Source organism: Cucumis melo, chromosome 9 (assembly GCF_025177605.1).
Source record: "Cucumis melo cultivar AY chromosome 9, USDA_Cmelo_AY_1.0, whole genome shotgun sequence".
Taxonomy (NCBI): domain Eukaryota; kingdom Viridiplantae; phylum Streptophyta; class Magnoliopsida; order Cucurbitales; family Cucurbitaceae; genus Cucumis; species Cucumis melo.
In genome coordinates this window covers 9746685-9818773 of record NC_066865.1, presented here as the reverse complement: position 1 = coordinate 9818773, position 72089 = coordinate 9746685, and the positions used below count along the sequence as shown (strand labels likewise).

Genomic DNA, 72089 nt, shown 5'->3' with positions numbered 1-72089 from the left:
TTCTTGAGTTTTTTGGCTTCATATATGCCTATTATAGAAATGAGGTGATGAGATTTGGATTCTTTTCAACTCTTACTCTAAGCTCTCACCTAAAGCAATGACAAGAAAGGTAGGATGAAGCTAAGTTCTTTCACCAAGGTTTCACACCCTTTCAAATGAAGGAGATGCTTTTGTATATATAGGTGTTGGAATGATGGGACATCATATGGTCTAATGCGCTATTAATTCTCTGTCTTTTGAAGTACCTCCATGTGGAATTGAAGACGTCTTTTCATCCTTTGGCTGACAATATCACCAACCATTATTGTCTTCTAGCGATTCATATAACCTAGCATCTTTTCTTTGGTTGCTCGGGTGGTTGATGCAAGCATTGGCTGCCTGAAATGGCTCCTTTATTTTGCCTTTGTGCTTCATGTTGTTAAAATCCTACGTTAAGACAATAAAACCATGATGAACGGGCTTTTTACCTTTTGTGACTTGTATATTGCATTTATCCCATTTCAACCTATTTTGTTATGGGCTATGCCTCTTTATATCATAATTATGCTCCATTATACTACTTAAAAGGTGACAATAACTTGTATTTTTACAAGTTATCATTGACCTAATTTCCTTTAACCTCAAACATTCAAGGCGAGATGAGCATAAGTTTATATTTCATAGAGGTTATTGGGTTGGTTTTAAGGCACGCGGCACAACCATGGCACAGTCGAGCAGCAAGGATGTGCTCAGGATGCACGCATAACCATACACGCAGAGGTTAGCGTGCAACGATGGACGCGCATAGCCCAATGCGCGTAAGACACACAATAGTGGTGCATACTGAGCATGCGGCCAGGATGCACACGACTCTTCATTGTGAGGTTAGCACGCGGCAAAGTGCGCCAAGCGCAGCCACCATGTCAATGAACGTGTAACAATATCTAGCTAGTGCATTTCAGATCAAGAAGGCCTTGAAGGAATTCCCAAACCAAGGATCAATCTAAGTACAGTGAGTGACATTTTGATTCAAAGAGTTATTTATTAAACATGATTTCAAGCACAAGTAATATCTAGTTAGTGATAAAAATGATTTCTATAATGTTTTATAAAGCATTGTTTCCAAGTTATTGTTCAAGACATGTTTTATAATAAATGGTTAAGTTAATGCTTTCTATTGTGTTTACAAAAGCTAAGTATTTATAAATTGATTTCTCAAGCTATGATATGATTGATTGATATGATGACGGATTATGAATGAAAAAGAAATGTTTCAAGGTTTTCAATGTGGTTAATTCCAATATTGATGGTAAGGTTAACAAGCCTATTTTTAACTATGGGCTATCAGGAAAGGTATATTCTTATGGCTTAAAGGAGGAGTACAGTGAAAACTATTTCCTATTGACTGTTCCTTCTTAGGACGAAAAGGTTTAATACTACCTGTGGCTATGGATCATGTCTTCCAAAAGCTATGCAAATGTTCTCAAAAGTTCAATGTGTTTTAGTATCATGTTATAAATGTTTATTGCTAATTGTTATTTGAACTACAGTTTATGTTAAACTATTTATAAAAACTTGTTTTATAAAACTATCGCTCACTAAGTCTTTTAACTTACTCTTTCAAAATGTTTTCCCTATTTTCAAGTAAAAATTGTGAATCCCTAAGTGCTAGACTTACTACTGCCAGATGAATCAGTTTCCAATCACGAAAGGAAATTTTATTACGAAGTATTAACATGTTTATGAAAATTATGCTTCTTATGCCTTGTATGTCTTTCAATTAAAACTTGATATTTATAAAAGTTATTTCCAAACACTACAAAAAATCGAAGATCTGTCGACGCCGAAACAGGCGTCGTAAATAGAACCTTTTCGCAAAATCGTGAAGAAGGCGTCGACAGTGTGAAACTTTGGTGACGTCGCACAAACAATGTCAATAGAAGGTGAGGCTTCCACGACGTCGAGTGAGGAGGCGTTGCGAAAATATTTAATTTAAATAATAATATAAACTTTTTGCGACGCCATGCATGTACACATCGAATTTGCTCAAATAACTGTCTATTTTGCATGCAAGACGTCGTGGAAGTCAACCTTTTGCGAACGTTGCCTTGACTATGTTAACAAAGGTTGAACATTTAAAAAATTACGATAACCATATCATGACGCTAGATTGCATGGTATCGTGAGAGGTCGAATTTCTGCGGATGTGGGGTAGGTAACGTCGCGATATATGTAAAGTTTTGACTACTTTTGACAAGGTTCTTAGGATGCCATAAGTGACTGCGTCGTAGTTCTTGGAGAATTGATGACACCGTAAGTGATAGCGTCATGAGTGGGGTGTTCTCCTAACGTTTTTGGAATGCGCCAAGAGATCCCCTTTCATTTTAGCTGTGAATCCCAGAAGCATGTTGTAAATCCTAGAAGCATGCGAAGAAAAGAGAAAAGAGAAAGAAAGAGAGGAGAGGAAGGTCTGTCGCACCGTCGTCTGTTGCCACCGTCCACCACTTTCTTGTATGCCACCCTTCAATCCTCATGTCATCTTCTCTACTAGTAAAAATAGTGTATTTTATTCTTTTTTAAAAAATATATATATATATATTAGCTTGTATGTATAAATTGTATATTGTATATTGTATAAATTTTGTATGTGTGTGTTAGGGAATAATGTATATTCTAGTTTGTATAAATATTGTATGTGTATGTTAGGGAATAATGTATATTGTAGAATGTATAAACTTTTGTAGATTGAATAAGTAAATATCTTTGTAATTTAAATTGTAAATTAAAATTGTTAGAGTTTTTTAGTTATAATGTATATTTAATTGCTTAAGAACCAAATTATACGTGTGAATGAAATTTTAACAATTGTAAAATGTTAGGGAATCATTATTATTTAAATTGTGATAATAATGATTGAAATTGTGATATTGATGAAATTTTAAATTTATGATATTGATGAAATTAAAGAATTTGAAACTTTTTATTGATGTGATGTGGCTATTTTGCAGTTATGGTAGCTTGTAGTTTATTATTTGTGAACATGAGTTATTTGTTAGAAGTAAGTGTACGTTTATTTAGTTAGAATTATAGTTGCCCTTAGTGCAAGATAATTACATATATTTATGTTCTAGGTTTTTAACAATGGACAAGAGTTAGATGAACATTAGGAATAAGTTAACGATTGAGTATAGAGAGGGAGTTTTCAAATTCTTAGACGTTGCAAAGTATCACGTTGATAAGTACGAACATATAAGGTGTCCATGCAAGAGATGTATGAACTCGAATTGAGATTCATTATGAGGTGTGGAAAAACATTTATTAACCATTGGAATGTATCCCTCCTACACATAATGGGTGTATCGTGGAGAGCCAGTGAACTTGTATAGAGATATAGAAAGATTTAATAAAGAAACTAATAGTAACCTTTTCCAAGATGGAACTAGCAGTGACCTCTTCCATATTGAAGGAACCAGTAGTAATCCGTTTTCTGAAGATAATGAAATGTTGGGAATGCTGCATGATTTACAAGCTCCAATCGAATACAATAAAGAAACAGCAGAGGAAGGTTTAAAGAATGGCATGTCGTTTAATAGTGGTGTAGAAGAAGAGACAACGAATATATTTCAACATTTTTTAAACCAAGCTTGTGGTGAGCTATACCCCAGCTATTCGAAATTTTCATCCCTCAACTTTTTGGTTACGTTGATGCACGTCAAGGTTCTTAACGGTTGGAGTAACAAGTCATTTGACATGTTATTATAATTATTAAAACGTGCATTTTCAATGTGTAGTACTACTATCTCTAGTTCTTTCTATGAAAATGAGAGCTGCATGACTTGGACTTGAGGTACGAGCCTATTCATGCATGTAACTATGATTGTGTGTTGTATTGGAAGGAGTTCGTCGATTTGGCATATTGTCCAACTTGTGGTGAGCCTCGATATAAGGCTAGTCTTATCAAAGGAAAAAAAATCTTGCACAACGTATTGTGGCACTTTCCATTCATACCGAGATTACAAAGATTATTTATATCGCAAGAGGGCTCGTCTGAAATAAGATGACATCAGGATAAACGAGTCGAAATGGATGACGTGTTGAGACATCCAGTTGATGCAGAGGGATGGAAGCATTTTGATTCTGAATTTTCTGAGTTTGTTTCAGATCAACGGAACGTTCGTTTGGGATTAGCTTCTGATAGGTTCAATTCTTTTGAACATATGGGTACCGTCTACAATATGTGGCCTGCGGTGTTAATTCCTTACAATTTTTCACCTTGGAAGTGCATGAAGGAGTCCAACTTCTTCATGTCATTGCTAACACCTGGTCCAAGATCTCCCGTAGGAAAATTGATGCTTACCTTTAATCCTTGATTGAGGAACTGAAACAGTTATTGAGTCTTGGTGTTCATACGTATGATTCTCTTACCTATCAGCTTCTTCAGTTGTACGCAACTTTGTAATGGACTATTAATGACTTTTCGATGTATGGCGACTTATCCGAATGAAGTACGAAAGGGTATCAGACATGTTCCATATGCATGATAGATAAATTGTCATTTGGGATAAAAGAAAAAATAGCTTTCATGAAACATCGATGCTGCCTTCTTGATAATCATGTTTGGCGTAGAAGTAAGTTACATTATAGAAGTGTAAAGCGTAGGCCTCCTCGGTTGTTCTGAATGGGCCCGATATCTTGGAACAAGTAGATTCCCTTGAGTTTCCAGTGATGAGTAAACATCTATCCATCACTGAAAGATAAGAAAAAGAAAGAGAGCTCTCAACTGGACAAAAAGATGTATCTTCTTTCGATATGCATTACTAGCCAAGTCTACTAATACGTCATAAATTGGATGTAATGCATATTAAAAAGAACATTTGTGATAACTTGGTAGGTACACTATTGAACATTAAAGGGAAAACAAAGGATACTATGATGATTGGACCTTCAGGATTTGAAAATAAGAAAAGATTTACACATGATAGAAATCGGAATAGATTAGTGAAGCCCCATGCAAGTTTCTTGATGGGTTTGTTTCTAATATTTTGCAATGTGTGAATGAGAGATAGAAAAATATCAAGTCTTAAGACTCACGACTGTCACGTTTTGCTTCATTGGCTTCTACTTATTGATATTCGAGCACACTTACCAAAACATGTGTATACCATTGTTACTGAGCTTTGTAGTTTTTTCTACAACCTGTGTGCGAGGATGATAAGAGTAAGTGATTTGGACTGGTTGCAAGCAGATATGATTATTATAATTTGCAAACTGGAAAGAATATTTTCACTTGCTTTTTTCAGCGTAATGGTACATCTTGCTGTTCACTTACAGTATGAAGCAAAGGTCACTGGTACGATTAATTACAGTTGGATGTATCCCATTGAGAGAAGCCTACGCACGTTGAAGCAATATGTCTGAAACAAAGCATATCTCAAAGGACCCATTACTGAAGCATATGTCATCAATGAACTAAGTACCTTATGTTTGAGTATGTAAGTAGGATTGAAACTCGGTTTTCCCGGGATAAACGAAATGATGATAGCATTCCCAACGATGAGGTAGCTGGTGAGTTTGAGAAGATACGATCATTAGGCGCGACAAGTTCAAGATCTTTATCACAATAAGAGAAGCGTCAGATCCATTGATACATTCTCGAATAATGTAGATGAAATTGCAGAGTACTACAAGTACGTACTTCTAACTTTAAATATTTAATGAGTGCTTTAAGTTTTGTTAAGTTATAGTCGTCACAAGCTCCCAACTATGAACTTTAGGAAACACTTGAAGTTGATACGTCGTCAAACAAACAACACCTATCGAGTTATTCATAAAATATCAACGGGTATTTCCTGATTGGTTCAGAGATCAGGTATGTATGTGGAATACATAAATCCATTTAAAATTTCCATAGGCTTATTTCATATACTTATATCATTATTAACAAAACAATTTCAGGTCATCGAAATACGTGAGAGAGACAACCTTTCACATGATTTCTTCTCACTTACGATGAGACCCTCACTTGACGTTCGATCCTACACTGAGTGCATCATGGGTGGGATATGACTTCACATGATAGATCATGATTTTCAATGCACAACACAAAATAGTGGAGTCATGGTAGTCGGTGAAAGTAGTGCAAGTGACGACAATAATTTTACGATGTATTAGATGGGATTCTTTTCGTGGCATATCCAATGGGATGTCGTGTTTGGCTATTGAAGTGTAGATGGTTTGATACAGGCAAGAACCAAAAAGCATAGAACAACCGTGAAATTGGGATACAAATCTCTCAACACATCTTGGTTTCCTGAAGAATCAGTCATTCTTACAATCCAGGCACATCAAGTTTTTTACATCGACGACCTAAAAAATGGTGTCAATTGGAAGGTTGTTCAAATGGTCCAAAATAAATGTATATGGAACGTACTCAAAGTGGATGACGTTGAGGATCAACAACTAAATGTACCCAAAATTGTTGTTGGTCATCATGTCGCTGATCACGTTGAGAACGAAACCTTGTACTGCAAAGTCGACATTGATCCTACAATGGTGGATAAATCGATGGTGCGTCATGTCATTGATGACTTTATAAACGATGATGATGAATAACTATCCATTCAAAGCGTGTCAAACGATGACAGTGAACAATAACTAATGAATCACGTATTCATAGTTTTTCCATTTTTTATATATATCCAGTTTCACGTACTCTCATATGTTCAATTAATTTAGGTTTATATTTCTACAGGTACTATGTCTAACTTTCCCGTCGATTTTGATGAAAGCGATGATCTATTCGATTTTAATGCTAAGGAGTTCAATATTGTTCAAGGCACATCATCGGTTAGCAACACATCTGGTTAGTCATCGTTACATAAACAATTATTTATGCATAAGTCTTTTGTTTATGTTTATGAAATTATTATGCTTTCCTAGATGTCTCTCAACCTGCTACTCCCACTCCTAGGAGACAACAACACTCCAAGAACCTGAAGTTAGATAGATATGTTGCACAAAATGGGAAGATCCTCATATCTATTGCTCTAGGCCAGGACGCTGTTCGCTTTAGCAATACCATCGACGTGTTAAGGCAAGACACTTTTCCAGTCTGCTTTCTTAAGTAGACTGATGTGACACTGGAGTACATCAAGCTTGTTAAAGACAATTTATAGGTAAGTTTTTAAATCACCCGTACATATATGTTATATATACATATATACATAGACTCAATCTTAATTCGTTTATACTTTTCTTTTACAGCAATGGTTCGTGTTGGATTTCACTGATCTAGTACTTACTCAGTTTTTTAGCATCAAATGCTCACCGTGTGGAAGGAGTTCAAGGAACAGAACCACCGTCATTTCAAGAAGTTCGATGATTTTAAACAGGCTCATGCCAACCCATCCCTCAAATTGAGCAATCAGGTGCAAGATTAGTACTTCCTTTGCGACCACTACCTCACTCGAAAATTTCAGGTGATTTATAACTTTTAATATTCTCAAATGGTACTTTATTTATTTTTTTATGTAACATTTTGATTTTTTGCATGTAGGAGCAATTGCCGATGAGCAGAGCTGCTAGAGCGAAGCAGCCCTACAACCACAGCAGCGGTGCCAAGTCATTTCTACAACGACAACATAAGCTCGTTAAATAGCGGGTAATTCGATCGATCTTGTGGAGTTATTCAGAAAGAAACATGTTTGGGGTGGCCAGTTCATTTGGCAAGCGGCTGCGGATACGCATGTAAGTTTATAAGTTGTCATTTGTCTTGTTTCACATAATAGTTGATTTATATACTTTACTTAATTAACAAAAAATTTATTTGCACAATTAAATGCTGGAACTCCAATTCCAACCTACCATAAAAGGGTTCTCAACCACTTTCTGAAGACAAGATATGCGAGACTGTTTTAGGTAGACAATCGGGTTATTTGAAAGATCTTGGTTGGGGCCCCAAGCCAAAGTTGCGACACGTTGCTGGTAGTTCTTCATCTACATCTGTTGAGCGAGAAATGGTCCATGCTAGAGAGGTTAACGAGATAAAACCTCATCTTGAGGTAATAGAAGAAGAGAGTAACTGAAAGCACGAAGAAAGTGCTCGTTTGATAGAAGCACTGGCTCGATAAATGGAAGAAATGAGAAAAATGATTGAAGACCTCTCCTGGGCTTCGAGAGGAACTTGATTTCGTTGAGATATGTAATTTTCAACTTTTATGTTCTTTAATTTCATATTATCGATGATATATATTTAACTTAATTTCGTGTCATTGTAAGTTCAAAGGCATGAGAAACTTTCATAGGACACTAACACTTAGATTATGTGTTTAGTTTTCTGTTTGTAGTTTTTAGTTTTTAGTTTTTATTATGTATGTAATTTAATAACTACGAACGTGTACTTTTGAATTATTTTTAATATAAATTTCATTTGGTATTTTATTATATTTACATTAATTGTCTTTAGTAATTGAATGAATTTAAATCAAATTTGATTCCAATATAATAAAATAAAAATATACATTATAATAAGGATTTCGCGACGCACATTACTCGTTGCAAATGATCGTTCTACCGACGCCGCGTCGGTGGTTCATGTATGCTGACGTACTTGACGATGTCGGTAGTAACCTATTTGCGACGCGGTTACCAAACGTCAGCAATTCTCCACTGTCGATGTGTTGACCTTGTCAGCGAACAGTGCGTCGTCAGTAATCCTTTGCCGACGTTGTTCCATTCGCACGTCGGGAGTGTCTTTCATGATGCATCTCTCACGACGTTCTTGCCGACATCCGTTTTTGCGTCGGTGTAGCCTCTCCCAACGTAGTTCTGGCTTCGATGCGTCTGTAGACCCTTTCTTCTTGTAGTGAAATGGGTTACACTTCAGTTTTACAACTATGACAAGAGTAATGATATAGATTGAAAGAACGTTCATGATTAAAGGGCTTGATATTCTATTGCTTGATCTATTTTAATATACACGAGCTTGGATCTTTAGTGATGTTATTTTCCATATTTCATGTCTCTATAGATATGTGAGATTCATCAATACAAGTAATGAAAGAGCGAGGTATTGATGGAGGCAATTTCAGTTCAGGAGCTAACATGTTTGAGAATGGTCATTATATGTAAGTTCTACAAGAGTTAGAATAGTTACTAGAAATTCATTTTTTCTGAGTGCTAGAATATAAATATTAGTTTATTAATATACTACAAGTTTTGAACATAATAGAACAGTTTTGTTGGATGTTTAGTTTTTTGTTTATTTGTATATGTGGGTATTTGGCATAATTACTAATAATTTTTCTATTGTCTTAATGTGAAAGTTTTGAATTGTTGTTTGTGGAAATACATTTGTTGTGTAGTATATGTTAGGATGGATTTATAGGTGGAAGGGAAATGTTGGTAGGCAAGCACATAATTAGAACAAATTGTATTTTTATATTTGTAACAGTATGATGAGCATTTAATGACGAAAAGGAAAGCATCGCCTATCTTTATTATCAGACAATTCATTTCATTTTGTTAGGTGATCAACATTGAAGAATGCTCAGTCGAAAAGGTGTAAAGGTGTTGGATGTCTAGTGAAAACCAACACTAAAATCAACTACAATGTCAGTCGAAAATCGACATAAAAGTTATTGTTGTTGTATATCTTAATAACATCTTCTTTCATGTCGGTCAATCATCCAACATTATACATTTGTATTGTCGGTATTTGATTGACATTAAAGGTCAAATTTCTTGTAGTGAATGAGAAGCTTTTGTATTACATCTTTATGTTGAACAATGCATTCCCACTAGAGTTCAAAATGAGACATTTTCCATCTTCAAATAACACTTTAAATCCTTTCTCTACTAGTTAACCAACACTTAACAAAGTTTTTATCAATCTCGAGCACAAGCAACACTTCAGCAATCAACTTGGTTCCTACATAGCTCTCTATTGACATCATGCCCTTCCATTTCACTTTTAGATATTCACCATTTCTTATCTACTCCTTTAACTAGAACAATTTGTCAAGGTCCTTGAATAACTCCTTGTCACCTTTGTGATTGGTACATGGTAGCTTCTTAAAGGGGCTATCTTTCTCAGCCTAAATCATTTTAGTTCTAGGTATTCAATGCTTTATCTTAGCGTCTTGACAGGTAAACAAGCAATTGACACATCCAGGCAATTTAGGATACTTTTCATGTTAAATCGAAGGAGTTAACAAGCAAATGAGATGAAACAGATCAAGTCTTGAATATTTGGATGCAGGTGCTTGCAAAGTGCGTTTTCTAATAGCATCAACAAGGTGGAGCTATCACGCCTCCACCTAGAACGCATCCTTTCCTTTCGTTCCCGAACGCGAGCACGACTTGGGTAGCTCCAACACCTCTAATGAGGCGCCAAAACACCTGGTCTTAAACTTAGCTTTTAATGAAACTTAAACTTGAATGAAAATTTGCTTCACGGTATGAAAATGCAACACTTAAAAACTTAAACAACTTTATTCCTTCAACATAAAACTTAGTACAAATACAAGGAAGATACTTAAATAACTTAAAACATCTAAACTTAAACTCTAACGCCTTGCACAATTGTTAATCGCCCAACATGATGCAGCAGCTTGCCTTCTCTATGTGGCCTTCTCGCTTTGCTTATGTAGGAAGGAAAACTTAAAACTTAAGCCTAACACTTAGTAAGTGGCATTTTAGGAAAACCTTTGGGTAATATAAGTACATCGGTAATTCATTTTACAAAATCAACTTTACAACACCTCATCATGCGCTAAAAACAATAAACACCACATTAGCCTCTACTTATTCCTTTTGCCAAGTCATTGAACCTTTTCCACACATAGACTACAGTGCCGACTCATATCATCAATATTACATTTTCAATTCTAGTTGCTCAGGTGGTTAACTCAAATGCGAACCTCTCAGTGCATCCGACCATCTTCCCACCATGCAAACCACTCAACGCATGATTGACTTAGCTATTATGTGTAAATAATAGCTAGCTTATGATAGAAATAAAGCTAATGGCTTACTTGCATACAAGTAATTCATTCAAGCAACATAAAATGAAATAGAAATACTTTAACTTGGAAACATTTTAGCTTGGAAACATACTTTCAAAAGGTCATGCTTTTCTTATAAATCCTAAACAAGTTTTTACAAGCATTATACTATGCATAACATAACATGACTTTGAAAGAAAAGCTTGAAAATCTATGTTCTTTTCTTTTGGAAGGGTCACTCACAAAGCTAATATGTTTCCTCCTAACCCCCTTCTTGATTCCCTTCTTCTCCTCACCTGATGTCTTTTTGGGAGCCTCAACACTTCGAATTTTCATATAACTTCCTTTGAACTCTCAAGGCCTATTTATATATATTAATCCTAAACTAGATTAGTCATTCTTAAACTCATTTTAGCTTGCCAGCTCCTACTTAGTGCAATACACGTGTAGGTTTAATATTTTCTCTAATTATAGTTAACTGTAATCCAACACGTAAGAAGATGACTAATCTTAATTAAGGAATCATCTTCCTTTCCTCACCTGACTTCTGCTCGCATAACTCAAAACGCTTACTAAACAACTCTTCACATATTATCTTGACTTAGCACATCGCCTAGCTTTACTACACATACTTCCCTTCCTTGCATCACCTTACCAGAACACATGCTCCTTCCTCTCCTAACGTATCATTCTTATACTTAGTCATTTTAATTTTTCTCACTTAGAACACATAGTACTTATACTTAGCAATTTTTTCATATTCATTCTTCATCACTTCTCTACTCCAAAAGCTGGGCTTCACAGAAGCACTGTAACGCTCTCCTATATAACGGTGCTATGCCTTTTACATAAATGAAAACCCTTCATTTTAAGGTTAGATCATCATGGGAATCATTATAGACCATCATGGGGAATAGAATTGTGAGTTGGGGCACTTTTAGCTTGAACCTTTGACACCTATTCTGGGTTTGAGGGAGCATCATCCTGATGAGCTCGAGGTGTTTTGTAAAGGCCCTTCCATGACATCTCCTTGTTCTCTCCATATCCATTCTTCCACTTTATAATTTCCTTTATTTCTTCTTTATTTTATGCATTTAACTAGAGAAATTCTTAGATAATTTCCTACATGGTTATGGAAAAATGAACTTGGGATAGTATAATGGATTGGATCATTTTATTTCTTCACTATTTCATGTATTTAATTAGGAGAAATTCTTAGGTCATTTCTTCCATGGTTGCAGGGAAATGAACTTAGGATTCCGGTTTAATGGAATTGACCATTAATTCATGTGAGAGTTGTGGATATTGATTAATGGCTATCTTATATGGGTTTCATCTCTTCTCTCAATTGATTATGCATTTTCATTGATTTAATTGTCTGACAAAGTATTGGATTGGGAGAAATTGTTAACAGGTGACATTTGAAATTAGCAATCAATGCTTAAGAAGCGATAGGTTGGTTAGGCTTGCACATTGTAGTTGACGACATTGTGTATTGTTCCTATCAACCTAAGGAGAAATCAAACTGAATGTTAAATTAGACATTGGAAGTTAAATGTTCATCTTAGTGTAATTCTTAAAATTTAATGCAGTTAGAAAAACATGTTAGGTGCAGGTTTGATTTAGCATGTTCAGCTAATTAGGCCATTAGGCCATTAGGACCATTGGTCAAAGTTCCGATCAATTGGGAACCCTGACTAATTGGTCTGGGCATAAGTGATCTAGGCATAAGAGAGCTAATCAATTAAAACACTTTGATGAGCATCATGCTTGAGTCCCTTCGATCCATTGGGCAAGAACATTCCGTTTGTTTCAGATTTTTGAATTTTTAGTTTTATATGCTTCATCAACTTTTCTTTCCATACCAAACCCTTCAACTAAGAACAAGCATGATTGAACTAACCTTCAGCACTTTCCTACGATTTGACCCTGAACTTGCCACTATTTCTATGTTTTAGTAGTAGTTGTTAAATTTGCAGAAATATAAATTTTATTTGATTTGAAGGAAGTTTATGGACGACAAACTTCTGTCCGTCTATATAACCACTATCAACCAATTGTCGCATCAAATGACTAACAAGGAATAGGTAGTCACAAATAGTTAATCTTCTTGTTGTACTGCTACATGTGCTCCTTCGTGCTGCTAAGTTCCATTACAGAATCTTCCAATGTGTCATATTAAACGAGACTCTCTACACTTAACATCTGACCTTCTTCAGCATATAAAGTGTGGATGATTCTCTGCTCCAAAATGCTTGCATTTTATTGCAGTATTTGAGTTGTTGTTGCTACTTCCTTTTTTCTTTTCCACTTCTCTTTTCCACCCTCGCCTTGTTGCACTCTAGCTTTCATTGTTCCTCATGCTTCCTTCTGTCCTCGTCAACATCCTCTACTCTTTTACTTGCAAAGTATTTACTAATTTTATCACTTTAAGTTGAGAGAGCTCCTTATTATTTTCTAAGGAAACAATGATTGCTTCATACCTCCCAGGCACTAAGACCAAAATCTTTTAAACCAATCTATTGTCAAATAAATCAGTTCTTAGTGCTCTTGTCCTATTGGCAATTTCAATCAACTTGTATGAATACTCTTTAATAGGCTCAAAATTCTTCATTTGCATCCTCTTGAACTCTCGTACCAAGTTCAACACTTTCATGCCCTTAATTCTTTCATTTCCTTTATATTCGCCTTTGAGGAATTTTCAGATCTTTTTTGTTGACTTCAAGGCCATTATTTTGATAAGTATGGCAGGAGTAACTGTTGCATACAGGCAAACTTTAACCTCTGCCTTTCTTATGACTCTATCCTTATAAGTGGTTGATTGTTGGATTATTAGGGAGTGGAACAACTGCATAATCTTACTCAATTGCTTCCCAATAATCACAACCCTCCTGCATGTAGGCTTACATTCTCATAGCCCGTGTTTGGTAGTTCTTAGCATCAATATAATATATTAACTTATTTTAGTATTCCAAGTTCTTCGGAAAAAAACATGTTTGATCAACCTTTTTTCTTAAACTGCTTTTGAATTCACCAATCATAATTTATTTATCTTGTGGAATCGTCTATTTCAGTTGAAAATAGTTTTTGTGTATTTTCGCAGTAGTAGCTTACTTGGCTACTGTCCCTCTAAAGTCTTAAATATGTTCAACAATATTAGTTTAATCTCACGTATTTTTGTGTATGTTGAAGAGTATTTATATATTTTCAAAATGACCAAATTGACAGAAAATAACGTAATAACACATTCTTAAAAATGGGTGAAAATCTTTTTATTTATATATACAAAATATGGCATTCAAGATTAAAAAAAAAAACTAAATAAAAATAGTAAAAGGAAACCTTAAACCCATAAAGGAACTATATGTTAAACAATACAAAATAAGATTAAATTCAAAAAAAAAAAAAAAGATCTAAATAAAATTAGAAGAAAGCAACCTTAAACCCATAATGGAACTGTATGTTAAACAAATCAGCAACAAAATAAAATTAAAAAAAAAAATTGACTAAAATAATTTACACCTACGAAATATAAATTTTTGGAACTTATTCTTAAATCATTAACCCAAAAGTTTAAAGTGATGAATGAACAAATTTAATATAAGATCTAACACTCTTTTCACTTGTGGACTCGAAATATGTAAAAGTTCCAAGAAGTGAAAATCAATTTTAATTGGAGAAAAAATAACATTGTTGGAGTTTAAACACAAAAGCTCTCCGAACCACCTACCTTAATATCGTTTTATATTATCAATTGATTCAAAAGCTTGAACTAGTGAGTGAAGGCAAATTTAATTATATATCAATTAACATTTATACAAAAAGAGTTTGCTAACATTAACTATCTAAACTTAAACTAGAAATAGTTTGTATCTTAAATATAGACAGACCATTAACTCCCTATCCTAATATAAACCTATAGATTATAACCATAAATTATCATAACGACCATGTACTTCAAACATTCTTTAAAGATAAAAAAGATATGATTTGAAAACTCAAGGTAGTAAAGAAGAGTGGGTGAAAAGTCAAAACTAAAAAGGTATTTTTACCTATTATATATTTGTCAAAGTAATATGATAATTATTAAACTCATTTTTCTACTTGATACGTATGAATTTGAATAATATAATAATGAAATGATATTTGAGGAGCATAAATTTAAAGGAAATAAATCATATGGGTAGGAAATGGTAGGCCCTATTTGGTAATTGTTGAGTATTATATTTTTATTTTTAGCTTTTAAAATTAAACTTAAGAAAACCATTTCACCTCAAAATTTCTTATTTTGGTTCTACTTTTTACTAAAAACCATGTCAACTAAGCCAGGCTTTTTAATTCTAAAGAAAAAAGGTAATTTTGAAAACTTGTTTTTTATTTTCAATTTTTGCTCTAATTCAATCATTACAAATCAAGCGGAAAAATTGAGAGATTTACTTACTTTTTTAAAACTAAATGATTATCAAATCAAGGCAAAAAAAAAATATATAGTAAACTTGAGAATAATAGAATACTTAAATTGTTAGTTAGCCATATAACACCACAAAAATTGTATATGAGAAGCTAGATAGTTGATTTGATATGTACCAATAATTGTAAAAGATAACAATTTTAGGGTTAATACTCAAAAGATATGACAACATTTCTAAAGAATTGCAAAAATCGTAAAATCTATTATTATCATATATCTAGATTTTATAATTTTTACAATTTTCCAACTTTTATTTTATTTTATTGCATTCTACTATATTTGTAGGAGTCTTTTAAAAAATATAACGAAGTGGCAAAATTTTATACTGTATAGAACAATTTCGAAAACGAAAAAAACCAACAGAAATGTCTTATCAACCACGCCTGTCAACAACACGCGTAATATATTTGATACACAATCATTTAGATTTGGCTATTGTTTGGTACACAACATTTAGATTTGGTTTCATTTATTTTTTTTCAATTCTATCTTTTTATTTGGTTACATGATCGTTTAGATTTGGTTACACGATGTATAGATTTTGTTGTTTAGATTTGGCTATACGATCGCTAAGATTTGGCTACTCAAAATCTAAATGATTTTTTTTTCAAAATTTGGTACACGATTGTTTAGATTTGTTTACACGATCATTTAGATTTGGCTAAACGATTTTTTAAATTTTTTGATACACAATCATTTAGATTTGACTTATTCAATCGAAATGATTTTTTCAATATTCTTTATGCACGATCTTTTAAATTTTGTTACCCTAATCTAAACAACGTAAAAAAAGAGGAGGAAAAGAATAAAGACGATGAAAAGAAATCGCAACAAAAAAAAGACGATGGAAAGAAATCAGGTTTAATTACTCAAATCTAAACGACATAAAAGAAAGTAGAGAAAAAGAAGAGAGACGATAGAAAGAAATCACAGAAGAAAAAAAAGAAAATGAAAGAAGAAAGATGATAGAAAAAAAATCGCAGCAGAGAAGAGAAGAAATACAAAAGTGCAAATCTAAAATATTTTAAAAATAACATACAATAGTTTGTTGTATTTATAAAAATTTATCGTATTTGTATCCAACTGGTGTATTTGTTTCATATTTTTATAAGTTTCTACCATCTATATGGTTAAATAAAATGTGATTACTCTTCATGAGAAATAAAATAAAAGATTATATAGTCTAAAATATTTGTAACATGATGAAATTCTGGTAGAAGAGTTAATTTATTAAGAACCAGGTTTCATTAAGGCATGGTTAGTAAAGTCGCAAGTCCACGACTAAATTACTTAACTATTATTTTTTTAATCTTTAAAGAATGGGTTAAAAGATCCTACATTTCAGTTAGGGAAACTTACATAAATGTAACAAAGCTATAAACTATTTACGGTTCGTGTAACAAATTCCATAAAGTTGATCATTTTTTAAATATTTCAGGTTTGCCCTTTCATCTTTTTATTCTTCCTCGCGATTCGTCTTCCTCTTGTTATTTCGTCTTCCCGTCTTCCCTTGCGATTTCGTCTTTCTTTTTTTCTCTTTTTCTTTTCTGCGATTTCTTTCCATCATCTTTCTTATTTTTCAATTCTTTATTTATGTCGTTTAATCTTTCCATCGTTTTTCTTCTTTTCCTCTTCGTTTTTTTCGCTTCGATTTCTTTCCATCGTGTTTATACTTTTCCTCTTCTTTCTTTTGCTTCGATTTCTTTCCATCGTCTTTCTTCTTTTCTTTTTTTTATTTTTTATTTTTTTTACGCATTTACATTTAGTAACCAAATCTAAACGACTATGTATAAGATTGTGTACAACAAAATAGCAAAATCTAAAAGATCGTGTACAAAGAATCTTGAAAAAAAAACCATTTAGATTGGAGTAGCCAAATGTTACTATCGTGTAAAAAAAATAAAAGATTGTGTATAAAGAATCTTGAAAAAAATCATTTACATTAGAGTAGTCAAATGTAAACGATCATTTAAAAAAGTAAACGATCGTGTAAAAAGATAAAAGATCGTGAATAAAAAATCTTGAAAAAAAATTATTTGGATTGGAGTAGACAAATGTAAATAATCGTGTAAATAAATCTAAACGATCGTGTACCAAAAGAATTAAAAAAATCGCGTACCAAATTTTAAAAAAAAAATGTAACGACCCAACTCCTTATACTGAATCGAAGTCATTACTAAATATAGAACAAGTGGTTTAAGTCATAAAATTTATTAAAACGCATACGGTTTAAGAAATTTCATTTATGAAAAACTAAACAAGGTAGTCATGCAAAAAAGTGTAAATGCGTTCTGAAGTCCTACTCGGGCCCTATCTACATAAAAGATGGTAAGTAATGAAAAGTACTCAAACTCAAATGCGAAAGTCTGAAATAAAGATAAGCGGAAGCGGTAGTCCCTATGGCCCTTCACGGTCTCACTTCGGGTCGCTCGCCAGCTTGCCCTTGCCCTTGCCTCGTCCTCTACCTGAAAACATAAAATGAAGAGAGTGAGTATAAAAATACTCAGTAAGGGACCCACTACTAGTCCCACTAGGTGCCTGTTAACTTCCTGTTAGAGTCCTGATAACTGGTACCCAATCTCTGGCACGTTCCCGAACACGTGCAATCATGCGCTCCCGTAGGAACGTAACTCTGGTCTTCGGTGCCCCGGGGGACACCTAGGACAGTCGGGATGCGAGGACCCCGTCGAGTCACTCGAGTCATATCTATATCCATGCTAGACTGGTGTCCCGTCGGACCACACAGTCCTCAATAGGTGGTGATCCCGAAGGACACCCATGCAGGTACGACTCTAACAGATTAAGCTAACAAGTACCCTAATTGCAGTATACATACACATGGCATCAGCATATAACATGTCACATAAATCATCTCTACACTCTCTCCGTCCCGACATTCGTCGTATAGCCATAACAGCTCTTGCCACACATAACAGGCTATAGTATAACTATATCGTCATTTGCATCATACTATCATTTATCTCAAGCAACGTACTGTCTAATCCTTAACATGAAAAGTCGGGGCATACATAGTCTCATACTTCTAAACATGAAGCTAGTAGTAGAATCTCTTACCTGGAGATCTACTTGTCGAGTCCTAACCGCGAGGCAGTACGCTTTCCAAGCGACGAAGTCCTAACTGTTTAATATGCCAAAATTCGTAATTAGGTCGCCAACGACTATCGGTTCAAGACTCATTTGAAATAACTTACCCTAGAGAGGTTGCAGTGCTCGAGCCCCCCTGCTGAAGAATTCCCGCGCTGCAGCAATTACTTGGTCCAAGACGTCCCTTAAGGAAAATAACTTAATTTTAGTCCCAAATTAATTTAATTGACGTCCGAAGCATGGAGTCTTACTGGGAAATGCCACAATAATTAATTAAATTACCAAAATTTAGGTGGATGGAGCCAATTTGGTCTTGGCGGCTCGGCTGGAAGAAGACAGGGACCGGCTCGGCTTGGCGCAGGCGCGGCTCGGCTCGGTACAGGAAGCTACGCGTGCGGCTCGGCTTGCAACAGGGAGGAGATGCGGCTCGGCTACGCGGAAACGCGTGGCGCGGCTTCCCACGCGGACGCGGCTCACACGCGGAGAGGGCTGGACGCGGCGCGGCTTCGGCTTCGGCTTCGGGCTCGGGCGCGCGGATGAGGAGCGGCTTCGGGTTCGGGTTCGACGGCTGGAGGCACACTCGGCGTTGGCTGCTGGGCTTCAGTCGGCGCGACGGCGCGACGGCCGGCTGACGGATGTTCCGGCTGCGTCAGATCCAAGCGGCTCCTTTCGGCTTGATCGGAGCGACGCGACGCCGTTCGGCTATCCTCCTGATCGAAGCGGCGCGGCGTCGGCTGTCCTCCTTAGATCGAAGCGGCGCGGCGAGTTCCGGCTTCGGCTGGCGGCTGCGGGTTCGGCTTGCAGACGCACGGAGGATCGGCTTCAGGTGGCGGCTGCGGGTTCGGCTGTGCGATGGATGCCCGGCGTGCGCGGAGGGTGGTTCGGCTTCTACTCGGCTTGCAGACGCGCGGTGGATCGGCTTCGGCGCTTGCTTGAAGCTGGCGGCGTGCGGCGGCGGCGGGCGGCGGCGGCGCGGAGAGTGGCGGCGGCTAGGGTTTTCCTTTTTTTCTTCTTTGGGGAGATGAGGAGTCTCACGTCTCCCAATGCCTCTTTTTAAAAGAATTAAAAAATAATAAAAGAATTTAATAGCCCTCTTTTCTCTCTCCACCCTTGACCCTTTCCAAGGCAAATAATTAATTTGCCAACCCATTAATTGACTATTTTACCCCTAACTTCAATAATTAATATAAAAAGAAAATACAACTTTAGTTTAATAAGAATAATATTAACCACACTTAATATTAATATTAATGGTCAAAACAACAAAGGAAAACCGAAATGTTGGGCGTTACAATCTTCCCTCCTACAAAAACTTTCGTCCTCAAAAGTTCTAATCCTCGAACAGCTCGGGGTGCTGGGCTCTCATGTCCTCTTCTTTTTCCCACGTGGCCTCTTCCACTCCATGGTTCTGCCAAAGGATTTTGACCAGTGGAATTTCTCGACTGCGAAGCTTCTTGACCTCCCTTGCCAGAACCTCGACAGGCTGCTCCTCGTAGCTCAAGTTCTCGCTAATCTGCAGTGGCTCGAAGTCCACCACATGTGTTGGGTCTGCGACATATTTCCTCAGCATGGAGATATGGAATACGTCGTGCACTGCAGCAAAAGATGGGGGTAGCGCCAAGCGATAAGCCACGGGGCCAATCCGCTCCAATATCTCGAACGGCCCTACGAAGCGTGGACTCAGCTTTCCCTTCTTCGCGAACCTCAGAACACCCTTCATGGGTGCTACCTTCAGGAAGACCATATCTCCCACTTCAAACTCGAGGTCCTTACGTCGTACATCAGCGTAACTCTTCTGTCTGCTCTGGGCTGTCAGCATACGAGCTCGGATCTTCTGTATGGCTGCGTTGGTAGTCTGTACTAACTCGGGGCCTAGCATCCTCTGCTCTCCAATCTCGCCCCAGCAGACAGGGGATCTACAGCACTTGCCATACAGAGCCTCGAACGGTGCCATACCGATAGTAGCCTGGTAGCTGTTGTTATAGGCAAACTCCATCAGATGCAGATGGGAGTCCCAACTTCCTGAAAACTCTAGTACGCAGGCTCGCAGCATGTCTTCCAAAATCTGGTTCAATCTCTCTGTCTGACCATCAGTCTGAGGGTGGAATGCCGTGCTGAAGTCCAACCTCGTACCTAATGCAAGTTGAAGTCCTTTCCAGAACTTCGATGTGAAACGGGCGTCTCTGTCTGAAATGATGGATACGGGTACTCCATGTAGTCTCACAATCTCTGTCATATATAGCTGCCCCCACTTACTGGCAGTGTAAGTGGATTTCCCTGGCACGAAATGGGCCGACTTCGTGAGTCTGTCGACCACAACCCAGATCACCGTGTAGCCCCTTAGGGTCTTGGGCAGTCCCGTAATAAAATCCATCGACACACTCTCCCACTTCCACCCTGGCACACTCAAGGGTTGCAACAACCCTGCTGGATGCTGCCTAGGTGCCTTCACCTGCTGGCACACCAAGCATCTACTGACAAAGTCTGCCACATCCCTCTTCATGCCCCTCCACCAATAGACACTCCTTAAGTCCTGGTACATCTTCGTACTCCCAGGGTGCATGGTAAACGGGGAACTGTGAGCCTCAGTCAAAAGCTCCGTCTTAACTGCGCTGTCTTCCGGCACACACAGGCGTCCCTCAAACATAAGGCCATCGTCAGAGGATATGGAGAAGTCTTCACCTTGCTCTGTCTCTACCACACGACGCTTCTCTGCCAAGTAAGGATCATTCAGCTGAGCAGCAATGATCTTTTGCCTCAAGGTTGGCTGAACTGTCAACTGAGCCAACTGTGCGGTAACCTCACCTACTGAGACTGCAATCTCCGCTCTCTCAAAATCCCTGAGTAAGGGGGTCTGCTTGGTGATTAGCGCTGTTGAATGTGCAACTTTCCTACTCAGCGCATCAGCCACTACATTTGATTTACCTGGGTGGTATAGGATCTCGCAGTCGTAGTCTTTCACCAACTCGAGCCACCTCCTCTGCCTCATGTTCAACTCCTTCTGGGTGAAGAAGTACTTCAGGCTCTTATGGTCGGTGTAAATCTGAATCTTCTCACCGTACAGATAGTGCCTCCATATCTTCAGTGCAAAGACTACAGCTGCCAACTCCAAGTCATGGGTAGGGTAGTTCTGCTCATGGATCTTCAACTGGCGGGAGGCATAAGCAACTACCTTACCTTGCTGCATCAGGACACAGCCCAGTCCCTTCTTGGAGGCGTCACTATAGATTACAAAGTTTCCCGAACCATCGGGCACTGTCAGGACCGGTGCAGTCACTAGCTTCTGTTTGAGCTCCTGAAAGCTCCTCTCGCATGCGGGGCTCCAGACAAAAGGGGTTCCCTTCCTGGTCAACTGGGTCAACGGGCTGGCTATACGTGAGAAGTCTTCCACGAACCTCCTGTAGTAACCTGCCAAACCCAGAAAACTTCGAATTTCACTAACCGTGGACGGTCGAGTCCAGTTGGTCACCGCTTCAATCTTTGCGGGATCTACTGAAACTCCCTCACTGGAAACCACGTGGCCAAGAAACGTCACCTTCCTTAACCAGAATTCACACTTGGAGAACTTGGCATACAACTTGTTGGCTCGAAGGGTCTCCAAAACCTGGTGTAAGTGCTCCTCGTGCTCAGCCTCAGTTTTTGAGTAAATGAGGATGTCGTCAATGAAGACTATGACGAACGAGTCTAGAAAGTCCTTAAACACCCTGTTCATCAAATCCATGAATACTGCAGGAGCGTTAGTCAAGCCGAAAGACATCACAACGAATTCGTAATGTCCGTACCTCGATCGAAAGGCCGTCTTGGGAATGTCACCGTCCCTAATCCTCAACTGGTGATAGCCTGATCGCAGGTCGATCTTGGAAAAGACAGTGGCTCCCTGCAACTGATCGAACAGGTCATCAATCCTGGGCAAGGGGTAGCGGTTTTTTACTGTCACCTTGTTCAGCTCTCGGTAGTCAATACAAAGGCGCATCGACCCATCCTTCTTCTTCACGAACAATACTAGAGCTCCCCAAGGCGACACACTGGGCCGGATGAAGCCTTTGTCCAGCAACTCCTGTAACTGGACCTTCAACTCCTTTAGCTCGGCTGGAGCCATTCTGTAAGGGGCCCTCGAGATAGGGGCAGTGCCCGGCTCTAACTCGATGGCGAAGTCTACCTCTCTGGGAGGCAGAAGTCCTGGGAGTTCGTCTGGGAAAACGTCGGGGTACTCCCTTACCACTGGTTCGGAAGATAGGGAAACTTCTGGCTCTCTCATATCCACTACGCTTGCCAAGATGCCCCAAGTTCCATGGCTGAGTAGTTTACTAGCCTTCATGGCTGAGATGACCTTGGGTATACATACCATGCCTGCCCCCCTAAATTTGAAGCTAGCCTCGGAGGGAGGGTTAAAGACAACTTCCTTGCCAAAACAGTCTATATTTGCATGGTTGGCTGACAGCCAATCCATGCCTAGTATCACGTCAAAGTCCTGCATGCCTAACACTAGTAAGGTCACGTCTAACATACGATTCGCTATCTCTACCCGACATGCCTTTATTTGTTCTTTGGACAACAGGACCTCCCCAGATGGAGTAGAAACCGACAAAACACTACCCAAAGGCTCTACCTCCAAACCCACATGCTGAACGAAAACGGAGGATATAAACGAGTGGGATGACCCAGAGTCAAATAGCACAAAAGCATAATGCCCCAAAATTGGGAGCGTACCTGTCACCACTGTGCCAGCTTGCTCGGCCTCCTGCCGGGTGGTGGCGAAAACTCTCCCCTGCTGGGACGCAGAAGGCTGGGGCGGTGTCGTCTCAAAGGGTTTCCGAGGACACACATCAGCAGTGTGCCCCGGCTGTCTGCACCTGAAGCAGACTCCACTTCCAGCCAAGCAACGACCTCCGTGAACTCTCCCACAGGTAGTACAAGCAGGTAGCTCTCTCAGGGTCCTCCCGGCTGCTGCAAGCTCCCGTCGGTGTCTCTGGAAGACACCTCCTGACCTCAGTGTTCGCTGCGGTGCTACGTCAGGCTGCGTCTCAACCTTTCTCTTCTGTCCCATGGCTGACCCTCTGCCGGCAGCCTTGGACGAATCGGCTCTCTCAGGCAGGCTCAAATCCAGTGCTATACGTAGTGCATCAGCATGCGTGGCTGGGCGGAGGGCTCTGACAATGCCCTGAAGGTCTAGCCTGAGTCCTCTAACGAATTTCTCCGTCCTGGCAGCCTCATCCCTTACCATATCGGGAGCAAAGCGGGACAGCATATCGAACTCGGCGTCGTACTGCTCCACCGTCATGTCGCCTTGCTCCAAGTTTAGGAACTCTTGCAACTTGGCGTGCTTCACATTGGCAGAGAAGAACTTAGCATAGAAGTTCTCCTTGAACTGCTCCCAAGTTATTTTGCTGACATCGCCCCCCAGCATTCTCTCAGCGGTCTCCCACCAGGCGGTGCCCCTGTCCTCCAAGAAGAAGACTGCACACTGCACCTTCTGGTCTTCTGGGCACTTCATGTACCGGAAAATAGTCTCTATGGACGTCAACCACATTTGGGCCTTTGTGGGGTTGTCCATGGATCCGTCAAAGGTCTTAGGATTATACTTCCTGAAATCCCGTAAGTGTTTCGCCTCGGCCGACAGTTGAACTGGTACTGGTTGAGCTTCCTCAGGGGCTGGAGGAGCGACGGTCTGGGCCTGAACAGGGGCGGCCTGGTTCTGCTGGGCGGCAAGGAAGGGCGCCAAAGCAGCTTGCAGCATGTCCTGATAACGCTGCTCCATCGCGGCGAGATCCGCCTGGGTGACCGGTGCGTTTGGGTCGACTGCCGGTGCAACAGGTGGCGCCTCCGGCTGGCCACGACCGGCTCCTCTGCCTCCCCTACCACCTCCTCGGCGTGCACCCCTACGTGCCGGCATTCTCCCTAAAATTCACCAACAAACTTTTCACCACAAGAACTTAACACCCTATATCTAGGTCTTAGACTATTCAGGCAAAATTGTAATCTTAACATTAGCAAGGCTTTAGACATACCTGGCGAGTGCCGAAGGACCGTATAGCCATAGGGTGAAGTAAAACCAAAACAAAAAAATGACTTACATCGTAGGTCAGTCTACAGAACCTAAAACACTGTGCTCTGATACCAACTGTAACGACCCAACTCCTTATACTGAATCGAAGTCATTACTAAATATAGAACAAGTGGTTTAAGTCATAAAATTTATTAAAACGCATACGGTTTAAGAAATTTCATTTATGAAAAATTAAACAAGGTAGTCATGCAAAAAAGTGTAAATGCGTTCTGAAGTCCTACTCGGGCCCTATCTACATAAAAGATGATAAGTAATGAAAAGTACTCAAACTCAAATGCGAAAGTCTGAAATAAAGATAAGCGGAAGCGGTAGTCCCTATGGCCCTTCACGGTCTCACTTCGGGTCGCTCGCCAGCTTGCCCTTGCCCTTGCCTCGTCCTCTACCTGAAAACATAAAATGAAGAGAGTGAGTATAAAAATACTCAGTAAGGGACCCACTACTAGTCCCACTAGGTGCCTGTTAACTTCCTGTTAGAGTCCTGATAACTGGTACCCAATCTCTGGCACGTTCCCGAACACGTGCAATCATGCGCTCCCGTAGGAACGTAACTCTGGTCTTCGGTGCCCCGGGGGACACCTAGGACAGTCGGGATGCGAGGACCCCGTCGAGTCACTCGAGTCATATCTATATCCATGCTAGACTGGTGTCCCGTCGGACCACACAGTCCTCAATAGGTGGTGATCCCGAAGGACACCCATGCAGGTACGACTCTAACAGATTAAGCTAACAAGTACCCTAATTGCAGTATACATACACATGGCATCAGCATATAACATGTCACATAAATCATCTCTACACTCTCTCCGTCCCGACATTCGTCGTATAGCCATAACAGCTCTTGCCACACATAACAGGCTATAGTATAACTATATCGTCATTTGCATCATACTATCATTTATCTCAGGCAACGTACTGTCTAATCCTTAACATGAAAAGTCGGGGCATACATAGTCTCATACTTCTAAACATGAAGCTAGTAGTAGAATCTCTTACCTGGAGATCTACTTGTCGAGTCCTAACCGCGAGGCAGTACGCTTTCCAAGCGACGAAGTCCTAACTGTTTAATATGCCAAAATTCGTAATTAGGTCGCCAACGACTATCGGTTCAAGACTCATTTGAAATAACTTACCCTAGAGAGGTTGCAGTGCTCGAGCCCCCCTGCTGAAGAATTCCCGCGCTGCAGCAATTACTTGGTCCAAGACGTCCCTTAAGGAAAATAACTTAATTTTAGTCCCAAATTAATTTAATTGACGTCCGAAGCATGGAGTCTTACTGGGAAATGCCACAATAATTAATTAAATTACCAAAATTTAGGTGGATGGAGCCAATTTGGTCTTGGCGGCTCGGCTGGAAGAAGACAGGGACCGGCTCGGCTTGGCGCAGGCGCGGCTCGGCTCGGTACAGGAAGCTACGCGTGCGGCTCGGCTTGCAACAGGGAGGAGATGCGGCTCGGCTACGCGGAAACGCGTGGCGCGGCTTCCCACGCGGACGCGGCTCACACGCGGAGAGGGCTGGACGCGGCGCGGCTTCGGCTTCGGCTTCGGGCTCGGGCGCGCGGATGAGGAGCGGCTCCGGGTTCGGGTTCGACGGCTGGAGGCACACTCGGCGTTGGCTGCTGGGCTTCAGTCGGCGCGACGGCGCGACGGCCGGCTGACGGATGTTCCGGCTGCGTCAGATCCAAGCGGCTCCTTTCGGCTTGATCGGAGCGACGCGACGCGGTTCGGCTATCCTCCTGATCGAAGCGGCGCGGCGTCGGCTGTCCTCCTTAGATCGAAGCGGCGCGGCGAGTTCCGGCTTCGGCTGGCGGCTGCGGGTTCGGCTTGCAGACGCGCGGAGGATCGGTTTCAGGTGGCGGCTGTGGGTTCGGCTGTGCGATGGATGCCCGACGTGCGCGGAGGGTGGTTCGGCTTCTACTCGGCTTGCAGACGCGCGGTGGATCGGCTTCGGCGCTTACTTGAAGCTGGCGGCGTGCGGCGGCGGCGGGCGGCGGCGGCGCGGAGAGTGGCGGCGGCTAGGGTTTTCCTTTTTTTCTTCTTTGGGGAGATGAGGAGTCTCACGTCTCCCAATGCCTCTTTTTAAAAGAATTAAAAAATAATAAAAGAATTTAATAGCCCTCTTTTCTCTCTCCACCCTTGACCCTTTCCAAGGCAAATAATTAATTTGCCAACCCATTAATTGACTATTTTACCCCTAACTTCAATAATTAATATAAAAAGAAAATACAACTTTAGTTTAATAAGAATAATATTAACCACACTTAATATTAATATTAATGGTCAAAACAACAAAGGAAAACCGAAATGTTGGGCGTTACAAAAAATCATTTAGATTTAGATCCTCAAATCTAAACGATTGTGTAACAAAATTAATGGAATTGAAAAGATAAATTGTTGGCATATCTAAAAGATCGCGTATAAATTGTAGCCATTAAACGATCGCTTATAAATTATAACTATTTAAACGATCATGTATATATTAAACCATATCTAAACGATCGCGTATATATTAAATCATATCTAAACGATCGTCTTATAGTTATATCTAAACAATCGTGTATATATTGAACCATATCTAAACGATCACGTATAAATCGCAAATACATTATGCGCGCGTTATTGACGACGTGGTTAACGGTGCATTTTTGGTATTTACATGGACTTTTAGGTTTTTTTCATTTTTGGAATTGTTCTAGAGTGTAAATATTTTACCGTTTTTTTATATTTTTTAAAAGACCAATTATGCATTATATTTATTAAACTCCTTCTAACAGATTCAAAGTAAATTCATGCATGATCTATATAATTTTGGAATAAAACTAATTCTGTTAAATCGTCTACAACTCTAAATATTGTGAGGAATTTTTTCGATAGTTTTCATACGTAGAAATATAGACTTGAACTCCCATAATTTGGACAAAACCTACAGAATTTTTAATCTTTCATACATGAAAATAACGACCTATGTTAAACCTGAATATATATATATATATATTATACCATTCAAAACCTAAACGAAGAAGTATAAAAATTATTAAAGCGCCGTTTGATTTCTTATCCACTTTTCATTTTAAGTTTTCAAAAACAGAGAATACATAAAAAATATTGTTTGATAGTTGAAAAGGAAAATAGATGTTTGAAAACACAACTCAAATTTGTTGGAAGTTTTTGGATAATGATAAAATAATGTTTTCCATATTGTGGATCCGACCATAGTCCTACATTGGTTAGATAAGGAGATGATCTTGGATATATAAGTGAGGACAACTATCTCCATTGGTATGAGGTTTTTTGGGATAATTCCAAAAAGCAAAGACAACTATCTCCATTGGTATGAAATCTTTTGGGATGATTACAAAAAACAAAACCATGAAGGTATATACCCAAAATAGACAATATCATACCATTGTGAAGATATTAAAGGGTTTTGTTGTACTAACACATATTTTCTAAACTAAATCTAAAAAAAATTGAAAACATGAGATAAAATTGTTTTAGGAAAAGATTTTCCGTCAAACTTTGTAAAAAGGATTTCAACTCACCATAGCATCACCTCCCCATCCTTCCTTTGTGTGTGATCACCTAAACGTCTACTTCAGCAATCAATTCCATCTCATCTCATCTAATATCTTCTCCGACACTCTCATCTACCTTCTTTCTTCCTCTCCTAATTCCAAAGACCCATTAATCAATTTGGAAGACATCCAAAACCTCCCATGGGGAATTTCACCAAAATGTAATTGTTCTTCAAAGACATCCATAAGATTACCCAAATTCAGTCATTTAAAACCTTACTGAACAGAGTATTGCCAAAGACCAAGATTGGGAAGATATTGTTCCATAGTATTCACAAATGGACCGTCACTAAGAGCAAATGCAAGATGGGCTTTTTTGTGTGCGTAAGTTTAAATTCACAACCAGACAGCATTTTTTAATTTCGGGTTTAAATTTGAAGTTTTAAAATTGTAAGCAAACATGTTTCAAATGAAATTTGTCTTTGTTTTCTATGAATTCTTTGCTTTTAGAAATGAAATTTGAAATCATGAAGTAAACAAAACCTAAACAAGTAAAAATAAATAAGTAATAATATTTTTAGTAAACTAAAATTATTTTTCGAAACTTTCCAACCTTCCATGATATATGGTCGCGTAGTAACAAGGATTATTCAGAATTCAAAAACCACTCTTGAAAAGAACAATCACTTTCCAGAAAGTATTATACAAACACTCTTTAGAAGTTATCTCAAACAAACTCTAAGACAACTATGATTCTCTATTGGGAACTAGAAACCTTTTCGTTAGTACAAAAAAGAAAAGGATATTCAAATCATAAACCACTCGGTCATCACATTTGTAGGTCATTTGAACTAGAAAAGAAGCTTCTTTTATAAGCTCGTTGCGTTCGGTTCAAATCAATAAAGAATAGAACATGGAAAAAAAATTATGATACAATTTCCTAACTCTCAACGTCAAAATTTCAAAGCTAGTCCCTCAAAGAATAAAGCAAGTAAAACCTTGGGGGGGGGGGGGGGGGGGGGGGGGGGGGAATTCAAGTAAATGCTTGGTTTCGCAAAATGCATCTAATTTCAACAAATATTTTATGGAAGGAAGTGTTTTAGTAAGAAATACTAACTTCCTTTTCACACATCTCATGGACATGATCTCTGGCATCTGTTAAAGCACTCTGCAATGAGATCACAAAAAATGAAAAACCCGTAATAAGAAAGAATCATCATTATGAGATGAGGAAGAAGAAGAGAGGGTGATCATACAACCTGCCCGAATTTGGTCAGGAAGTTATTGGCGAGATTCAAGGATGTAACTGCTATGTCCTCGTTCGCTTTGAGTGCCTGAGCAATGGCGAAAGCACCTGGATCCTGTATATTCCCAAATCATAACTCTAAGTAAAAAAATGTGAATGTGGACCATCAATGACCGGATAGGACACAAATAAGGTGAAGCATGTACCCTTATTTCATTGAAACCTAAGTCTAGTGAAGTTAAAGCTTCGTTAACCACTTTCAAGCTGCGAGCAAGGCAAGTTGCACCCTGTAATTAAATGGTGGGAAAAGGAAAGATATTCCACTATTAGATGAGTATGCTTCAATGCCTATTAATGACTAAGAGTAATGAGACTACAATGATGGATACAAACCTCGTCTCGTAGACCATTGCCCCGTAAATCCAAGACAGATATTGTAGTATTATATTTCAGAGTTTCTGCAATAAATTCAGCACCCTTTGGTCCTATCTGAAAACCATTTTTGCAAGAAATTAAAAGAGGCATATTTTAAGGCTTATAGAGCCAAACAGTCCCATCCTTTACCTTACACCAACCAAGCTTGAGATTTTTTACATTTCCATGGAACTTCAGCACCTCAGATAAAGCCTCCGCTCCTTCTGGTCCAATGGGATTATAAGAAATTTCCAACTGTGTTTGTGGGTGTGATCACAGATAAGGATAAATCTGGTCATGTCAAAACGTGATAAAAGTTAAACAATCTCAAATGATAGATAGCTCACAGTTGTGATGGCATCATTATCCTTCAATGCTTGCGCGAGCTTGCTAATACCCTCACCATGTATGTTATTCCCTCCCTGTAAATAAACCCACCAAAAAAGAGTCGTCCATCTTAAATTTGTAGTCGGGGAAGAGAAATACAAAGAATCATGGCTCCTCACCAGATCTAAAGTTTTTATTGTGCGATTTTGCTTTAGAGAATCAGCAATCTTTTCAGCACCCTGGAGAACAAAATGGAAGTTTGTAAATAATTTAATGTCCTGTAGAATATACATCCGCATATATGCAAATGTACACTTCAATTATAGTTTCAATTTCTTAACTTGTGCCACTAAAAATCTAGTATTTTCTTTTTGCTCAATCTCAATAATTTATTGTGTTCTCACATAATAGAATTAAAATAATTACAGTTTTAGTTTCTTTTTTTGTACTTGGCACTTAAGTTTCCAATGAAGATCAACATATGGAATGGTCATGGGGTTGGAGATGTTTCCAAAAGAGTGGCTTCAAAGAAATTCATTCAGCATAACAATCTAAGTTTGGTATTAATTCAGGAAACTAACGCATCAACTTTTGATAACTGATTGGTAAACAGTGTAGGCAATTTGGAGCTCCAGAGACTAGTAGGGTGAATGTTGAATCTTGGGAAAATCTGCAGGATTATTAATTATGTGGAGACGAAAAGTTGAAAATTCAGGAACTCACTCTTTGTTAAAGCTTCTTTTTGGAAAAATAAATCATGCTAGATCTCTAATATCTATAGGCCAAATGACTACAGAGCGTAATTTTCTATGGGCAGAGTCATAATCGTTGTATCTTTATGTTGAAGATCCTTGATGCACTGGGGAAGATTTTAATATCACTTGATGGTAACATGAGAGGCCTCCAAGAAGAAGACAAACTAAAGTAATAAGAATATTCAATAATCTGATTGATGAACTTGAGCTTATGGAATTGGCTTTGTTCGTCTAATGGCAAATTTACATGGTCTAAAGTGGGTGACAATTCAACACATTCTCTAATTGATAGGCTTTTTGTTCCAGAATAATGGCCTTCAATGTTTGAAAACTGAAGGGTATCAAGGAAAATTTGTGACTTTTTATATCATTACCCTTTACTGCTGGAGGCCAAAAGTTTTAATTGGGATCCTTCTCCATTTTGGTATTACAATAGTTGGTTGAAGCTCAAGGATGTGGCGCATTGTTGAGCAGTCTTTGACTCAAGATTAATTGGAGGGTTTGCCTGCATATGTTATTACTTCAAAACTTATAAATCTGAAGACAGCAATCAAAGCTTGGCTTGTTGATTTTGAAATAAAGAGAAATGCCAAGGAAAAAAGTCTAAACGGCAGAAAATGCAGCAATAGATGCAAAGGCTTAGAAAAGTCCACTTTCTCCTAGTCTGCATTCTTCAGCCAAAGATGGGCTCACCTTATCGAACAGAGAAGGAATTTAATTCAGAAACGCAGTTAAGAAGTGGATGAAAGCAGAGTTCGTTTACAGATTTCTTGCTGTGAGAAAGAGAACTTTTAATATCTGAGCTTCAACTACTGGTGTTGTCTCTTATTTGTTATAGAGAAATTGAGAGGGGCATCATAGAGTTCTTTACATCTCTATCAAAAGAATCCAGAAAAGAAATTTCTTCCTATAAATTTAAATTGGGTATGGTTTCTTCAGCTCATAACACCCTGTTGCTTAACCCATGTCTATTAACACGATTTGGGCATGCAATAACTTTTCCGAGAAAAATATGAAGCTCGGGGGCAGGTGGATTTACGTTGGAATTTTGTATCAAATATTGTTCACTTTTGATGAATGGCTTTCTAAGTTTATTGGGTGAATTTCGTGAAAATGGGAAGGTCAACTCTGGTATTAAAAAGAAATTTTTTACAAGAATAGTTGCTTCGTAAAAGACTTTTGGCCAATCAGTCTTACCTTATCTATCTTTAAATGCCTAGTCAATGCATTGGCTGAGAGATTAAAAATCATACCGCCTCAATCATGCAAAATTCGGATCTCATTCTTATTGCTAATGAAGTGGTGGAAGAATACAGCATTAAGTCAAATGGTGAATCGGCTAGGTATTGAGGAAGTCTCTAATTGTGTGCCGAAGACCCAAGTCCTGTTTCTTTTATGAAGAAACAGACCTTTTATTAAGTTGATTTAAAAAGAGAACAAGTCATTTCATTAATGACTAATAATCAAAGGTCAATTAAGAATACAAAAGGTCCCATTAAAGGGCCAAGAAATCTGGACCAGCAGATAGTACAAATACTACGGACAAGATTCATAAAAAAAAAAAAATCCATAGTTTGTTTCTTTCCAAACTGCTGTGTGTTATGCTGTAAAGATTGAAGAAACGATCAACCACCTGCTGCTTCTGTGCTTCATTGTGATTTTGCCAAAAAGGCGTGGTTTTTCTTTAGACAAACCTTTGGTTAGCAAGGTTGTTGCCCAGTTCCTAGAAGATGTGGCTCAAATCCCTTTCTGGCTGCTTTTTTTAAAGACAAGGCAAGAGTCCTTTGGGAAAATTTGGTTATTCGGTGGTTTTTTTTGGAAGGGAAGAAATGCAAGTCTTTTCAGATAAGTCGTTTTCCTTTTTCTTTTTGTGATCTTCTAAATTTCACGGCCTCTAGTTGGAGTGCCCAACATAGGTTGGGTTGATTATTTCCTTTTTGTAGATATTTTATTGAATTGGTTGTATTATATTTGTCAAATCTACATTTTCCTTCTTTGTAATGGGTTATTCTTCTATTTAAGAAAAGCCTTCAATCTTTGTAAAATATAGAAAATTACATTATTTGGTATGGTATGAGAGAAGGTTTTTGAAAACCTAAACAACTCTAAAACTCTTACAACTCGCCACCACTGCCACCGCCCACGTGCCTTTGTCACCTAAAGGTTTATCGCCGTCGGTTGCTCTACTCCAACTAATCGCCACCGCCAACCACAACTTGTCAGAGTCATTGCCACTGATTTTTGCTATAAGTTGGTGGGTTTTTTTTTATCTTCACCATTGTTTGTTGTGGTCCTTGACGATCGCCCTGTATGAGACGTCTACTGCAGATTTCACTGTCGTCCGTGTGCCATCGATGACGAGTTTGATTTGCTTTTTCAGAACTGTTCTTTCCGTTTTTTTACCTTTGTTGCTTCAGTGATGTTCAATACCAGTCAACTATGGCTATAGTCAAGAATCACATCCATTCCAAAGCCTCACTATCCAAATAACCACAATCCGACTTAATAGAGACAGCTTTCTTTGTTGGTCACAAAGCGTTAGACTGTATATTCGTGGACAAGGGAAAATTGGCTACATTATAGGCGAGAAAACTTCCCCAAAACTAGACAACCCTTTGTTTGCTGCATGGGATTCTAAAAACTCCATGGTTGAACACATCAACTAGAATTACACGTGCTACCCTACAAACCAAGGAATTGTGGGATAGTGTAATACAGTTGTACTCTAATTTAGGCAATTAAACAAGTATTTGAATTGAATCTCAAATTAAGTAATATACGCCAAGGAGGTAACTCGGTGACACAATACTTCCACTCCCTAAAAAAGATTTGGTAAGACCTGGATCTTTTTTATTCATACAAGTGGAAGTCTACATATGATCAAAAGCATTACCAGAAAGTTGTAGACGTTGATTGTATTTACAAGGTGCTTGCAATGTTGAATTTGATGGGGTTAGAAGTCAAATACTTGGGAAAACTTGGGAAAACCATTCTTCTATTAACAACGTTTTTTTTTTTAAGTTCGAAGGGAAGAAAGCCGTAGGAAAGTTATGATCACCAAACAAACAACCGCAAAGGCCTCTGATCACTCTAACAAAACATATGAAAAGCCTCGAGTCAGGTGCGACCATTGCAACAAACCCCAACATACACGTGAAAAATGTTGGAAGCTTCCTGAAAGACCTACAAATTGGAAAAGTTCTAAGCAAAGGGAGAGCAATTCCCACCTACACACCTCTAATGCAAATGATGGTGATTCCAACTCATTTAGCAAAGAGCAAATTGATCAAATCTTGAAATTGCTAAAGACTACTTCCTCATAAGGTAATCCTAGTGTTTCCTTGGCACAATCAGGTAATTTTTCTCAAGCCCTCTCCTCTCTTGCATAAACTCGTGTCCATAGATTATAGCTTCTGAAATCTCTAATCATATGACTAGTTCCTCTTCGTCTGATATACATCCTATTATCCCTATTATCCTACAATATAATAGAATGGGTAAGAAAGAGGAAGCACGTGTGAAGGAGGCGGTGAGGGAGAGAAAAAGGAGACCACAGTGTGCCAGATTTAGTTAGAATATGTTGAATAAGAGGGCAAAAAGAAAGAGAGGGCGGGGGGAAGATTTTGGTGAAAGGCAAAGGACTGCATTGCTCCTTGAGAGATAGGAGAAGCAGTAGGCCAGGTTCTATCGTTCTTGTTATGTTGAGTTTGTTATTTTGATTTGCTTTGTTCTTAGCATTCTGATTACTATAATTCATTTGTTTGTTGATTGTTGGTTATCTGTAGTCGTGATTCATTGTTATGTGAATCTCGAATCCTTTTATATTGTACTTCTGTTGGAGATATCAATAAACATCGACACTATATGAGTGTTATATCAAATTGGTATCAGAGCATCAAACTTGGGAAAACATAGGGAAATGGCAAAGAAGATCGAAGAAGCTTTGAGGTCCTTGGGAGAGGAGATTGATCGGTTTGAGGTTTAAATCGAGGAAAACCAACAGTTATTGTTAAAAAGTGCATTGAAATGATGGCAAAGGAAGAAACGACGACGAGAGAAACAGAAGATTGGCTAATGAAATATATTGAAGACATGATTTGTGAGAAATCTTGTGAGAAATCTACGACGAAGATTCATTCAGCCGAATAAAGATGAGTGAGAATAAGGTATAGCAAGATGAAGCATCGATACTTGAAATAATCGAAGGATCGAACGAGCAAGGAGATTATTAAGAAGTTAGAGGATCAAACCGAGAAACAACAATAGATATCGGTGACGAAGACCACAGTCGACGGAGGAAGGACACCGACAAAAAGAAACGAGAACAAAGGACGAACGAAGAAAATAGAAGTTGAAGAGAAGGTGAGCGATCAAAACAAGTTCGAGTTACTAGTGTTGGGCGACAAGGCTTTCGATTCGTGTTTTCTTTGGATCAAACGAAATGTCCAAAAGTACAAACTAATTGATTCCGAGAAATTGATCGTTGTAATCAGATTTGATGAAACTGCATTAGATTGGTCTTGGTCGAAGGAAGAACGTGATGCATTCAAGGATTGGTTGGAATTAAAGCATTTGTTCCGATCAGTGAGGAAAAAGTTGTGGCTCAAAGAAGCTGAAAATGGTTGGTTGCGACGGCAAAGGAAAATGCCAGAAGTTGTCTGGTTCCTATGGGAAAAGAAGAGATCGACAATCATCTGGTTGCGAAGAAGAAAGAAAACGTCGGCAAGTAACAAGCTACAATGGTCCGTGAAGGTGATCAGGAATAGGGGTGAATCGCGTGAAGAGGAAGAAGAAGTTGCTCACGTGATGCTACCAATGACGTGACAAAAATTGATAAAGAGAATTAGGGCAAAAGGGGCAAACCCTAAAAGATGTTCAAACGGGCTTCAAATTTTAATGTATGGGCTTCATTCGTGGATTGGGGCTTAATTGAGTACTGGGAACCCGTGGAGTTGGCCCAAATGATGAAACTAGCCCAAAAGGAGGAAAATCCACAAATCATGTTAAGGGGAAGAACCGTAAAGGAGAAGATCAGAGGTAAAACTCTAACGTTATTCTTATTTTCAACAATTCAATAACCACTGGAGTATGAACGAAAATAAATCCAATAAATCGGGAAACAATCTCTCAATGAGAACGATAAACCTATTTGGCGAGAAGGCTCAGCGGAGAGAATCTTGGTAGCAGAACTTCAGGCTAGAAGGAATAAAGGACTGTTTCCAATGTGACGAACGATCGCATAGGGTATAAATGCAAAGCTAAGGAACAAAGATGGTTGAAAACGTTTGCGGTTCGGGGGAATGCTGAAGAAGAAGAAATTAATGAAGAAGAAGGCCTGGAGATGAATAAAGAGATAAATTCATTACAAATAGAAAAAGATGAAAGATCGATTGTAGAATTCTATATAAATTCGGTAGCTGGATGGTCGAATTCCGAAACTATGAAGGTAAAGGGAAAAAAATAAAATAAAGGAAGTAATAGTGCTGATCGATTGTGGGGTTAACAAAAATTTTATATCCGAGAAGGTTGTTTCAACTTTGCAAATACCAACGAAGGAGACCGTTAACTATGGAATTAATTTGAAAAGCAAGCTGAAGTCCAGATGAGATTCGGATCAAGGATACTTAATCGGATGTAGAGTTTTAGAGGGAGAAATTATAATTGAAAGATTTTGTGGAGTAGATAAGGTGTCTACAACGAGGAACTACCAGCTAAAGCAGCCATTCAAAGAGTGTTCCATGTTTCTCAACTTAAGTGAATATTAGGGGATCCTACTGAGGTACATCCAATAATCTCTTGTAGTTCAGTAAACCGTAATTGGCAGGCAGATCCGGAAGAAGTATTTGGTTATAGAAAGGATGCGGCAGGGTAGTGGGAAGCGCTGATAAGTTGGAAGGACTGGCCATTACATGAAGATACATGGGAAGTCTGCTGATTTCCAACATCAGTTTCTGACCCTTTATCTTAAGGACGAGGTGAAATTAGAGGAGGGGTGTAATGATAGACATCCTATTGTCCCTATAATCCTACAATATAATAGAATGGGTAAGAAAGAGGAAGCACATGTGAAGGAGGCAGTCAAGGAGAGAAAAAAGGGACCACAATATGCCAGAGTTAGTTAGAATATGTTGCATAAGAGGGCAAAAGAAAGAGAGGGAGGGGGGGAAGATTTTGGTGAAGGCAAAGGACTGCATTACTCCTTGAGAGAGAGGAAAAGCAGTAGGCCAAGTTCTATCGTTCTTGTTATGTTGAGTTCTTGTTATAGTTTGTTATTTTGATTTTCTTTGTTCTTAGCATTCTGACTACTAGAATTTCATTTGTTTGTTGATTGTTGGTTATCTGTAATCGTGATTCATTGTTACGTGAATCTCGAATCCTTGTACATTGTAATTTTGTTGGAGATATCAATAAACATAAACACTATAGTAGTGTTCTATCATTGTCATCCTTGTTTCCTTGGCACAATCACATATTGCAATGAAAAGAATTGCATCGACGATGCTAGTTTCACCTCAATCGTAGGAAAAGGAACTATTCCTCTAACTACAAAATGTACGTTGCATTTTGTCCTTCATGTTCCAAAATTAGTTTGCAATTAGTTATCCATAAGTAAAATCTCTAAGGATGCTAACGGTCTTGTTGTCTTCTGTGACATTCATTGTAATTTTCAGGATCAGAACTCGAGGGAGACGATTGGATGTGCTAGGATGATTAGTGGTCTCTATTACTTTGATGAAGTTTTGGCTAATCATAAACAAGTTCAAGGCTTGAGTAGTGTCTGTTCTTTTATTAAAGAAACTATTATGCTTTGACATAGTAGATTAGGGATCCTAAATTCTTTAACTTAAAGTATTTTTTTCTAGATTTATTTGGGTCTTGATTGTTCATTTTTTCAATGTGAAAGTTGCATTTTTGCCAAACATCATCGACTTATTTGCCTAAATCTTACAAGGATCCTTCACAATTTTCTTTTTCAATGTGGTAAGTGTTCGTTTGTTACAGTTATAGATGATCATACACGTTTAACCTGCTTTATTTGATAAAGGATTTTTATAAATTTTACAATATGATTGAAATTCAGTTCCAAACCAAAATCTGCATCTTCACTGTGATAATGGTATTGTATATTTCAAAAAACAATTAACCAATTACTTACACGAAAAGGATATTTTTCATCAAGCTACATGTCGTGATACTCCTCAGAAAGTCTTAAATATGCCTTGAACATTTTACTTGAAGTTGCTCATGCCATTGTGTTTTCTATGAATGTTCCAAAATATTTGTGGGGTGACAATTCTTACAGCAACATATCCGATCAATCGAATGCCAGCTAAGGTTTTCAACTTTAGAACTCCTCTAAATCACTTTAAAAAAATTTCCTACTGTTTGGTTGTTCTCTGACTTACAAATTAAAATATTTGGTTGTGCTTATGTTCATAATCCCAATCCTACTCGAACTAAACTTAAACCTCGAGCTATTAAATGCATTTTTGTAGGTTGTCTCTCATAAGAAAATGTATTTTTGTAGCCTATGTCTCCTATAAGGCTTACAAATGTTTTGACTCTTTGACCAAAAAGAATTTTGAGAGTATGAATGTGTCTTCTATGGAAATTTTTGAACCCCATTAGCATCCTCAAAACTGAGAAAAGACCTGCAGAAGAAGGCTGCCATACTGCCTTTATGCCATATGATAGTGATACATGCAGGGCCAAAAATACAGAAGTACGATCCTTTGGGTAATAAGACTAAGATCAAGAAAAAGAATCTATCTGTGATAAAGTACAAAATGACTCCAAAATTGAAAATAAGACAGAAATACGTAAAATCTGCTGCTATTATAGGGGAAGGACGAACGCCTGCCAATTCAAATTAAGCTCCTAAATTGAGTAGTCTTCAAAAGCCTTTGTAGTGTGCACCATGAAGAAGTGTTTAGTCGAGCAAACTTAAAATGATTTATCCAATTGGATGATTTATTGTGGAAAACTCGTTGGATCCTTTCGAACTATAATTCAGACAATAAGGCTTTTACCGCATTATACCAAATCAAAGAAGGCCTTTTCCTAAGGGCTGGACCAACCAAAACCTGATGAACGTTACTCCTACACTCAAAGTCGAAAGCCAAAGACAGGTAAAAAATTTGAAACAATCTGAACCAGCATTTCCTTGCATAGTCACAATCGAAGAAAAGATGGTTCTTTAAACATAAGGGGTATATGTGAGGTGATAGGCAGATAGGGGCATTTTATCTACACAACAGCTGCACAATTCAAATTACCATAAAGCATAATCCAAAGAGTAATAGTCACTCTTCGTGGGCTGTTTGATTTCTAAAGGAAATTTTCCAGCGCCTTTTCAAGTGGTGTGGCCAAAGAAAAGTGATAAACAAGGATTTCACAAAAAAGTTCCATATGATTCCAAAGACCACTCTTTTATCGAAGGCATGGTTAGTGTTAGAAAAGTGGGCTTGTTACATGTTGAAAGCCCAAGGGTAGTTATGGGAACCCTCTGTATTATCATCTTTATAGGAAAATAATAAGAAACATCTGCACCCTAGTTTTTCTCCTTGTACCAGGATTTCCATGCAAACCTTGTGTTTGTTCTTTGTCTTTACTTTCAATATGGTATCAGATGGGGATATCGACGAAACCCCCTCTGATGAGACTTTTTCTCTTGTTGCAAAGTTAAACACTATTAAGGTCCTGTCCTCGATTGCTCTAAATAAAGATTGACCCTCATATCAACTAGATGTTAAGAGCGCGTTCTTGAATAGAGATTTAAAGAAGGAAGTGTATATGAGTCCTTGTATGAGTAGAAATCACCGAGAGCTTAGTTTAACAAATTGACCACTTTCGATTAGTACCAAGAATACATTCAGAGGCACTCTGATCACACATTTTGTTCACAAGAGTCTCCTAGGCTAGAAAAATTGCCGTGTTAATAGTCTATGTTGATGACATTGTGTTATCTGGGGATGACAAAAAAGAAGATGGGTGATGAGTTTGAAATTAAAGACATGGAAAATCTAAAATATTTCCTTGGGATTGAGGTAGCCAAATATAAAGAGGGCATCTTTGTATCCTAGAGAAAGTACACCCTTAATTTGTTAGCTAAAACACATAAGATGGGATGCCAACCTGCTGATACGCCCATCAAGTTCAATGCTAAACTCGGGAATTCATGTTACAAAATTCCTATTGATAAAGAGAAATATCAACGCTTGGTAGGGAAGCTGATTTATTTATCTCACACTAGGCCTGACATCTCTTATGTTGTGAGTACGGTTAGTCAATTCATGTAGGCTCCCTACGAAGAACACATGGAGGCAATTAACAAAATTCTGAGGTATTTGAAAGCAACTCTTGTTAAAGGATTGAATTTCAGAAAGACTGACATCTCTAGATACTGTACCTTTGTGTGCGGCAATATCATTACTTGGAGAAGTAAGAAGCAAGGCGTTGTGGCTAGAAGCAGTGCTAAAGCTAAGTACAGAGCTATGAGTTTGAGAATCTATGAGGAAATCTGGCTCCAGAAGGTGTTGTCTAATCTATGTCAGGACTATGAGATGCCTATGAAACTATTCTATGATAACAAAACGGTTATTAGCATTGCTAGCAACCCGATCCAACATGACAGAACCAAACATGTGGAGATTGATAGACACTTTATCAAAGAAAGACTGGAAAATGGTAGCATCTGCATTCCTTACATACCCTCAAGCCAACAAATTGTCGATATTCCCACAAAGGGACTTCTTAGATAGAGCTTTGATTCTTGTGTTAGCAAGTTGGATCTTTTTAACATTTATGTCCCAACTTAAGGGGGAGTGTTAGTGAGCTTGTTACATGTTGAAAGCCCAAGGGTAGTTATGTAATTTATTTTACCCTAATTTTTATTGTTTTTTAATTAGGCTCTTGTTGCCTATAAAGTCTTCCCTTTTGTATTATCATCTTTATAAGAAAATAATAAGAAACATCCTCATCCTAGTTTTTCTCCCTATATTAAGGTTTCCACGTAAACCTTGTGTTTGTTCTTCGTCTTTACTTTCAATAGTTAGATTTTTCTGGTATGGCAGGGATAAAAGGGCCTAAAAGTCGATGATATCATTCTTACAAGCAATGACGAGACAATACTGACTTTTGTGAAGAAAACCCTAGCCAATGATTTCGAAATCAAATACCGAGGAACTTTACATTACTTTCTAGGCATGGAGTGTTGTCGGTCCAAAAATGTCATTCTTGTCCACCAAAGGATGTATACTCTTGATCCACCAAAAGAGACAGGTTTACTTGGTTGCAACATTTTATAGAATCCTAAAATATTTGAAAGGTACACCGGGAAAATGCATATTGTTTAAAAGGCATGACCATCTCAAAATTGAAGTCTACGCAGATGTTGATTGATAGGTAGACGATTGATAGAAGATCCACTTCTGGTTACTACTCCTTTATTGGAGGAAATCATGTTACTTGGTGAAGTAAAAAACAAAGTGTGATTGCAAGGAGTAGTGAAGAAGCAGAATTTAGAGCTTTAGCCCATGGTATTAATAGAGGTATATGGATAAGAAGATTGTTCGAAGAATTGAGATTCACTCAAACAATATCCATGCACATTCACTGTAATAACAAGGCAGCGATTTCCATTTTCCACAATCCAATCCTTCATGACAAGACAAATCATATTGAAGGCGATGAACACTTTATAAAGGAAAAGGTCGATGCGGGAGTAGTATGCATACCCTACCTCCCGACAATAGAACAAATTGCAAATATGGTAGCTAAAGACCTTCCAAAGTGGCAATTCAACAAATCTATTGGTTCACCTTTTTTTCTTTCTTGTTTAGAAATTTGAATATGGACAAGTTTGGCTTGTTCAAAAAGAGACTTATCATCTTAACCTTGGTATCCTTTTCGCAACATCAAAATTCAAGACTATGCTTATCTGAGTTATTATCTTCTACGGTTTATCTCATAGAGTTAGACCATCCCTCACAGATGGCAGTGGGTTCCAGGTGCATTAGAATCTCTCTTCATGTTCATGGGGATCTTTTTTGTTCTTTTTTTTTCCTTTTTTGCTTTGTGCTCAACAACTTAATAGAAGACTTAAAGCTTGTAAGAAATTGAATACTAGGAGCAATTTTAGAAGCTATGCCTGTTACCTCATCACCGATATCGTTCATGTACAAATTCAATAAAACCAAGCTCTTAGTTCTCTTAATGAATTCAGCAACATGAAAGGCACCTTTGGCAGTGATTGAGTTGTTACCAATGTCAAGAAGTGCAAGTTTTCCTACAGAGAAAGTAAGAATGTTGACAAAGTTAATGAATTGCAAATGCATAAAATGTAATGCATGAGAATCTGATGAAAAGATCAATGACAACAGAAGGAAGGAACCTAGAATGGTGTAGCACACCTTTACGCGAAGATAAACCTGAAATTAAGGTACGCACCCCCTCATCACCGATTGAATTTCCATTCAGATAAAGTTCCTGCCAATTAAACAAATTTTAAAAATTTCAATAGGTGACAAGAAGGAACATGCCATTTTTCTTTTTCTTAAGAAAAGGAAACAAAGCTTTTCATTGATAAAATAAAAGGATACAAATATCCAAAATACAATGAAACAAAATAAAGTGATTACAACCAAGTAGTTCATAACAGAACAAGGAAATATAAAGCATTCAATGAAGCACCGACCTTTTCTATTATATTCTATTCACTAATGTATTCAACATCCCCTATGTTGTTTTTTGTGCTGTATTTCAGTGTTTGCATTGTATTTTCTACTACTGTAATTAACTTGACAATTTATGCTTCCTTTAGAACTCAAGGACACAGATGTATAACCTATAGAAGAGATCTTGTTCAAGTATAGTAAGACAAGGGGGGAATATGATCTGAGACTAGGGATCCAGTTGAAGTTCTCTCTCTCCCTTTCTCTCTCCTCCCCCCTGACTATCCCTCCTCCCAGCGACAACATGGAAGTGAAGGGTTGTAAAATTATCAACTCCTTCAACCACATTTGGTTTGACAAGGGACATTTCAACGTTGAAGATGTTGATTTTTGAAGAATCAACTAAGATGGTTTATTGCCGTTATTTCGCATTTGGTTCAATATGAGGAATATAGCTTCTTTCTCAAAATTGGCAAAGACGCTAATGATACTACAAGACTAACAAAGTTTAGAGCTCCTTCCGAATGGATAGTCAGATGTGTCACTCGAAGTTCTTCAGGGTTTCAATCTTTTGTGCACCTCTATTCAAGGGGTGAAAAACAAGGATGGGTCTCTTTCTTACAAATGCTGAAAAGTTCCTTAATAAACCACAACTATGGATTGTGGCACTCATCTCTTCAACCAGCCTCTAATTCACATGGAAATCAGTTGAATCAGTATATTCGCCCAGACCTAAGTTATGCAAATAAAGTGAAGGCCTAAATTCAAATCTCTCTTGTGCGACATATCAAAAAACAGAGTGAAGCCAGAAGACTCCTTAAGCCATTCCTCTGCCCCTCCTCCAAACACCCAGACAACAACAATGGGTTCGAAAATGTGATGATGTTATTAGAAAGGATTTCAATGATTTATAGACTATTAAAGGGTTATTCATTTTTTGTGATGGAAATAAAATCTTTGTTCCTGAAAGATTTATTTCAGGTGAAAGTCATTATTAACCCGTTGTTCGTGGACAAAGCAATTGTTAAAGTTAAACAAGACCACATTGAAGATTTGATCATAACCCCAATACCATTTTCTGTTCGAAAAATGAGATGCGATCAAGCACAGCAAGCTATCTCTCATCAAAGACTTTGAAGAGTGCATGTCCATTGAAAACCTTCCCCCGGACTTATGCAGAAGAGACATTATAAAAGTTATTGGAGCACATTTTAGGGGTTTTGAGAGCATTGCACTGGACACTCTCAATCTTATTAACTGGACGGAAGCCAAAATCCAAGTCCGGAAAAACCTATGTGGTTTCTTACCGGATACTATTGAGCTTAAAAATGAAAATAGAGTAAACTTCTTCCTTAATTTTGGAGATATTGAATCACTTGATACTCCTCAAATTGTTAAAAACGATCTCTTTTTTAGTGACTTTTCTAGTCCCATTGATATTTGTAGATTACAATCGGTGACGGTAGATGAAAATGTTATGTGACAGCCCTTCCTCATAATGGGATTTCCTCAAGGATAATAAGCCATCCATTTTCAGACACCCTTTTGAGGCAACCAGAAAGTCAGTCCCAGAAACAGATTTCATGCACCGGAAAATTTCATATCCACCGGAGCTTATCCAAAAAGAACTAGCAATCTAAGGGTTAGACAACCGCCCCCTTTATAACTGCTCCCAGTGCATATACGACAGCCCAATCCTCCCCTATTAATAATCATTTAATGTGAAACTTGAAGAGAGAGAATAAGGCGGCCAGGAAGTATATTATTTGCAAAAAGATCCTGAGCCCAAAGGTCACACAACTTTAGTCCAACCTTTTGTCTCCCTAAATTGCAACTGTCCATCCAATTCTGATAATCCCTTTAATGCGAGAACCCCTGGATTATGGTATGTTGATTGTTGATGGGGTAGACGAAGAGTCAAACAAGATCCCACCACTACCGATTGGCTCCAAAACACCTAGTAATGATCTCCCATCCAAACAGAACTCACCACCTAATATTAAAAAAAGAAGTGCTCCAACAACAAATCCACCTCATCATCAATCAAGAATCGTGCTCAGCACTTCAAGGTCTTCCCAAAGTTCTTTAGAAAAGGGTGTACGTCCTTCCGCAATGCATGGACAGCCTTGGCAACCTCAGATTTGTTGGAAGAGAGTTGTGTGAAGCTTCTTACTCCCGATTTTACCTGTTACAGGTTAGTTAGCTCCTCCCCTCCTTCAAAAGTTCATTTTACCCCATTTAAAATCCCAGGCTCAAATTGTGACTTTGTGCGAGGTATTCCTACCTCAACAATTTCAAGGGCAGTAAATCAAGGGTCTGATAATGGAGATTCAGTATTCGGTGTCAGCAGTGAAGAACTATTACCGAAAGTTGATTTATTTGCAGGGGAAACAGAGGCGAAAAATGGAGAGACAGAGGCTATAGATTCCCTTGGTTCTGATTCCGTTCATTGAAGCTTGTGAATTTAAATTAATCTGAGCTGCCAGATAAACAGAGTAGTATTATCCCGCCTCAAACTGCCAGAGATATAACACAAATTGAGCTTCTGCCCCATGAAAATACTATCTTGAAACACCAGAGGGATCCTAGATCAGCCCAAACAATTGGCCATTAAAAGATTGCTTAAAAACACCAATCCAGATCTGGTCTTGATTCAGGAAACCAAACAAGAGGAGATTGTTAAATGGGACTTGGTATCAAGCCCAAGGAGAAGGGGGTCTCATCGGGGACAAATTGAAAATTAGAAATATGGCTCTCCTTGCCAAGTGGAGGTGGAGATTCATTGTGGATCAGAATTCCCTTTGGTGTAAGGTTGGTTCATAGTATCCACGACTGTAGCACATTCCAATGGCAGACAAGTGGCAAAGAGACCTCCAGTTTAAAAAGCCATTGGATAAATATCTCTAGGCAATGGCATAATGTAGAAGCCTTGGCAGATTTTAAAGCCAGAAAGGGGCACAGCACCTTGTTTTGGTTGGACCCGTGGCTGGACAGAATTGCTTTGAAAACCAGATTTCCGAGGTTGTACAGAATAGCTCTTCTCCCTAAAGGTTTAGCTTCTGACTACTGGGATTCCTCCACCTCATCCTGGTCTATTAATTTTAGAAGATTATTAAAAGAGGAAATCTCTGATTTTCAACTTCAACTTGAATTTTTGGATAGGACAAGGTTATCCAACAGCGTATTTGGAATCTCCGGAGTTTTTTCAGTAAAGTCATTATCAAGACACCTTGTTTCTGCCTCCCCTATGGACCCGCAGCCGGCAAAATGCCTTGGGAAATCTAAAAGTCCGAGATGGGTGAATACAAACCATATGGGTCTTGCTGTTTGGGAGTCTAAATTGTGCTTCAATTATGCAAAAGAAACTCCCCACCCATTATATTTCGCCACATATTTGTCCATTTTGTCCTAGATCTCACGAAAACCTACAACATATTTTCTTTGAATGCTTTTACGCCGCCAAGTGTTAGAGTAAGCTCTTTCTCACCTTTAATCTCAGCTGGTCCCTTGATAAAGTTTCTAAGAATAACATTAGACAGCTTCTAATTGGTCCCATTATAGGGAAAATTGCATCCTTGATGTGGTGTAATGCTGTCAAGGCAATCTTGGCAGAAGCCTGATTCAAGAGCAACCAACGGGTCTTCCACAATAAATCTTCCTCTTGGCAGAACAGATTCGAGTTGGCACGGTTGAATGCCTCTTCATGGTGCTCTCTAAGCAAACAGTTCAACGACTACTCGCAAGACATCCTACTTAATTGGCAGGTTTTCATCCTTCCTCCTCCTTGAATGAAGATTCCGATTGGAGCATAGTCGTCCGAAGTCTCCTCCTTCTCCCCCTTTTTGCAGCTCCTTTCTGCCAGATTTTTCTCCCTAGTATCACCATTTTGTTTGAACGTTTTATTACTGGTTTTTGGGTGGTATTGGTGGTGTGTAGCCCCCACTCGGACTCTTTAGTTTTGCTTCAGTTTTATACTTTATTTTCCTGGATGCATTGAGGATGCTATAAGTTTAAGTTGCAGTATGCTGTAGTTTATGGACATGATGAAGGCACAAGGGGGGTGTCAACTTAGTTGAGATGTCCCGGTGTGCCTACTGATCCTTAGGTTCATTGCTCTTTGTATATCCCTCATGTACATCGATCTTTGTCTCTTTATTATTATTTATCTATTTAATAAAGAGATCAGTTTAGGGTTTGAAAAGAAGCTTCCACTAAAGGTTTGAATAGCAAATCTGCGACCCATGAAACAAAAACCATATAACAATACTAACACAACTAGGGGATTTGGAATTCCACAAGGCCTCGTAAACAAACATGTTCATAAAAAGAGGTAGACAAGAGCTTGGAAAGGGAGCTAACAAAACAAAATTCAGAAGGATCCAATTTCCAACTTTGACAAATAGGTTGCTAAGCCACTCTATTACCCGATAAGAGCAGAAAAACAAGAAATTTTCGATCTGTCAACATTTGTCTAACAGATGCAATTCATGATAAGAGTTTTTATTTTACAGACTGAGCTTCATTAATTCTCCTATAATAGCAACTCAAAAATCTACCTCAACCTCAAGGTAAATATAACTTTAACTTTAGAAACGTGTGTCAGTTGAACAAACTAACAGTATAGATATCCACAAATGTGAGAAAGGACCTCCATGCTTTTTTTAATGAAAAGAACTTGACTTTCATGAGGAAAAATTAAGAAATACATAGGCATACAAAAATAAAAGTCCACAAAAAAGAGTCAAACTACAAGGAGCTCCGGTCAAGAGAAATTAGACCAAGTGAATAGTTACAAAAGAGCCTAGAAGCAATGGCCTAGAAACAAAGAATCTAACAAGGAACCAAACATAAATATAAACTCTCATGTCCTCTAATGATTGCATTGTGTCTCTCTCCTCAAAATACCACAGATCCCAATTGTGAATGTTTCTCAGACGTGAAAGTTTTAAATCTCAAACGAACATAATTCTAATGTAATAGCTGAAAAAATGCTCTCTCCTTACTTCTACCCTTCCACCCCAAACTTTCCATAACCGACTCTCCACCATGCCCAACGCCCGTCCACCACCTCCTCCCCTCCCCTATTTGATCTATCCACATTGACGAAAACTTTTCACCTTACAACCTGGTGATCCAAGTAATGGCCAACTTGTGAAATTATCGGAGAAAGGGAAAACTTCATCATAATCCATTTCATTTCTTAGAAAGCCCTCTCTTGGCAGTCTTCCTCCTTCCATACACTACACTATGAACCCTGCAAGTACAAGTTCGTCAAAATTCTAGGATAATGGGCAGGAAAAACTACACAACAAAAATGGATACTTTGTTGAATTCACACACCTATACCACTTGTTATGCTGGACAGAACTCTTTATCCCATCGGAGGAAAACAAACAAGGATGGTTCTCCTTTTACTCCATTCTCTCAGATTATATGACTGCTCCCTCCCCACCTCCAATTTTTTTTTAATAGGAAATGAGTTTCACTATCATTAATTTTGAAAAATAGAGAGACAAAAGCTCAATGTACAAGAGGGTTATACAATGAGCAACGAGGGGAAAGATCAGCAAGTGCACCCGAGCATTTCAACTAGCCCCTCCCCACCTCCAATTAAAACCTACAAGGCGGTGGCACAATCACAACCCAACAAGCCATCAAAAAATGAAGTGGTTAAGCGTATTCCCAATAGACTTGATCAAAGCTCTCCCCCACAAAATCTTTTAGCTCTTTAAGCTTCTTTATTATTCTTAATGTATATACCTCTTATACTTCAAGATTTTATCATTACTAAAGTAGTTTGTCTCTTTTTCCAAAAAAAAAAAAAAAAAAAGCTCTCCCCCAAGGAAATCTATGATTGTGATCCAACGCCAACAACTCCAAGACTCCTGGCTGGAAATATGTCACACTATACAATCTACCTTCTCATCTCAGTGCACAATCAATTCCCGTTCCTTATGGCTGTATAAGAATTGAGCAACTGTGGTGTCATAAGCATGGATGAGGGCATTGGATGCATGTCTTATTTCTTCATATCTTTGCCAGAAAATTGCATCTCATGGAGGTTGGATTGATGTTTTTGACCTCCCACCCTTATGGAATGAGCAGATTGTCCAATTCATTGGTAACCATTGTGGAGGATTTATTGGAAGCTCCAACCAAACTGATAGAGGATTAAATCAACAAGCTGCTAGGTTGAAGGTTAACACACACATTCATGGTCTCATACCCGCTTGTCTTATCATACCAAAGGTGATTGCTGGATCGGAAATTACAGAGAATACTCATGGGGTCAACGTTCCAACCACCACAAACCGATTGGGGACAATGGTGGCGAAAATCTAATGGGGCGGTGAAGGACTCCACAGAACCGACAGTGGCACATACGGAATTTAATTCGACAGTACAATTTAAGGCATCCACACAACAGAAAAGGAAAATCACCTACTGTTCCCTTACTAACCCACAACCGGTTTACTCACATGCCCCTGATTCCTGGCCATTTGAACTTTCAACGGATGTTCCTAATTTGGTGGAAAATAATTCTTCTTGTGACACAATTCCCTCCCATACACCCGCATTTACCTCTCCTAATATCCTCCTGGGCCCCACAAAACCCCCTTCACCTTCTTTTAACCAGCCATCAATGGCGATGGTTACTTTCCAAAATGGTTTTTCCAACTTGCGAGAAGGATCAAAACACATGAAAACTCCTAAAAATCAGCCACAAACATTCTCTGACTCGGAAGCCTAGCTTACCAGCCCCATCACTTCAAAAGACAATTTTGTCCTTCATATATTGGAAGAAGCTTTTTTTGGAGAAAACCCCGAAGAATCAAATCTCCCAATTACTATCCTGCCCCCAGTCCCAACTGATTTGCACAGCCTAATAAAACAACCTATCCCTTCGACACAACCATCACCTAGTGATATTCCATCTTCATCTACAGCCAACCCAATCAGCCTTCGTGATATGGCTTCTATTTTATTGCAACACGGTTTATGTGTCATGGTCATCCCTTCTCTTCCCCACCAAAGGCTAAGAAGCCTTGCACTGCCAACAACAAACGGAATAAACTTCAGAGGCAAAACCTTCAATCATCACTTTGTTATGAAAAAACATCGGCTTTAGCCAATAGGGAGGGTTCCGAAGCTAGCCAATGAAGATCATCTCTTGGAATGTTTGTGGCTTGAATTCCTAGAAGAAAAGTTTTGGGATCCCACTTTGGAAGCTTTTGGTTGGTCTCAGCTCTTTCCAACATTATTTTTTACATGCTCAACTCTCTTATGGTGGGTCACCCATTTTTGGTTGCAAGTCGATTATTTGGCTGGCTATTATTCGAGCTTACTTTTGGACATTATGGAGCGAACATAGCAGGCGCCTCTTTCAAAACTCCTTTTCCTCTTTTATTTCTTTTTGACATTGTATAGTCCATCGCTTCTTATTGGTGCAAAATTGGGCACCCTTTTACAAACTTTAGCTTACCATTCTTAGTTTCCAATTGACACTCTTTTTGTAATCACCTTTAGGTGCTTGGGGTTCCCTTATTTCATTTTATCGATGAAATGTTTCTTATCTAAAAAAATACCACAGATCCCAGGCTACCACAAAAATTGACATGCATCATGAAAAGGCAGATGCAGGAAAAGTTCCTCAATTCACAGACTGCAAAACATATGGTTGACAAAGCTGAAACTAGATGCTTAAAAATACTACGCCAAAATACACGAGCAAAGTCACTACTCTAATCCAAGTCCTTTACTACCCTTTTGCAGAGAATACTATAGAGCAGCCCAACCACTAAAGACCCTCTAGCCAAAATCCAATCCAAGGTGGGAACTTCAAGCTTCCAAGTATGCTTTACCAAATGTTGTTGAATAAATTGCACCCCTGATGGATGACACGTTGCTGTTAGTCTAAACAATGAGGTTATCATATGGCACAAATTCTCCTTGGAGGCAAGGGCCAACTTGAGTCGTTAGCTTCATTCAAGTGAGATTCACACTATATGATAAATAAAACTAAAAGATTGAGCACTCTAGATAATAGGTTGAAATTGGAGCACAAACTTAAGAGGAAGTCCAGATTGAATCTTGAAAGAAGCACATCAAATAGTTCACACAAAGAATGAAAGTTGTAATTGGATGGATTGTTTCAACTTTCAAGACTAGGTGCTCAAAAGAATGAAAGTTGTAATTGCATGGATTGTTTCAAGACTAGGTGCTCAAAAGAATGAAAGCTGTAATTGGATGGATTGTTTCTAGACTAGGTGCTCAATTCATGATTGAATCAACCTCATAGGCAAGAAGTATCAACAATCATACCCATCAATTTGTCGCAGCACACCTTAACCCAGACAAGAGACAAGCCTGATTTCTCGTTAGAAAAAATAATAATAGATTGAAAAATTGCAAAAGAACAAAACAACTCAATCTAGATGAGGACACAAGTTCTATATAAACAACTTGACATCAACCATTATGGGTTGGCCTAGTGGTAAAAAAAAGACTTGGTCTCAATAACTAACTAGGAGCTCATGAGTTCAATCCATAGTGGTCACCTACCTAGAAATTAATTTCCTACAAGTTTACTCAACACCCAAATATCGTGGGTCAGTAAGATTGTCCCGTGAGATCAGTCGAGCTACGCATAAGCTCGCCCGACACTCACGAATATCAAATATATATATAAACAACTCAACATCTTGTTAAGCAAGTAGTAAGTGAGCGTTTTCCACCAAATCACTCAACTAGATCAATGATCAAACTTTCAAGACACAACTCTATTGCTTGCTTAATCGTAGATAAGATCCTTGCTCGTCCCTTGTCCATCCTCATCCTTCTTTTTTACAAGAACAAGAGGAAATTTCATCCACAAAGGCAAGGCCAACCAAAGGGCCTTGGCTGATAGAACCCCCTCTAGGCAACTAAAAGAATGTCAATCATATTACAAAAGAATCTTTGTGTAAAGGTATCCATGAGTCCCTTATCCTTATCAAGACATACAAACTTCTACGCCTTATGAGTACCAAATTTTCCAGCCTGCTAGGTACCTTAATTTGACCGAATTCTTCTTCTAAAAGATGGAAGCTAATCCTAATTTTAGGGGGTTATAGACGTCATAGGAAGAGGTGTGAGATCTTACCAAGTTTAATAACTCTAATTGGACATCTATTACTAAAGGTTTTGGTGATTACCCTTTCGTTCTTATTATTTAGGATTGAAGCTCTTCTTTATCTTGATTAGGTATTTTGGTTTGCTTTAGCTCTATTTTTTAGGTGGTGCTTTTGTTTGCCCATTGTGTATTCCATCATTTCTTCGCAACGAGTACTTGATTTTTTAAATAGTAAAAAATCAATCTCAATGGGAATAAAATGCTCATATCATATTGGTTGAAAGTCCTACCTAATACATCAATTTAAATGTATCTATTTCATAACAAAATAATAGAAGTTACAAGAAAAATCAGAATTATCTAATAAACAAAAAAAATATTAAAAAATTACAAAAACTAAGATTTAGTTAAATTAATTGACTGAATAAATCATAAGCTCAAGACTAATTATCCAATATATTTTCTTCCGGTGCTTTACCAAGCCCTCCACCAAGTCACCTGTCACACCTCGCCCCGTATACGTACTTGCTTGTCATGCAAGACGCGTCGTGACTTGAGTATCTCTGACGCGTTAAATGCCAAAGGCACTCAATCTTGATCGCCTAGCTTCTTAATCTTAACTTAGAAACTATGCCTTGGCGATATAAATAACTTAACACAAAGAATAAGATCTAAACATTCCTTTTATTGACTTAAGTCACGCAATTACAACACCTACAACACTTAGCAAAAAATACATAATCAATACTTAAACTTAAGATCTAAACGCCTAGCAGCTCTTCTCGCCTAGCAAGTCTTTCACCCTTCCTTACTTAACCTAACACCTGATACCCTAGAAGTAAAACTTTAAAACATAAGCCAACAGACTTAGTGAGATTTTAAGAAATCCTTTTCGCGAAATATTTTTTGTAAACATCATTTCATCAAACATCAAATCGCATAAATTCACCTTTTCATTAAAACAAATCATTTCTCATAAACACATATTAGTCAACAATCATTCCTTTCGCAAAGAATCCCGAATCATTCTCCATGTTAAGTCTCATTATTTCGTGTTTAGACTACTATAACAACAGCATTTGAGAATATTTTGATTCGATCTTGTTGCTCAGGCTGCTAAACACAATGGAATCCTTTTCTAATTGGCCAACTTCACTCCACCATGTAGTCCTTTTCTAAATGGCTGCCTTTACTCTTTATATGCACATAACAGTTAACTCATTGGTAGGAAAATAGACTAATGGTTTGAACGTCATTTCCTCAATCATTGAAATCACATAAAACATGCTTTTAACATAACATAAACTTTTGATGGAAATCTCTTTGAAAACATGCATATTGAAATCATTATTTCAAATCAGTAAACACTTTATAAAGGAAGCTTGAAATCATGTAAATCATGTTGAAGAAACATTCACTCTAGTTAGCTACTTAAACTTCAAAGACTTTCCTTCTTCTTCTTCTCGTATAGACACTTCGGCGGCACTTCGACAATTAATCTCTTCTTCTCAAAATTCCAGAATAATAATCCTAACATTCTGATCTCCTCCTCTATTTATACTACTCCTTAAACAAGCTTAGTCGCCCTTAAGCTCTTGGTAAATCGCCACCTTCTGGTTCTTAGTGGTACACGTGTGATATTAAGATTTAACTTAATCATGCTTAACTTAAACCTTACACGTGGCCGATTAAGTAAATTTAGGAAATTTTTTAGAAGTTTCCTTGTTTCTTCTCGCCAAGTTCCATTTCGTGAATAGGTGTAATCGCCTAAACTTTCCAAAGGTCTTCTCGCATAACTTTTCTCGCGGATTAACCAACCTTTTCTTGCGTAGTCCACCCAAAACGCCTGTTTCAAGACACTTAGTCAAATTTTACTTCTTATCTTAGCTGCGGGGCTTACATCACCCTCCATCAACATTGTTATCTTGGTCCAATCTCCATGAAAACCTTGCTCTAAACTTCAACCAATAGTGAAACACTTTGTTTTTGGTCAAATAAAGACGAATATTAAGTGGGAAAAAAAATTGTAAAACTCTAGTTATATAAATTAGTAGAATTTTTAGTAGAACATTAACACTTTAGAAGGGGCAAAATAGTAATTGATGTGTTAGCTCCTGAACCTCAAGCTTTGTTGTTGGGATTTCAAGCGTGTGCTGAAATTAATTTACAACCTATTTGGGCTCAGTCTGATTCACAAACAATAATCAAAAGTTTGCAAAATGGCCCCTTGAGTAGTTCCATTGTTGGGGTTATTGTGGCAGAAATTAAAGATCTCATCCACCAGAGTAATGCCCCTGGGGTGTCTTACATTTCAAGGTTTTCAAAAGATGTGGCTCATTGCATTGCTAAGTGGGCTTCGACCAATGTTGACGGTGGCAGGTGAGTGGAGGTTGTTCTGGCTTGGCTTTGGCAGGTTTTGGAGAGTGATAGTTATTGTGTAACCCATATGGGCCTTGTTTAGTTTTGGTTTTTTTGTTTTTTTTGTTCAAAAACGAAAGTTTTAGAAATAGTAGAATATTAGTGTGGGTTTTAGAAGGGACAAAATAGTAATTAGTTAGTAAATTTGTTAGGGGTTTTTGTTATAAATAGAAGTTGTGGGTTGAGTGGTATGGTGTGAATAATTTTGTGAAGGATTTCCTAATTGGGGAATTTGGGAGAGGATTCTCAGCCCTTTTGAATGTGTTGAAGTTAACGTAGTTTATATCTATCTTTTTGTGTTCTTTGTTTGTTCTTGAGTGTTCTTATCAGGAGGTCCTAACAAAAACACAACAAGCCAGATAGGTAAACCAAATTTGCAACTTCAAAGATACAAACCCAATAACTCAACTTGTGATATTACATCATATAAACACACACGCTAATCCAACTTCTTCAGAAAACACAAACCCCTCAACTCTAAGAACCCTGTCAAGAAAGTTTTCCATCAACTTTGACAAAGCTTTATTAAGAATATCAAGCTTAAACATAAACTATTTTCCCTCATTTACCACCATTCTCTACAACTCTATTGAAGCTTAAGATGGGTCTATGTCTACTAACTACAATAGCCGATGAGAGGAGAAAACAGTAGCAGATGCAGATAGAACAGTTCTAAGGCATGCAGCCAAAACTTTAGCAAGATCCTTATAAACACTAGTCGTTAGGTTGATGGGTTTGACTTTAGAGATTTTGATTGGATTAGAGCCTTGGGTTCAACATACAAAACCAATACGCTGTCTTGTGGGCCCCAGAGTTGACAAGCCCATTTAAGTTCTCCACTCCTTTTCGAAGAACACATTTAACAACATAAGTCCCAAAAGCTTTGTTAAGCCCTTAATCATTCCGCCATGAGAATGTCTTCTTTATGAAATGGGAAGTCAAACTGATCACAGGCGATCTAAGGGATGCCATCTAGGTCATGTAGTTTCAACAAGAGTGAGGAAAGCCGAATTTAGTCTCTATCTTCACATGAATAATTAAGTTACCACAAAATTGATAATAAGATTTCTGACACTGAAAGAACATTGTATATGAACAAGACAAGATGTACCCTCAGTGATTTGTTCCCTTCAAGTCCTTTAGCCAAAGCATTAGCTCCCAGGGCACCACCATAATTGCCACTAGAAAAAGAAAGTCATAGATTAGCTTCATAAGGGAAAAATGAAGGTGGACAAGGTGCTTAAAATATGTACATTAACGGCTGCAAAAGAAGGGATACCCTAGGGAATTTCATAAATACAATTAAATTTTGCATGCATATGTCCGAAAACTTCTAAAAGAGTGCTGGCCCCAACTCAACCCCACCAACTTCAGTACTGTTCACTATTGAAGTTTACACATTTATCACTATTGAAGTTTACACATTTATCAAGAAACCTCATCTTTCTCTCTTTCTCTCTCCCTCCCTCTAACTCCAACTAAACTCTACACCCCAAACACAAGTTTCTCGACTCCAACTAAACAATTTCGCACTCAAACTTCAACCTATTAACTTCTGACTTCGTAACTCAACTCAAACACCCCCCTAAAATAATTTTACTCTACAATGTATTTCTCGAGGAATGAATGATTCATTCCTCTCAATCACATCGTAGTAATTATAAATTATGTTTCTCATTTAAATAATTATTCACTTTCGATGAAGAAAACAAGAGTAGAGCCTCAAGGATAATTGTATTTTATTAAGAAAAAAACATTTATTAAATAGAGATCACATAAATTATATTTATAGCAAAATGAAGAAAAACATGGATTGTTTTCGAATATAGCAAAATGAACTAAAATATTTATAAACATAGCACGATGTCACTATAGATGCTAATAGACACTAATAGACTACTATCATCTATTATTGATAGATACTGATAAAAACTGATAGATATATATATCAATGTCTATCACTGTCTATCACTAATAGATTATGAAATTTTGCTATATTTGTAAATATTTTCAACAGTTTTGTCATTTAACACAATTTCTCATAAAACATTGTATATGATTTAAGAATATACATAGGTATTTGTTATTTAAAACATAAGTTACACATTGTACAAGTTAATTGAACATTTTATTGACTTTATGCACATTAATTTAAATATTTAATAAATATAATAACCTAGTAATATTTTGAATTAATAACATAACTTATAATTGAAAATTATTTATCAAGTAGTGAAAACATTTATTGAAGTAAATTAATTGTGGCAGTTTTTCTGCTTCATAAGAAATAAAACATATTTACTATATTTTAAAGATTTTAAAAGTTGAGAGTAGAATACTAAAATCCTTCGTGTTTATTTAAAAAATGAAACAGATAAACTAAATTTTAAATGTATGAATCAAAAGGAAAAAAATTAAATACCATTTATTAGCTAGTAAAAGTTGAAATATTTTGTAATTCTAGCCATACTCGCATCTTGACCTTCATGAACAAATGATTTGAAATTGCAAGCAACAATAATCCAATATTCTTTTTAAATACTACGCATTTAATTAGAACAAACAATTAGCAAATCTTATTAAATTATCTTTTGGATTTGATTTTTTACAAAATCAAGAGTTTTTAGCCATCGCTATTTTTTGGCCCGAAGAGTCGAGTAAAAATTAAATTAATATTCTCATATGTTTAAATTTCAATACTTTATTATTGTCTATATTTCTTTACATAAATACTAGACTTCGTTAAAATCTCAATTCAACTATTATAGCATTTATTCTCTCTGTAAACAACAATGCCAATTTAATAAAATTATCGATGTCTTCATTTTTTTTCTAAAAAATATCAATATTAAAGTTAATAGCCATATTAAGAAAAATATGAAAATAGTAAGTTACATATAATAAATTAAATATATATTTGTATGAAAATAGCATAATGATCTAAAATATTTCCAAACTATAACAAAATATCATATTCTATCAATAATACACCGATAGAAATTGATAGAAGCATTGTCTATATCTACTATCAATGTCTACCGGTGTCTATCATTGATAAAATCTGAAATTTTACTATAATTTATAAATATTTTTAGCAATTTCCCTATTTGTAGCTCCCTTTTTTCTTTTTCCGCTTTTCCTTTCTTTTCTAGGAAGATATAAGTATAAATATAGGAAATGAAGGTGACGAATCCTCACGTAAGATGTATGTTCCGTATGGTGTTGTTTTCAAGAAGTGCTCCGCCAAGACTTGTAAATCCCTACCTCCATTATCCAAAAAGAACAAAAGGAATCACTGTTACTATCTATATTGACTAACTTCTTGAAGAAAATAAACATTTTCAAATTCAGTAACTTACAGAATAATCAATCATATTATTGTTAAGCTCAATTATGCGCAAGCTTGAATTTTTCTTCAGCATCTCGGAAACAGCTTTTGCACCCTGGAAAGAACTTGATTGTCAGATCAAATTTAAAAATCAAGGGAGAAGCATATGAATATGTCCTATGGTTGAGCTTTAATCAAATTAGTCAGCTAACCTCATCTCCCACGTCAGTACTGTTTAGCCGAAGCGTCTGTATGCTAGAATTATTCACCAGCAAGTCACACAGGGTCTGAAACAAATTTAATTGCAAAACTTAAGCTAGCTGCATGAAGAACTCGCGATAATTTAATGGGAAAAGCCAATATTTATGCTCACACGAACAGATAAAAATTTATAAATAAACAACTGATCTATAAACAAGATCAGTGAATGTACTTCAGTGCTGCGACAGGACACCCATTGAACTGTAGTGCATTACATTCCCCACATTCTAGGCCTAATCAATAAGTCCTAGATTCAGAATATCTAGGTAAACCAAACATGTAGGAATTTTGTTTTGGTTATTTGTCCTTTACTTACAGCTTTGAATGAGCTTGATAAAAATTTTGTCATGGATCACATCTTGGATCATAATATTGTTGTTCAACATGGGAGATTTGTTTGGCCCTACTCCATTGAACAATTTATTTTATTCCGCGATTGTTTCATTTTTTCTTTTTAGAATTTGAGGACGAGTTTTCTTTTTGAAGGGATAGATTAATGTAGGAAGAATGGGTTAATGGGTAATATTTTATTGTTTTGAAAAGGAGAGAAAGCTTCTATATTAATATAGCAACTCAAAGTACAAAATAATTATACAATGAGAATAATAAAGAAGCCTAAAAGAGTCAACATATCCATGTGGATTATGCTTCAAGGGAATTTAAATTGTGCCTCTTCACTGCAAAAAAAGCTTCCCTCTCATTGACCATCTCTTCTATGTGCCATCTATGTTGTATGAATCAAGAAGACCTTCAGCACATATTTTTCGAGTGTCCTTATGCAGTGAATGGTTGGTGTAGGCTGCTGCAAATTCTTAATTTCGAATGGGTTTTTCATGGCAGCTTTAGTGGTAATGTACTGCAAATTCTCTCTGGACCAGATTTAAAGAAGACCTCATCAATATTATGGTGCAATGCAGTCAAGGCCTTATTAGTAGAAATATGGTTTGAAAGAAATCAATGCGCTTTCCACAATACGGCTTTAGTATGGTCCGATCGATTTGAGTATGCCCATTTAAATGCTTCATCATGGTGCTTCATGGTCAAAGAATTCCAGGATTACTCCACACAAGACATTCATCTCAACTGGCAAGCTTTTATTGTTTAGTCATTTCGAGTCCAGCTAATGAGGGTTAGGCAAGGGCCCCGTTTTTTGCCCGGTTTAATTTTGTCTTTTAGTCTTTTGTTAATGATGGTTGCTGATGTAAAGGTCTTATGTTTTGTACCACTTTTACTAGCTCTATGTTATTTCACTTCTCTATTTTTCGGATATGATAAGGACGTTAAGCTCCTAGTTGAGATGTCTAAGTGCGTTTATTAATCCCTAGTTCTTTAATTGCTCATCATTGTATAACCCTCTCGTACTTTGAGCTTTGTCTCATTTTCATAATAAATAAGATCTGTTTCCATTTCAAAAAAAAAAAGAATAATAAAGAAGCCTAAAAGAGAGAGGGGATCAAGAGGCGCACTTGAACATCTCAACTAAGTTGACACCCCCTTAGGGCCATCATCATATCCCAATATCAGAAATTCCAAGAGAATAAACTAAACCCAATTATCCGAGAGCAAACAACCACATGATAAACAAATACCGAAGACCCCAAACATATAATCTCCTATATTTAACAAAACCAAATAGAAGCTCCTCTAATTAACAAAAAAAAAAAAAGGAGGAGGCCACATAGATGCAAAGTCTTGAGCTGCTCACAAGTGGAGGAAGATCAGCCCCCATTAATTGGTTAATATTTTAAGATTCACTCCTTGAGGCTACTTATACTACATTTGAAATCTTTCCCAATTTTCATGGTAAACCAATAACTTCAAAACATATGATCCAAGTCTTCCACCACCCTCTTGCATGATGAGCACTTCAAGGGGCAAGAAACTAGATACAAAGGTTTCTTCACACAAGTCCATGGTATTGACCATTCTTTCACTGTGGCTGACCATCACGAGGTTTATTTCGACATCGAATTTTTTGCCCTCAACTTATGCGACTGTTAGACCTTCAATAATATTTCAATACAGCATAAGAAATAAAAAGAAATTACATGTGTGATGTTAACACATGTGTATGTGGGCTATTATTGTAATAGACTATATTTGTTAGTTAGTGGTTAAAGTTTGTTAGTACAGTAAGTCGGTGGGGGTCTGTATAAATAGGAAGCTGTAGGCGAGAAAGGCAGTTATGCTTTTAGAAAGAATTTAGTTAGCTTGTTACTTCTTGAGAGAAAGAAGAACAAGAGTGCCCTGGCCATTGAATTGAGTTTCACTCAATTCAATTACATTGTACCGATTCTATTCATCAATAAAGTGAGAATTTCTATTCTACAAGTTCGGGATCTATCATTTTGGTATCAGAGCACCGATCCAAGGAAGAGAGTTGATGATGGTTCAAACACGAATTGAAGAAAGGATGGAAATGTTTGATCAAGAGATCGTCGGAATGAAGAAAGAGTTGAGCAAGATGTCGATGATTGAAGCAACATTAATCGAAATTACGAAGAATTGGGAATTGATGCGTCTACAAACCGAAAAGCAACAGCAGGCGATATTATCGTATATGGAGACGAACGCGAAGGAGCAATCAATGATGAGTGATCAGATGACTGAGTCGACACTACGGGAGTCATCGGCGACGAAGTTGAAGGAGAACGAAGCGACTTCTAGTCAACAAATCAAAGAGAACAACGCCGAAAAGAAAACCGCTACGGACGAAATTTCGGGAGATCGAAGCAAATTTAAGAAAGCGGAAATGCTGGTTTCCACCGGTAAAGATCCCGATTTCTGGCTCTTCCGTGCTGAGAGGTATTTTCAAATACATAAACTGACTGAATCTGAGAAAATGTTAGTTTCTACTATTAGCTTTGATGATCCAGCTCTTGACTGGTACCATTCGCAAGAGGAAAGAGAGAAGTTTGTAAACTGGTCCAATTTAAAAGAGAGTTTGATTTCGACCCACTAGAGAAGGATCCATATGTGGTCGTCTTCTTAGAATTCGGTAAAAAACAACAGTGAAAGAATAGATCCCGAACTTGTAGAATAGAAATTTGGATGAGCTAGTAGCTCCACTGTCGGATTTACAAGAAAGAGTTGTGGGAGAAACCTTTATGAATGGACTTCTTCCATGGATTAGGGCAAAAGTAGCAATCTGTAGACCAAAAGGCCTAACTGAGATGATGCAGTTGGCTCAATTGGTTGAGAACAGAGAAATCATTAGAGGTGAAGCGAATTTGTATGGATTTTCTGGCGGGAAATATCCACCACAATCTTCAGCGAATGTGAAATCTCTTGTGAATTATCCCACGAGTGATAGCAAAGGAAATGCTATGTTTCCCATAAGAAGACTATTACTTTGAGGAGTTCGAATGCTAGAGAAGCGTGCAAAGAAGGATCATCTAAGCAGTTACTCGATGCTGAATTTAAAATGAGGAGAGACAAGGAACTGTGTTTTAAATGTCATGAGAAATACTCAGTTGATCACAAGTGCAAGATGAAGGAACAACGTGAGCTTAGAATGTCTGTGGTAACAAATGACCATGAGGAGTTTCAAATCATTGAGGAGGCTAAAACTGAAAATAAAGAATTGCGGATGGTAGAAATAAGAGAAGACACTGCAACTTGTATGGAATTGTCCATCAATTCTATGGTGGGGCTGAATGACCCTGGAACTATAAAAGTGAGAGGGAAGTTGCAGGATAAAGATGTGGTGATTAGGATAAAGATGTGGCGGTTTTAATTGACTGTGGGGCCACTCATAATTTTGTTTCAAAAAAATTGGTGAAATTTGTTGCAATTACCAATTAAGGAAACTGCCGATTATGGTGTAATCCTAGGGTCAGAGATAGCTATCCAAGGAAAGGGAATATGTGAATCCTTGGAAGTGCAAATGAAAGAGTAGAGTGTGAAGGAAGACTTTCTGCCACTAAAATTGGGAGGAGTGGATATTATCCTTGGTGCATATGCAGTGGCTCTATTTGTTGAGAGTTACAGTTGTGGATTGGAGAAACTTAACTCTAACATTCTATGATAATGACAAAAGTATTAAAGGGGACCCGAGTCTCACCAAATCAAGGGTGAGCTTGAAGAATTTAATTAAGGTGTGGGAAGAACATGATCATGGATACCTGATTGAATGCAGATCAATAATAGTGGCACTGTTAGATAAAACAGTTCCTGAAGAAAAGGATACAGATTGTGGTACAGTGGGGCTAATAACTATAGTGTTCGATCAGTATACTGACGTTTTTGACTGGCCAAAGAAATTACCACCCAGAAGGAGCATTGGACATCACATACATTTAAAAAGGGACACTAACCCTGTAAATGTAAGGCCTTATCGTTATGCATACCATCAAAAAGAAGAATTGGAGAAGTTAGAGGGAGAAATGCTCACCTCAGGAGTCATAAGGCCAAGTGTTGGCCCGTACTCAAGCCCAATACTTTTGGTTAAGAAGAAAGATGGCAGTTGGCGGTTCGGCGTGGACTACCGAGCGTTGAATAACGTTACTGTCTCTGATAGTTTCCCATTCCAGTTGTTGAAGAGTTGTTTGATGAATTAAGCGGAGCTTCGCTATTTACCAAGATTGACCTGAAAGCTGGTTACCACCAGATTAGAATGGCTGAGGAAGATATAGAAAAGACTGCCTTTAGAATGCACAAAGGACATTATGAGTTTTTAGTGATGCCTTTTGGGCTAACTAATGCTCCGGCAACATTTCAATCATTGATGAATGCAATATTTAAACCTTACTTGAGGAGGTTTGTTTTGGTCTTTTTCGATGATATATTGATTTACGGTAAGAACATTAAGGAGCATACGTAGGCAGTTTTGACAATGCTTCGAAGACATGAATTGTATGCTAACAGAAAGAAGTGCAGCTTTGGTAAGACAAGAGTGGAATATTTAGGGCATGTCATATCTGGAAATGGTGTGGAAGTGGATCCAGAAAAAATTCGATCTATTGCTGATTGGCCCAAACCAACAAATGTGCGAGAAACACGGGGATTCCTCAAATTAACAGAGTATTACCATAGGTTTGTGCATCAGTATGGAGCTATTACTGCTCCTCGCACTCAGCTGCTTAAAAAAGGGGATTTAAATGGAGTGAAGAAGTTGATGAGGCATTTGACAAGTTAAAGAAAGTAATGATGTCTTTACCAGTCCTAGCATTACCAAAATTTGATCAGTCTTTTGAAATTGAGACAGATGTGTCTGTCTTAGGAATAGGAGTTGTATTAATCCAAGCTAAACGGCCAATAGTTTTTTATAGCCATACATTAGCAATGAGAGACAGAGGAAGGCCAGTATATGAAAGGGAATTAATGGCAGTTGTCCTTGCTGTACAAAAGTGGAGACCTTACTTGTTAGGGGCAAAATTCATTGTGAGAACTAATCAAAGATCCCTGAAATTTCTGCTTGAGCAAAGGGTAATACAACCCCAATACCAAAAGTGGATTGCTAAACTTTTGGGTTACTCATTTGAAGTGGTTTATAAACCAGGGATTGAGAATAAGGCAGCTGATGCTCTCTCGTGGATCCCTCCATCTACGCAATTGTGTAGTATTACAGCCCCAATTCTCATTGATTTAAAGACAATTAAAGAAGAGGTGGAAAAAGATGTAAAGCTGCAGAAGATATAGCTGAACTAAGTAGAGAGAAGGAGCAAAATGACAGCAAATTCAGTATTCAGAATGGCATGTTGAGATATAAGGGTCGGCTGGTAATTTCAGAATCTTCCATATTGATCCCATCAATTTTACGAACCTATCATGATTCAGCCCTGGGAGGTCACTCTGGATTCTTACGAACTTACAAAAGAATAGCAGGTGAGTTGTATCGGGAAGGTACGAAGGCTTATATAAAAAGATATTGTGAAGAGTGTTTAGTGTGTCAGCAAAATAAAACATTGGCCCTTTTGCCTACTGGATTATTGTTGTCACTAGAGATTCCTACACAAGTTTGGAGTGATATATCCATGGATTTCATGGATGGACTACCAAAAACAACTGGTTTTGAGGTGATTTTTGTAGTTATGGATCGCTTGAGTAAGTACGGGCACTTTTTACCATTAAAGCATCCTTATTCAGCAAAGACAGTAGCAGAGTTGTTTGTGAAAGAAGTGGTAAGGCTTCATGCTTTTCCTACATCGATTGTATCAGATAGAGATAAGGTGTTACTTAGCTGTTTTTGGAAGGAGATGTTTCGGTTAGCAAGCACGAAACTGAATAGAAGTTCTGCATACCATCTCCAGTCAGATAGGCAGACAGAATTGGTGAACAGGAGAGTGGAAGTTTATTTGCGATGTTTTTGCAATGAGAAACCAAAAGAGTAGGTAAAATGGTTACCATGGGCTAAGTATTGGTATAATACCACTTTTCAAAGGGCTTTAGGCATGACGCCTTTTCAGGTTGTCTATGGTCGTCAACCACCCCCTTTGATTTACTATGGTGATGGTGCAACAACAAATGCTACTCTAGACGAACAGTTGAAGGAAAGGGATTTGGCTTTAACAACTTTAAAAGATCATCTACGGCTGGCATAAGATCAAATGAAAATATATGCTGATCAGAGGAGGAGAAATGTAGAATATGAAGTTGGGGATTTTGTCTTTCTGAAAATCAAACCATATCGCCAGTTTTTCTTGAGAAGAAAAAGAAATGAGAAACTTTCTTCTAAGTATTTCGGACCCTATAAGATCCTTGAAAGGATTGGTCCAATTGCTTATAGGATGGAATTACCTGACAATTCATCAATTCACCTTGTTTTTCATGGGTCTCAACTGAAGAAACCAATGGGAGAACACATCAGTGTCCAGCCAACATTCAATAGTTGAATGAGAACTATGAGTGGGAGACTAAGCCTGTAAAAGCCATTGATTACCACAAGAATAAAACAGGAAGTTGGGAAGTTACTGTGAGCTGGGAAGGGTTGCCAAATCATGAGGCAACTTGAGAAGATTATGAAGAAATGCAGCGCAGATATCCGAATCTTCACCTTGAGGACAAGGTGAATTTGGAAGGGAGGAGTAATGTTAGAGCTCCAATTATATTTCAATACAGCAGGAGAAATAAAAAGAAGTTACGCGTGTGAAGTTACACATGTGTATGGTTATATTGTAATAGGCTGTATTTGTTAGTTAGTGGTTAAAGTTTGTTAGTACAGTAAGTCGATGGGGGTCTGTACAAATAGGAAGCAGTAGGTGGCAAAGGCAGTTATGCTTTTAGAAAGAATTTAGTTAGCTTGTTACTTCTTGAGAGAAAGAAGAACAAGAGTGCCCTAGCCATTGAGTTTCACTCAATTCAATTACATTGTACTGATTCTATATTCATCAATAAAGTGAAAATTTCTATTCTACAAGTTCGGGATCTATCAACGACCTAAGGATACTCTCCTCGAGTCAACTTTCACCTTCTCCAAAATGGTCTTTATGTAGGGTTGGGTTAATTAGCGAAACAACATCTTACCATTTGTTACTTTGGTTATGACTCTCACGCCAAAGTGCTAACAGGATCCATGAATCTCTTATGTTTGAGTATAGAATGTCACCCGGTGTCCATCTCAATGCACCACAAATGATAAGCAGTGCAGCGTAACACTAGTTAACATATGAGAAAACTTACACACAACCTTTTTCATTTACAATACAATTTGAATAAAGAACACGTACAACCTAGTGGCACATGCCATGAAACCCATGACAAGTTCAACTCTACAAACTGGCGGTGGAGCCCTCCATCAAGACTCCACATTGATGGATTACAACATGACTCCAACTTGATTCTCCAAGCTTACAAGGAAAGACTTCCTCCAAAAGGAAAGTCTACAAACCTCCGTAAGGATCAAGGAATTTCTCCCCTAAAGTAATATTAAATGTGTCTTTCCAAAAAGAATCTAAATGATCCCCCACAAAGGAATTCCTTGGACAAACCTCAAGGTCATCCTTTTGTAGGCAAGAGTGAGGGTGTGGTTGGAGAGATTTGTGGGAGAATAGTGAGGTTAGACAACCACCCACAAACTTATAATCTAGGAGCCACTCTCCACTACACTAGCAACCATCCACTACCTAGGACAACTATGTGCTAGTGTCTTGCATGATTATTGTGTTGCATGCCTCACTCTTCCCTTGCGGTTGGCCATACACACGCCCTAGCACTGTTGTTGCAACACTCTCATCAACTATGATAGTCTCAATAATTGATTAAGAGGTCATGGGTTCAATACATGGTGTCTACCTACCTAGAAATTAATTTCCTACAAGTTTCCCTGCTACCCAAATATTGTAGAGTCAAGTAGGTTGCCCCATGAGATTCATCTGAATGTGCATAAGTTAACCTAAACACTCACGGATATAAGAAAAAAGAATCCCATCAACTGTTTTAGTGCTCAAGAACTAAGGTTCTAACACTAACCAAGGAAAGTATTTAATATTGCTTAGTGTTCCACATTTTGATAACAAAAAAAGGAAAAAAAAAGACCTAAATTGGCAAGATGGGCCGCAGATGAGCATTTACCACACGAGACAGGGAGAAAGAGCCATCTCCCAACCTAATTCATCTATAGAAAGATGTTCCAAATTACATCACGTTTCAAAAAATCAACTATCACAAGTTTGACAACAATTTTTTTATGATGCAACTTTGATAACAATTGAATGCACACAATGTGAAAACTTTCACGGCTAAAGGAATCTCAATTTAGATTTACCATTCTTCGCAGCAAAAACATATCAAGAAAAGAACAAAGAAAATTTCCCAAACCATTAAATTAAGTAATTGTAATGCTCATCGAGTATTAATGATATAAAAAGTTATGACAACCTTAACTCCATCGTCTCCAATCGGGTTTCCAGAAAGATCAAGGGTCTTTAAAATAATATTTGATTGAAGGACACCATCAAAGGCTTTTATCCCTTCTGCTGTTATTCCATTTGCAGAAAAATTAACTTCCTCAACTGTCTGTCACAGTAAAATATTTCAATTAAATGCCCAAGTATACAACTAGCCTCTTCATGTCAAAATGTTGCACAGAGAGAAAATTAGCGAAAGAAAATAGCAACAGTTCATGCCAATGATGCTCGTTAGCTATAAATTATAATACAAGACATCATAGAACCAGAAAAAAAAAAAATCAGTAAAAGAACCTGATTGTATCCTAAACTCTCGGCCAGAAAAAACAGTCCTTCATCTCCAAAGTTGCGTGCTGTCAATAGATAAGATCAAATATTATATACTTCACAATTGGCAAGTGAATAATGTTTAAAACTTGAACAAATTAAGCATAAAAAGTTTTATTCACCTTTGAGCATACTCGAAAAAAAAAAAAACATTAAACCCATGGGAAATGATAAATACATCTAAACTCCAATAATCAGATGACGAAAGATGACAAACCTAATCAAGCAAACTAATATTGTTCTCTAAGATCGAACAACTACGCCATAATGCTGCAGCATCCGATAAAAAAGCTACATTGAAACTAATAACCATGTTTTCATTAACTCTTTGAGTTGCTTACCTGTCATGTCAACACTACTAAAAGTTCGGAGCTCTTTTGCAAAGTCATTAAGCTTCAATTTGGCTTCTCTGTCAACCTTGGCAGCAAGATCTGGAAACAAATTTATACCAGCACTAAATGACCATTTGTTTTTCACGGATGAAGACGACTTATCTGATTTCGGAACCATGAGTCTCTCCACCAATTTCCATAAAACTGTGAACTGAAAACTCAAATTAGTACCTCCGAGCCAAAATATAAATGGCAGCAGCAGAAGTTACAAATTATGCTCCACTCCAAATTAGTACATTTAAAACTTGTAAAACAACAATTTGTAGTTCAATAAGAAAAATGTTTCGTCCTAGGCAATTCCTTTCTAGTACAAAAGAAAAAGAAAAGTGCAAAACCGTACCGAACGTAACCACAACGAAAACACCGGCAGGTAAAACAGTAGAGGCAAGCTGCTTGACCGGCGCAACCAACGATGAGCTCTGAGTTTGAGAGTCTCTGTAAACTCTTCGAGAAGTTGCAGCCCGCCTGGAGCCGCTGTCGGACCTCAAGGTAGCCTTCAGCACCAAGTTTCTCAATCTGAAACCTCTTGTCCTATGCGTAACCGGGAGCAACGCATCATTGGCATGATAGTTCAAGCCAGAAGCGCCGAAGCCCACACGTGGGGGCCCTAGCGAATGAAGCCGGAGGAAAATCTAACAAAGAAGAGTTCAAATTGGGAGGTAGAAGAATTGGATTGATTGAGGACAAGAATCAGAGAAGAAAGTAATGGAGTTACCTTAGGATGAGAGCAAAAAGAGATAGTAGAGGTGGAAGTGGAAGCCATAGGTGTTTGTGTAGAAATGGATTAGATGCTCATGGAGGAGGAGGTATACGGAGCCGTAAAGTATGGGGGAGAGAGTGAAGTGGAGAACTGCTTTGCCTGCCTTTCCCAGCCGATTGATACACCAGAGTATTGCAGGTTCTTCCCCAAGTTTTCCCGATTATTCTTTCGTAAAAGAGGGAAGAAAAACAAAATACAAACTATAGGATTAAATTAAAAATACCAAATAAATTCTCATAAATGTAACAAAATATTAAAATATTTACTACCAGCTTTTAAATATTTCACGATTACCTTCCGTCTTTCTCTCCTTACTTCTTTTTCTAGTAGCTAGATCTAGTCGGGTAAAAAAAAATAAACAAACAAAAAGAATTTAAAAAAAAATCGTTGACAAGGCATTTTTGTTATTTTCTATTGTGAGCATGTGACTTTTTTTGTTTTCAAAATTGTTCAAGTTGTCCCATGATTGTTGATTGGACTTAAAATGGGTTTTTGTTTTTAAACTAAATCATACTTAATAAAATAAAACTGATTAAACCCACAAAAATGCTTAAGTCAACCTCTTTCTCACTATGAGGCAATTTAGTTGAGAAACTTATCGACCATGGTGGCTTAATATGGGATGATTTTTTCCTTCAACGTGGGTCATGTTTGTTTCTCAATTCCTTCATCGATGTAGATGTTCTCAACCATTATGTGTTGGAATCCACCTTGTTTTCTTCCTCATGATCCTGTCTTTGCGTACTTCTTTGAAGAGGTCACCCAAGTTGGGATGGGCAAAAGGGAAACTATGAAAACCTTTGTGATTCAAGAACATTCCTTCATCACGTGGCTGCTTTTTTTTCAAACTTAAAAAATGAATGGTTTATCTCTCCTTTTTTTAAAGAGCATGAAATTGACAATGAAGGAGGGTTGTTCCTTCATTGATAATTTTATTTACCCAATTTCATTCCTAGTTTCTCTTGATTTTTTTTTCATTTTATCAATGCATGAGTTAATGTTTATGTAGCTCTGTAATTTAAGGTCAAACTTTCTCACTTTAATTTTAGTTTTCACAAATATTTATGTTTGGTAATTTTTTTCGATTACAAATGTCGTTAGACTATTTGATTAAGTCATGTCCTTCCTCTAAAGATATTTATGATGAATAGCATACATACGCAGCGAAAAACAGGATTGATAATTTTACTCTAATTGCAACTAAACATAAATTTAGTGATTAACATGCATTAAGCGCAACTCTAATTACAAAATTAGGGTTAAAAGAAACGTTTACCTTTGAAGCTCCCTGATGCTCCAAATCTTCTCATGATCATAAACCCGGAAACACCACTAGAGATGACCTATTATACTTCGGACTAAGAACCGGATTGTGGTACCCGTCAAATGAAGGAATTAAAGAGAGATATGGAATTAAGTTTTTTATAATAAGATTTGTCAGAAGTCTTTTTTTCAGCTTGAAAAAGAGAACTATTTATAACCTAATTACATGCATAATTACATGTAATTAGTTGGCTAATATCTCAACACTTTGTATTCCACTAACATTTAGTGGAATTACTCACCATTCCATTTAGTGTGATTTTTGGATAATCTCATAAATTTTGGTCAAAGGGCAAAATGGTCTTTTGACCATTTTAGTCAAAGTCAAACTTTGACTTTTCAAGTCAAAAGTCAACCTTTTTTACTTTTTTACCATTTTGTCTGTCTTGACTAATTCCAATCTTCTAAGCATGAATCTGCATTCATTTTTCCTAAATTCAAATCACATTTGAACATTAAAGCCTGTCAAAGTTTGATTTGATTTTAAAACAAAAAAAAAAACATTTTGATTTTTTACAACTTTAACCATTTCCATTATTTTGAGCTTTCGTATATGAATCTCTATTCATATTTTTAATATTTAAATCACATTTAAACATAAAGCTCTTGCTCAAAACTATAACCGACTATTACATCCTATGTAGTTGTTGGTTTATCTCTCTTTACATAATTCGAACAATTCGAATTATTCCAACATGTTGTTCTAAAGAGCTAGCAGAGGAACCTAATGGATCTATAGATCATGGGCTCCAACGATCCGAGATTAACTGGCTAAACCCTTTTAGACCACTTAATCTAACATTCGTTAACTAACAAGTCATTCCATTAAAGTCTCGTAGCTGCACTCCCCTCACTATAGATATATTTCTGTCCATCTAATATAACCATGATCAGTAAGTTAATCCTTCACAGGTTGTTCGTAACATCGATTGGGTTAAAATACCGTTTTTACCCCTGATATTACATCTTGTTCCTTAAGTCTCACTGATCCACTATTGAACATTTGGTTTGAGGCCCCTACATTCAAGACTTGGATTCAGTTCTTAAGGGAATAACCTATCTACTAACCCTAAAGTGGGTAAGAGTGAATTCTGTCTTGCACCCTATGTTCCCAACTATTCACTCGATCTTATCCCTAAAATGAGAGGCTTATTGGGCCAACGCTAATGAGTTGCCTTCACCTATGTAGATCTAAGGATAATTTCGTGTGAATAGGAGTTCACAATTAGCTCATGATTAAGATTAAGTTACCTAGGTCATCAATCATTAAGATAGTCAGTTTTAAACAGTAAACGACATTATTACGTAAAAGTGACTATTTCATGGTTCTGTCTTATGTAAACCTTTTATATAGGATGCCCCCTCTTTCATGTCTCTACATGAACGATTCAGAATTACATCGTTTGAATTATTTATAAAGTGGGTCGCATCCATAGTATCTTTGAAAAAAGCGCCCAACCTTTAATCATATACTACAGACTATTTAAACTATTTACTTCGAACTTAATCCATGTTTATGTCTCTACATAAAGTTTAAGTTTACTAAAAAAAGCCTTGGGATCTATGTTTATTGGTTTTTAAAAATTTAGTATTCAATTTCTCAAAAACGACTTTATTGAAAAATATGATTACAAACTACGAGTTTTAGGACAATAATTCCAACAAACTCCCACTTGGACTAAAACTCCTAGTGGGATGAAAATGTTCGAATTTAAACATAAGAGAGAATAATACATATAATTACAAACTAGAGCATATGCTCATTAAGTCTCCCACTTGTCCTAGTTTACAAACATCGTAGACCTAAACTCTGTAGGTGGCTCTCAAACACTTTACCCATAAGGACCTTTGTAAAAGGATCAGCAATATTTTGCTCGGAAGAAATCTGGGTTACTACAACATCACCATGATGTACAATTTCCCTGATAAGATGGTAGTAGCGTTCAATATGTTTTCCCTGTTTATGGCTTCTAGGTTCTCGTGAATTTGCAACTGCAGCACTATTGTCACAATATAAAGTGATTGGCAGATGCATATTTGGAACAATTTCCAGATCTGTTAAGAATTTCCTTAGCCATATTGCTTCATTTGCTGCTTCACCAGCTGCTACATATTCAGCTTCTATTATGGGTCGGCTATACAACTCTGTTTTACGCTTCTCCATACTACTGCTCCTCCGCTTAGAGTAAATATTGATCTTGATGTAGACTTTTTAGCATCTTTATCCGTTTGGAAATCAGAATCAGTGTACCCAGTAAGGATTAGATCCTTAGTATCATATACAAGCATACAGTCTTTTGCTCTTCTAAGATATTTTAGAATATTCTTAACGGCTGTCCAGTGATCACGAACAGGATTGGACTAATACCTACTAACCATCCCTACTGAAAAGCAAATATCAGGTCTAGTACATAACATTGCGTACATCAAACTTCCAACAGTGGAAGCAAAAGGAATTTTTCTCATATCCTCAACCTCTTGAGGTGTCTTAGGACATTTTTCCTTTGACAAATGAATTCCATATCTGTACGGCAGCAGACCCTTTTTGGAATTATGTATTTTATATCTGAACAACATTTTGTCAATATAAGATGCTTGAGACATGGCTAGTGTTCTATTTTTACGGTTCCAAACAATTTGGATTCCAAGAATATATTGTGCATCTCCCAAATCTTTCATTTGAAATTGCGTAGCTAGCCATTTCTTGATATCAGTAAGATAACCTACATCATTCCCAATGAGTAGAATATCATCTACATATAATACCAAGA

The 72089-nt window shown here is 37.6% G+C and overlaps 1 protein-coding gene and 2 long non-coding RNA genes across 4 annotated transcripts; all 3 read right to left on the bottom strand.

Moving 5' to 3' along the window:
* Positions 1-17686: 17686 nt before the first annotated feature.
* On the bottom strand, positions 17687-18976 carry LOC127150818 (uncharacterized). Its single transcript, XR_007823410.1, has 3 exons — positions 18666-18976; positions 18529-18592; positions 17687-17918 (listed from the first exon to the last, which is right to left on the bottom strand). It is a non-coding gene; the product is annotated as an uncharacterized LOC127150818 (long non-coding RNA).
* A 5900-nt stretch (positions 18977-24876) lies between these two features.
* On the bottom strand, positions 24877-26005 carry LOC127150817 (uncharacterized). Its single transcript, XR_007823409.1, has 3 exons — positions 25756-26005; positions 25619-25682; positions 24877-25008 (listed from the first exon to the last, which is right to left on the bottom strand). It is a non-coding gene; the product is annotated as an uncharacterized LOC127150817 (long non-coding RNA).
* Positions 26006-28982: 2977 nt separating this feature from the next.
* On the bottom strand, positions 28983-68174 carry LOC103503368 (uncharacterized). 2 transcript variants are annotated; one of them, XM_008467544.2, is made up of 18 exons: positions 67951-68174; positions 67576-67867; positions 67185-67379; positions 66811-66869; positions 66488-66625; positions 57622-57696; positions 57441-57524; positions 57280-57341; positions 55193-55262; positions 42291-42366; positions 42036-42166; positions 30304-30363; positions 30145-30219; positions 29948-30052; positions 29777-29872; positions 29590-29670; positions 29397-29498; positions 28983-29305 (listed from the first exon to the last, which is right to left on the bottom strand). In XM_008467544.2, the coding sequence occupies exons 1-18, from the start codon at positions 67996-67998 to the stop codon at positions 29237-29239; spliced, it is 1818 nt and encodes a 605-aa protein (XP_008465766.1). In that variant the 5' UTR covers positions 67999-68174; the 3' UTR covers positions 28983-29236. The 2 variants fall into 2 exon arrangements, with proteins under 2 accessions (XP_008465766.1, XP_050945450.1); XM_051089493.1 differs by having other exon boundaries at positions 30145-30363.
* Positions 68175-72089: the final 3915 nt, after the last annotated feature.

Bases quoted from the DNA above. Each gene is read 5' to 3' on its own strand.
- LOC103503368 (XM_051089493.1), bottom strand. From the start codon at position 67,998: ATGGCTTCCACTTCCACCTCTACTATCTCTTTTTGCTCTCATCCTAAG. The intron at 67,868-67,950 runs GTAACTCCATTA...CTTCTTTGTTAG, and splicing joins CTTTTTGCTCTCATCCTAAG to ATTTTCCTCCGGCTTCATTC. The intron at 57,697-66,487 runs GTTGTCATAACT...AATTTGTTTCAG, and splicing joins TTGGAGACGATGGAGTTAAG to ACCCTGTGTGACTTGCTGGT.